We start from the raw sequence: 63603 nt of genomic DNA on the forward strand, positions 1-63603 counted from the left end.
ATAAGAAGTGTAATGACAAGAAAAAATTCACACGACTGATTCAAAATATGTTAAGGAATGGAGTGATTTTCTTTTCCTCTTACTTTTTAGTTATACTTTCTTGACTGTATATGAGTTACTTGAAGTTTGTAGCCTACAAGTGACATGTTATTTTTGTTTTGAAGGTAAATGTACCTCATTATACTAATAGTAACACTATTCTTCTACAGTCTTACAAAATCCATCATCTTTACTTTGTGAAATTTTAAAAGTCTTAAAAATATTCCTAGTACAAGTAGGATATAAGAATCGCATGTATTTTCCCTATGGCTTCAACAAAAAGTGGATTAGTATTGGTCAAGGCCAAGTACTATCACGTACAACAATACGTCTGAAAGACTCTTCTGGTTCATTATTGCAGCTATTGAGTAGACCAGAATGAAGTGTTATCATAGGTTCAGTCAACAGTCACTTTCAATGGGGAACATGCAGTTTTGTACAGCATTGACAGTTGAGAAAAACAAACTGTGAGCTGAGAAAATCAAACTAACGGTCACTTAAGGAAAAAGAGTATGTGCAGTCAGTTGAGGAAAACAAACTTTGAGCAGTCGGTTGAGGAAAACAAACCATGTGCTGTCTTCTGTGTTTTTTTTCTTGGGCAAGTTTAACATTATGGTCAAAATATAAACAAACAGTGTAATAAATAAACAGATGCAGATTGACAATGCATTGTTAACATCTAGTCCACCTTCACCTATTGTCTGGATGCCATGCTGTCATATTCTTCATTACACTATATATGACATTGTTAGGTAGTTGGCTTCAATACAATATTTACGCATACTTATGTATCCTTCACAACCATACCTACACTACATACATGACTTTGTTCACAATAGTGGCCATATGGATGACAAATGGATATTTATTTTTGATTTTTAATTCATAAAACATCTCTACTATGTTGTTATACTTAAAAAAGTAATGTGAAACAGTGTATACTTGATCCTTGTTTGTAACTCAATAAATTGCAAAACATTAAAAAAATGTTTAAAATATTTCTTGTGTGTACAATAACAATTGTTTTTGTTGGTTTTTTTACAAGTTTTAGCTTTTTGTAATTTATTGCATTACAAACATGGACTTGGTTGATGCTGTTTCACATTGTTTTTTCAAGTAGGAAATCACAGTAGAGTTGTCGTAACAATTAATCCAAGATAAATATCCATTTGTCATCCATATGGGCATTTAAATCAATGTCTTTAATCAAATACATCTTCCTCACTGACATTCAACCTTTTTAATTAGTAAACATATTTGGACAGATGGGAATAACAAATGGAAGCAAAGGGTCCAGCTATCATTGCCTAAAAGAAGAGGTACTCTTCCCCATTACAAGCTTATGTAGACTCTTATCAGTAAGTTAAAGCTCATTTTCAAGCAACAGTGCCCTCATGAGTTCATATTAAAATCTGATGGAAGATTGGCAAATGCCCAGGTACTGACCAAATGTCTAATTTCTCTGAGATCTCTGCATACCATGTAGAATACACTCATCAATAGATTTACATATGATGTATAAAATGATACTGGATACTCTGCTGGACAGTCTTGACTTATTATTTCTAGTATTTCACCTGTAATAAAGGAAAAACAGTTTGCCTTAAACATTATGTGATACAAGAGAATTACCAGTAGTAACTGCTGATAGCTAATTGTGTTCCATTATGTAGAATAACATCAGTAATTGTGCATATGAAACAAAAAGAACACAGTAAAACATTCAAATCTTGCCTCTTTGATTTACAATTAAAGTGGCCATATGGATGCTTATTTGGTATTTATTTTGGATTTTTATTCGATAAAACAGCTTCACTATGTTTTTCTACTTGAAAAAATAAAGCGAAAGAACATATACCAAGTCCATGTTCATAACTCAATACATTGGAAAAAGACACAAAAAGTGTAAAAAGTTTGTTAATGTACGTACAATAACAAACATTTTACACATTGTTTAGTGTTTTGCTGTTTAGTGAGATGTGAACATGGACTTGGTATGTTATTTCACATTATTTTTTCAAGTAGAAAAACATAGCGAAGCTGTTTTATCAAATAAAAATCCAAAATAAATACCAAATTCGCATCCATATGGCCACTTTAATAGAAAGATGTGTGTACACAAACTTACTTTTACTGTAATCTGGAAAGTGTAAGACAAATGGTTCTACAAATCCAGTCCCTGTGCGGTACTTTTCCAAGACAATCTCACTGACAAGTAGTACGCATATATTACACTTAGACAGTTCTTGTAACCTTACAAAGGCTGGTAAAATATTAGCTTCCATATCTCTTAATCTTTCTGCTTTGTCCAAAACCTGACAGAGATAAAAATTACAGGTTTGTGGATACAGTATGTAAGCAAACTGACAGTATAGTCAATCACAACAGTCTAGAATTATCAATGTTATGAAAAGGTGAAGTATTATTTTAATAGAAAGGTGTATTTGTGTAAATTGTGATAACAAAATAATAACAACATTATCTACAGTGTAACTGTTACTTCCCCATAGTGACCAGAATTGTCAAAAAAGTTGTTGAAAATTGTGATTATATTATAAATGGCCACTGTTTAACCAATGGTTAACATGAACACAACCAATTAGAGAATCTTTCAGTCAAGCTACTGATCTATGTATAGACTGTAAAGGAAAAATATTGGGTGCTCTGTGCCTTTGGAATAATCTGAATTCATTCACCTTCTTGGAATTGGAAAACTTTCAAAAAGAGGTTTTCAAGTTTTCATATTTACAGAACAACAAACCCTGAGGTATATTCATGCATTGGTATACCCAACATGGTTACAAGACCATTTATTTACACTTCATTTTGATCACAACTGTCTACCCTTCTAGTGGAAGAAAATCCCAAAAGTATATTTACTGAGACACTTACTATGTAAACTGTTTGGTTAGATAACTGTTTCTCCTCTATAACTTTTTGTAATAATCTAACAAAGTCATTCATGTTGTCACATCTGGCATAGGAGGAGTAATTGTTGTCAGGTGTTGGTATAACATTAGCAACTTGATTCAGGATCTGTTCATATAGCAACCGTTGTGTGTAGCACTCCACACAGTTTACTGTAGCATGGGGAAGCTATACAAAAACAAACAGATTATGAGATAATATCATCAATATTTACATCTTGAAACTGTAGAAGTGAGACATTCCTGCTACAATATTGGTTGGTATGGTTTATATGAAAAATATGAAATCACTTGTTTGCACTCCTGCAAATGTCATGATTGTGGCTATGGTGTATCAACTCTGAGATTTCATAGCTGATACTGAACATCTGTATAAACAGCAGTGGACATGACACTTCTTGAGTTCATGTTTTGTGTACACATAGATTTTAAAAGATTAACATTTGGTGCAGCCACAGTTTGAATGGTAATGAGTGAAATAAATAACCAGTGCCACTTATTAATATCATTATCACACAATGATACATGCAGTTGCTGACACATGCTACAATGTCATGTAAAACGACCAACAAAGACAATAGTAGATTTGCATGCCAAGATAAACAAGGAATGCAGATAGATTTATTTGTATCATAAACAGTGTGCTAATTTTACATGCCACGCATACCAATTTCTTATCACCCACCCATATTGGAGTTCCCCATCTCTTACTTTGTGGTGACACATTAGAAAATAGTTTGCATCATTTTGAGACATACAGATAAATTGACACAGCAATAGCTTTATGCAAATGAGTATGCAAATTATCAAACATCCTATAAGTATATCATGTATATAAAACAGTTCTGATTGACATTTGAATCAAGTATTTGTACAAGACAACAAATGATTTCCACAGAAAATCATTGTCGTAAACCACAGCCGCTTTTACGACACCGTCCAAAATGCGCCGCCGTTATTTCACAGTGTTGCAGAAGAAATAACAGCTCTGGTTTCAAGAATGCAGAAAATCTGTTTTCAGCAGTGGCTTATTTTTATCATAATCTCAAAGTTTGGATTACTGTGCAGAAAGGATATAAGATAGTAAAGTAAATATTGAATTTGAGAGATCCCAGAGTGAGTCACCAAAACTTACAGTACACATTGTTTTCTATTTGAATATAATAATAATAATAATAATATGATTTATTTCCCAATATTCAAACATACAATATATCCCATTGCACAACATGAATTTTCCCCACAATGTATGGTGGTAACACGCTACTGTTAAATAGAGGCAGCAAGTCTTTTTGAAAGTTGCAATGTGAGTATTCATATATGAACTTATGCTACAGACATGTGAACACATGAAATTAAACATGGTACAAATAGCTGTGACTTGAAGTAATCAGTTATTGTGAATGATATGGAAGTTCTACAACACTGATCTGTAGTGTTTGCATGTTGTAATGGCAAGATACTACTCTAGGATCCGGGTAGACAATTGTCATGATTTAGGTCTTAAAATTGATAAGCTGATTACTGGTTTACATTCATATCTGACTTACTGTATCTACAATGTTATGTCTAGGTCATCATTGAGGGGTGACAACTGGGACAAGATTGGACCCAAATTAGCCTGTTTACTGTGCTGTGGAGATACATCATTAGCTGGTTGTACCCCCTAGCTCTCAGAGAACACAAGGTATGACCAGCTAATGATGTATCAACAGCACAGTAAACAGGCAGCTGGCTAGACCCAAATGCATTATGGGGTTTCACTGATAACAACATGGTATCTGTCTAAATTTTTGTCTGGACCTAAACTCCCTTCTTGAGATCTCACATTGAGGTCAAGTTCATGTACAAGATAATGGCCATGGCAGGATTAGGGTTTTAAACCATGTACAATCTAACTGTTCATACCTTGTTGGGCATACAACAGTGTCAGTCATGAGCTGGCATGTTTTGTTGATTGTGAACACTTACCTGTAGAACTTGCACCATAGAACTAACAACAGCTGTCTTCCCTGTTGCTGTGTGGCCATAGATAAAGATGCTGGGACAGGTATTATGTGATGGCTGTTAAAATAATCACACATTATTACAGAAAGTGTATCAAAATGTATAAACTCCAAGCACTTAGCTATTGATGTCTTATTTATCGCTCATATTAACAAGTGAAGTAAATCTCTAAATTATATCTACACTTTAGTTTAAATGCCAGTTTGTCAGCAGCTGAGCAATTTCTGAGCACAAATTGATTACTAGTATTGCTAAAGTATTTTTGAACACAACATTGAAAGGTCAACATGAATATTTCAAATGAAATAAGAGAATTTGGGATATATTGAAACAAAGACAAGGGTGTGATTGGGTACAAATACCAACATCTTTATTTATTTACTTATTTTTTGACTTATTTTCCCATCAAATGTGCAGTAAAGCAGCCACTTACAGACGAGTCAAGAAAATTCAGTGAACTTTTAAACTACTTTAAAAACAACAATGGTTATATAGAGAGAAACTAAAGGCATTATTGAGTAAATTTACTGGTGTCATTTCAGTAAATAGAGTGTGACAGACTGAAACCAATTTTTTTTTAACAAACAACCAATCCTATATAAAAATAATTCATCTTTTTTTTGATGAATGTCAATCTGAAATCTCTATCACTGACAACTATGATATAGATCTATGATGAATTTCAATCTGATCTTTGAACAAAATATTTCAAAAGTATATCCATAAGTTCTATGTAATTATTAACTTTATCATTCTGAACTGAAACTATTCCTGACAAAGTACATACTTATAGATATGAATAAATTATCTATGTACTTATTTTGCCAAGTTGTCAACTGGCAGGAAACACTCTTTTTAACCAAATATTTTTTTTACCTGAGTCTTGTTCTGAGACATTAATGATATAATGTGATCATTATTTCTGAAGTTTTCAAATTAAAAGACATAAAACTGTTGGGAAATATGACTCACCTCACCAAATAATGTGAGAAGAGTAGAGAGCTGAGATTGCCTACATGGTAAGATTTGATATAGTTGATGGACTTTCACTGAATCATAGCCATTGCAGCTATAGCTGCCTACACTCTTTGATATCGGCATAACATCAATTCTGAAGAAAAAAAATACGACAATTTTTATTTTTTTAAACACTGCAAAGGTTGTCAAGTTTAGAACATATAATATAACAAATATATTGTTTGGTATATTTCTCCTTTCTGTTTTCTGGGAGAAATAGAATACACTAGGTGTACTTCAATGCTGTGGAAATACCCCTATACTGCTCTCTCAGTGTTTCTTGTATTATGTAAGATGCCAAAAGAAAATAAACTCAATCCAAGATTCCAGTAAACTGAATGGTTGTCTATATTTCTCTGTATATTTCATCCTAATTACAAAGGACATTCAGGGGAAAAGATACAGTGTATCAGACCATAATTTGATATTTTGTAGGTTGTGTTTCATGTTTTTATTTTAATAAATGAAAAACCTTGGCTTCAGCAGTTAATAATACATGACTAATGTGTTGGCAATACATCACTTTTATCTTCATCTCATTCTTTGACTGTTGCAGCCAGTCTGACCACAGTCCTGCTTGCAGATGTTGTAATTCAGGACTCGATTCTGACATTGTCATTGAATCAAGTCAGAATAAAGTTCCAACTTACACCGTCTGCAAGCAGGACTGTGGCATTGATCACCACTTTCACACAATACTCTGATGGGATACTATCATCAATGGATATCCAATCCCTAACTTACCTAAACTAAACTAAACTACTTTGACCACAACTATCTATGGGTTTCAACTTTGACGTTAGACTAGTCCTGCTTGCATACGGAGTAATCCGGGACTCGATTCTGACAACTGTCCCTCCTACGTTAGAGTCAAGTCAGCAATATAGACTCGTGCACCGCCTGTAAGCAGGGCTAACCTCAGACCACTATCTTCTTTTAGTGGGCTGAGGTTTGACCATTGATGTAGTGCATCCAGACCATGACTGCTGGAACTAGTAGTGGTACCCCTGCCAAGGATATATTTCCTGTATTTATCCTGTAGTTTACTGCAGGATCCATGAATGTGGAAGTAAAAGATCAATCATAGATGGACGTCCTTCTAAGTTCTACCTCCATGGTCACTACAAAAACAAAGTGCCCCCTCCCCTCTCTGCTTTTGGCCATATATTGGAAACGTAACCTTTGGACTCGTTTTCCCTATCATTTGTTGTTACATCTTTAAATCATCCACCTTATGATATCACAAACACTGAACTCACCACATGTACAAATGGTCACGCTAGCTTTGCCTTCAAACGACAACCAAACTTCGAAACTCCCTCTCACACTTGGACGTCAGCCATTACCACCCTTTCATTACAATGACGTTGGGGGCGCGCCTACAACTCAAAGAGAAACAAGCAAGTCATAAATTTTGTTCCCATATTTTACCAAAAATGACTCCTCGTGTTCAACCTACCCAACAACCAGCATTAAAATAAAAGAGAAACGATTACACAATAGAATGTACAGATAATTTTATAATTTATTACACTATGATGATAAGTGAGGGCGTTTTTCTTTGGAATATACCATTTTCTTAGGGGTGTAGAGTTTTAAAAACGTAATGTTAGAATGACGATAAACAAGTCTTTCGGCACATTTAAGTCATATATCGACTCTGTAATAGAGTCAAATATCTCAATAGAACGATTTATATATATTTTTATATATAGTTTACATCTTTTTGAAACAATTCTGACACCTTGAAAAATAGATGTACCCCTGTCTCACCTGTTCACTTGAAAAGGTGCCAACCCCACCCAGCATAGCAAACCTTTGCGTATCGTGTCTAAGATGACTCTCCGGTGATACTTTGTTCACCGACGATTTTTGATTCGTAAGGTGTATTTACGAAAAAGAACTCTCTCAAAATGACAACAAGCGACGCAGCATTAATCTACCACACTAACTATATCCGAAATAGTAGAGCCGTTGGAGTTTTGTGGGGAATATTCACAATTTGCTACGCAATAATATCTGTTGTTGTCCTCATTCAGCCATATTGGATTGGGGACACAACCAGTACTCCAGCAGCTGGACATTTTGGGTTATATAGCAGTTGTGTTGGTTATGGAATATCTGGTGAGGTGGATTGTTCATCAGACCCTATTTTCACCGGTAGAAGCGATTGGTGGATTACGGCTACAATTTTTGCCGGACTATCAACGTTATTAGTTCTGACGTCCATTTGCTGTATGCTTCTGTTCTTTTTTGTGAACACCGCAAGAGTTTACAAAATATGTGCCTGGCAACAAGTGATAGGTGGTGAGTGGCTACTTTTTACGATCATGATATATTTTAGATCACTTTTGACAAAGGTGTTTCATTGCTTGACCGCCAAACAAAATATATATCTGCTGTTGTGTCGTGTACTATTACATGTATTTCGTATCGAATGTAAAACTCAAGTAAGTTATAAAGTTAACAAGAACATATCGTTATTTATTTATCTAACATGTGTAAAGAAACGGGTCTGTCATCAACTGCATACTAGTTTAATCATGCAGGTACAACAATGTAAACTTACTGTCGTAGGCATTACGGAATATAACTGTTATAGAGGCAAGTCAAACAGTCAACTTACATGTACAAAGAAAATTCACACCTACGTTTTCACACTTTCAAACACATTTGATTTTTATTGACCTTTGTTTGCATAGCTTAGGAAATAGTTTGGTCATTAGGCAACTTAAACACTCATTCCCAAGAATCCTTACCAGGTAAAGATTTTATTATTTTTGCCATTAAAATAAGATTACAGTGCCTTAAAAAGTTGGTGTAAAAAATTCATTGCTAGAAGCATTACTGAATTCAGTAATTTTGACTGCACATGTTTAAGGTATTTCTTATCTTTAGGGAGACATTTACAATGTAATCCAACCAACTTTTTTGTCTACCATTCACACTTTTTGTAAATAACAAAGTTTTTCTGTTTCACAGTCATGGTCAGCTATGATGACAATAGGTATGTTATATGATATATGATAAATAAACCTGGGGTGGCTGCTCATCTAACATAGTTCCAAATTCTTAACCATAAGATACATTAGCATATTGCCACCTGGAAGTATAGTAACTGTGCCAAATTCATAATCGTTGTCAAGTGGAAGTAAACAAACTTTACCAAATTTATGTGACACTCTGTTACAGTTCTTTTCCCAGAAGCTAGTCAAAGCTATTAAATGAACCATCAAGATCAGTGAACCTGATTGCAAGATTTCATGTTGAGATAGACAACTAAAAGATAACACACAAACATCACTTACACAGTGTGGGCTCTAGCTGCAATAATTGTAGTGTTTGATGTGGTTTTGAGGGCTTTTTCCTCTGTTTTCGTGCTTTTTTTTTCGTTCTGATGTATAATTCAAATCAAACGCTACAATTCCTCTAACAAAAATGCAAATAGACGATACCACGTTGAAAACGTGAGCGAGGTGTCAGCATACTGCCCGTTTCAAAATGCTGCACAACTTGCTACATTTGCCGATTTTGACGGAATTGGGGTACCTTTGAACACCTCTTGTGTCTTGAAGGCTCTGTAATTAATGTTGGCATTAGAAAATGTCCGATATTTGCCAGGTAAGGCGTAATTTAGCAGAAAAGTCCGCCCAACTTTGCAATTCAGATCTGAATCGGTTCCGTCTATTTGCAGCTGCATTAGTTTCATTTTAGTTAAACATCGGAACGAAAAAAGGCACAAAAACAGACTGAATATACTGAAATAATTACATAAGCAAGGTTTCACTTTGTACATGCACATGTACATGAATATTTGTAATAGGATCAATATCCATTAAGCTGTTCCCTCATTTCCTGGTGTTAGCATACTCTTTTAGTATTGATTTATAATTACTGAAAACAGAAAACACTCAATTATTGCCAATTTTGTGTAGAAAAGTATCCAATTATATGACCTATAGTGATAGTGTTCAATAAATCTTCAAATATCTGCAAGGTGCAGTGAAATAGAATGTCTATACATGAGTAAAATGATACGATTGTCTTGTGGTTAATAAGTCCGAACAGAGAGAGTGTCTCTCACTTGTTTCAGGTTGTAAGAATTGTAGGAATGAATTGAAAATGAAGTCATGACTTCATACATGTGTTTTGGTATATTTTGTCATGACTGACCCGTTCCCCCTCATCCTTGTAATATAAACAAGAGGTGATTTAGTGAACAAATTCCTTAATACCTACTACAGAATCCCAAATAAATATGACCAAAAGTTCTGGTTTGTTAGAACATTATATTTCACTATTTGCTTTTTTGATCTGAAAGATAGGGTTGCTATCCAGGTAGAAGCATACATATGAACAATAAGCCCCTTGCATAGATTTCTGACCTCCATAATATGCTTCTATACCAGACATTCCATCATGTACTGTGCACGACATGCCAATACGACACATAATTCCTTATCAACCATTGAATGTCTGCGTCACAACCTGGAACGGCTGGTTCAGAAACTCCAGACAGAAAAAGACAATGAAAAATACAAAAAATATACAAAAATATACTGGAGGTGATTACATGTAAAAACTTTAATGCTAGTGCTAGCAGCTCTTTATGTCACCATGAGTTGTTATATGATGTTGAAATCAATGGTTGAAATCTGATGGTGTTTTTTTGTCAAACTCAAAGAGCCATAAAACAAAGGAATGTCACATACATTTTGTTTATGAAGGACAGTGATTACAAGTTATAGAAGAACTCTACTGACTTTAAACTCAAATTCCTGGAGCATCATTGTGTGTCTATGCATATCTTTTATCTGCTGATACACAATGGAATTCTGTGCAAGACCCACTGTCCACGTATCATTACATTTTAATACATGTATCTTTCATTGGAAACCATCAATGGATGGCACAGTGTATTGTACATAAATAAGTTAGTACCCAGTTATTTTTCTGACCTGAATACTTACCAGTGTTGACCTACAAACTTTAAATACTACTGTGTCATACATAACAGACTGTTTGTATGTGGACAGTCATTTTGCGCAGGGACAGACGCTTCTTTAGTCTTGTCACTTTGTTGTTGGATGAATTTGACTGAGTCGTCTCTGGGGTGAGATAACGCATCCAACATCAAAGTGACCAAACTTACATTTCTTTTAACTGTAAGGGTGAAAATTACTCTATTTATTATATTTTGTATCTATCATGGATCAAGATGTCACAATTTCCTACATGTTGGATACAACAGTTTGTTTTGCCAAATGGTAGCAATTTTGTCTTGAAATTCCATTATTTGAAGAAACTGAGACAGTTTCAATTGTGAGCAGGTATGGTTTCTACCAGTACTTGAGATACTGTAACACCTTACTTAGCCCATCTTTTATTTTTCATATTTCCCAGCAATTTCCTTGGTGGTAGCAATTCTTTTATACCCCGTTGGTTGGGATAGCGGTGAAGTAGCAACACTGTGTACCAGTGGTGTGTATGATCTTGGTACTTGTGAAATTCGCTGGGCATATATTCTGGCAATCATTGGAGTTTTTGATGCAGCTATTCTTGGAATCCTGGCATTTATCTTGGCTAGTCGACAAGACAAGCTGCTCCCTGAACACCTTTATCACCCAGAAATGAGTGGTCACAAAGGTAAGTCAAACAGATAGAGGACTGTAAAGTCAGCCTTGTAAACTGTTCATTTACAGTAATTCCTAGGTTTATCAACATCATATGTAACTTCCCCATAACTTGGTTCAGCTCTACGTGGAAGGGGTTTTAAAATCTGTTTTATCTTTCAGTAATATGTGTGTGGGTATGTATGTTTTCATGCATGCATGTATGTGTGTGTGTGTGTGTGTGTGTGTGTGTGCTGTGCATGCACTTGCATCTGTGTGTACTATTTGCATGTCAGTAAGTGTGATTATATAGATTTGTAAATGTTTTCAATGTTAGTGTAATTTCATATTTGTGACGGTCATTATTTTTGTGATTTCATAGTTTGATTGTGTACTTTCATTTTTACTCAGCACGTGACCTTCTGTTCTTTGTTCCATACAACATGTATATGCTTATCTCATGAAATGCATTGTTGCCATGCCAATATAAAAATGTCATGAGTTCAGGTCAAACATGTGCATTCATGTGAAAACTTGTTCAGAAGTATGTAAAGTATTTCATTGCACAGATTCAGTAATTACAAATAATATCTCTGAAATGATATTCCATGAAGCAGTGAACTTTCCAAAGTGTCAAACATAAAGAATCATATATATGTAAAATTGATGTCTACCAAAGACTTGGCTTTGATGACATAAATTAGCTGAGAGCTAGTGTACATGGTGTAAATACTAAAACATGACTTGAACTCTTCCTGTCATATCAATATTCTAACCTTCTATGCACATCTACTGGTTCTTTTGCTTGCCTATCTTTATTGTAGGCTATTCCAGAAATGATAATAGTTCAAATGATAACATTAATGCATTGTCAGGTAAGAGGGTCAACAGGTACTTCCTAAAGCTTCCCTAGCCCCCTTGCATCTCCAAATAAACCAGGTCTGGCATGTTAAAATACGCTCTGCATCCCTTGCTAAATTCCTTTTATTAAAAGTGTACTCTCCTAAATATCCCAGTAAGGCATGCTACATAATTATTATCATGTTTAATTGATTAATTAGGATTTTATTGATCTGCTTTAAAGAGAAACTGGTCAGCTTTTAATGGAATTAGAATGCCTCGTAATTTGATATCTGAAATGTTACATACTAATTTATTAGCTCAAGATCTATGACCTGTTCGTTTACTAAATATTAATAGAGTGACATACAAGTAATACATTATTAATCTTAATCTCACTATATACATGTATAGTATTGTATTCAAGCATTTCAAAAAGCTGGTCAGTTTTAAAAAGATTTTTTTAATCATTTTGAATATCGTAAGACCATCAACCCAAAACTTATCCCTATTAAACCGAAATCTAAATAATTGACAAGTTCAGCTATGTTGAAAACTCTTTTTATTTTATTTTTTTCCTGCAATTTTATGTCTGTTTGTGTGAGTTCAACCCTTTTCCTTCTGTAAATTTGGTAAGATGTAACGTAAGTTTAACACTATTTGTAATTACTGTCCCTTCTAACCATTTCTATTTTTCCTTGCCTCCATATGTTCACTAACTGGTGTCTGTGGTGTCATTATTTAGTCCAGAGACATATTAATTATCATGTATATTAACCACTATTAATATGCACAGATTCAGTATTTCCTCTAAGATGTCCTAAACAAGCAGCTTACACAGCTGAGTGACAGCTGACTGACCATGTTAGGTATACATGTACCAGTCAGTACATAGAGTCACAGTAATTGAATGGTTCAAGTGCTTGGCTCATACACTGCACATTGCTAGTGTGATACCTTCGGTGTCATGTGTCGCAATTGTCTAAAATTCTAGGGCCAAGATTTGAATCACCCGGGATCCCAGTCACCAGTCACCAGAGTGTAAATGGGGACCTAGCAGGACAAATTATTCTGTGTCGTATTGACAGTGCAGATTGTTTACTCCCTCGAAGTTGAAGTAATCTTAGAGGAAATACTGATGAAAGTCATCTCAAATACTAACATTCAATTTGGTGTATGGTATTAAAATTCATGCAAAATGTCATCAACTCCAGGCTGAACTAACTTTTATTCAGTGGACAGACTGATCTCATGCCACTGCTTGGGGTCTTCTACAGGACATCCACTTATTGGAAGAACATGGTCATTGACCATTTATTGGTTTCCTTTTACTTGACACTGACAACTTTGAGATCTAACCTACTAGTATGTTGCCTTTGACATGAAGTAAAATGTTCATTGTTGTATGCATCTATGTAAATGAATGTGCACCAAATGTTTGTAATACATTGTTTGTATTCTATATAGACATTCAATTTAATACTTAGTAACATGCACACACACACACACACACACACACACACACATATACATATAACATATACATATGCACACACACAACACACACACACACACTATTGTACGGTATATCCAGTACAGTTAAATCTAATTATACATTGGAAAATTGGTGTAGTTAACATGTAATATGCCATATTCAGGTTATCGTAGTTTCGGCCATTTCTCATGTACATGTAAGAGTTGCAAGTGGCACCCCAGATTTGATTATATGCCATGGCAGTGTTCAGAGCCATCATCAAAATGTGTTTCCTTCTAAGAGCGTTACAGTAGTTTTGATTACTGAAACAAAATGTAGTTGCAAATTAAAAAAGTACATTGAGAACATCATGGAAAATGATTGGTAACTTCATGTGTATTGCTCTTATGCTACAATACTCAACTACATGTATTTTGGCCCTCACTTCCAGCTCAAAAACAGCCTGCAAACAGCACTCTTAGTAGCCCAACCATGAAATCTCGACAGCTGGAATATAGACTACAATGTACTATAGTGTATCAAAGGTCATTGTCAAGTCAATCTCAGGAAACCAGTAAATTGTCCTCTATATATTCCAGTCCATCTAAGCTATCACATGTATTAATTGTACTTACTAGACTTTCAACTGGCATCTTGAATAGTTTACTCTCATATTCATTCATATTTCCTGGCTTTTGTTAATTTCCAGGTATATTGATATTAACACTTGTTTTCATTTGTGACTACCCCTATCTCCTTATAACACAATGTTTGATCAATTTCATCTTTAGCTATATTTTTGTTCTGTATATATACATGTATATAGGATGGAAGTAGTCTATTATTCATGTCTTCATATGATTTGTTTGTTTGTATTTTCAAAGGAAAGTGTATTGTCAGCTTTAGCATTTGATTATAACTAGGAAGTTGGCAAGTTGAAAGGGGTTACAGGTTGTTGAGTTTACATGTGATTTTCAATTTCTTCCAGGCAAAATACATAATACTCAGCACATTCAACAGTAATTGGTAAATAAAGATCTGTCTCTGCAGATTAATATGAATTTTTTGTTTAGCCTCTGCCTCCACAAATTCTACAGCTAGCTCATACCAGTAGAATTTTTAGAGTTATTTTTTTATTCCTTGTTTATCATATGCATGTGTCTTTCAATGAAACTTTGAAGACTGAAGTGCCTGCATTTGTAGTATTCCTGTGATAGCGTTTCCCCACAGATCTCAAACTATATACCCCTGCTACCTTTATTAACATTTTCTTTTCAGCATGCTTTTCTTACTACGCAAGTAATCGCTACAGGATTTTTGTTTCGGAATTGGCTATTAAGGATTGTTGCACAGTTTGCCATTCATGTCATGAATATTCATACATAATAGTTTTAGAAATGAAGTGTCTTGCCAAAGTGATGTAATTCACGTGATGATACAGTTCTTTTCTTCAAACTAACTGTTGAACGCTGTAATTTCCATCTGGAGAGAACACACTACTATCTTCTCACAGTGTAGGTACCGAGAGACCTGTTTGCTACATAAAATGCCATTTATGCAACTCAAAAACAGACATCAGAGGAATGTTTGATATGAAACTGTAATCCACAGTAATGGGTACAATAGTGGCTATAATTATCATACAGCATTTGGTACCGTGTACCAGGAACCAAACTAATAACAGAATGCAAACAACAATGTGCAACAATTCTATCTGGTAACTCAACTATTCTCACCCTGCTGCACCCCTTAGTATTACTTGTTATATTGAATGCTAGGAGTTTGATCATACCTACGATAAACACATACAGTTTTAATCAAACAAGTTCATGTGTGTGTTTAAGAGTCTGTATTGGTCAAATTCTTCAGCATTTTCCTTCTCCTGAACACATACAGTTGTAATCAAACTAGTATGTGTTTGAGAGTCTGTATTGGTCAAATATCTTCAGTATTTTTCTGTTCCTGATATTCTCTACTCTGCCAATATGTACACTACAACTTGCTATGGACTTCTACACAATAATATGCCTTGATTCATGTCCGGGAGGACTCAATTTACAATTTCATATTTTTTACATCCGTTTACTTCCAGTTTACATCCTATCACTTCATTTATTTATTTATGCACAAACATATGTTCTGTCCTATTGTCTTTTGTCATATGTCAACTGACATGTTTACAGAAAAAAGTCAGAGATCATTGTAAAAGTGTCCAAAATGTGGTTATTGATGTCACATAAATCTAAAATATGTAATTGTATGCAAAATGCAAACAATTATAATTTTGCTATCGTCATATTTAAACATTCTAAAATCATAAATAATTCATTTTGGAGATAGATTGAGAAATAGTTATTGACAATAGACCTGTTATTACTTTGCACATATAATTTACAAAACATCTCTTTACACCTTACGTTCTTTGTTTTTTCTAGACTGTAGAATACCGCCATTGATGATGCTCTGCAGGTGTATGCTTCATACAGTAGAATACACTATCAGAGCACCAACTATAACTAAATTTTACAGTCTTATCTGAAATCTACACACATTTTGCTCAATTTTAAATAATTCCTCGGACATGAAATGGGCATTATTATTATAATCATTTATAATTGGAAGATCTAAACCCAAACCTGAGAAATAAACTGCCCTGTTTTCCTAATACCAGTAACCACCTTTCTAAAGACCAAATTTATATAAGTTACCGATTAATGTTTGATTTGATAATGCATGGTTATTGGACTAACGTGTCTATCCCTTTGTCTCTCCAGGTACATTTTCAACACATAGTGGTACAAAAGACTCTCATGGTTCTTTGTCAGGTCGTTCTAACAACTCCAAACAGTCCTTCAACTTGTATCCAGTCCCCGCCGGTGAAAACCGAGACTCTCAAGGCGACGATGTCAGTCGACACAGCAAACAGAACGGATCAGCTGGCTCCATTGGTAGACGTAGCACAACCAGTATCAACAGCAGTAATGGTGGAAGTTTAAGTCGACGGAGCACTAACAGTGCACATATTGGACTTGATAGTGGTGGAGATAGTGATAGTAGGAGGAGTGTTAGTAGTAATGTCAGTGCTAAACAGGATGGAGTACAGAAAACTGCTGATATTGCATTGTAAGAGTCCTCTCCATTTATATTTTTTAAAAACTCAATTTTATGGTTGGTTTTATTTTTACAAGTTGAGGTAGATTTGGTGAACCTTTCTTCAGTAAGTTGACCTTTTTTTCTCCTGTCTAAACAAACACTCACTTTTATTTCAAATATACAACTCAGTTTGTTGTTGCTTTCAAACAACACAAGGGCACTACATCAATTCTTTAGGTTCACCAAGTATAACTATAATCCCAGCTGTACCTACCTCTTCTATCTAAATAGGATATTTTATGTAATGTGATAAATCAATAAGGAAAACACAAACACAAATTTGTTGGGGGGGGGGGGGGGTAGTTGTTTATTTTCTCTACATTTTACAAATTCAAGATTTGTTAATATTTTTCTTCGTGAAAAAATAAACTACTGCTATATTTTGACAACTTATGATGAAAAGAATTCATGATGAAAGAATTGTAGAAACACAAAATATATACATGTAATAGGTTTCTCTTTGTATTTATCATAAAGAAATATTGGTATATCAATTTAGGGGAAACACTGTGACACTGTTTAAACATTGACCTAACCATAAAATATAGCTTTAATGGTATTTACTTTGTACATAAAAATGATGGGTGCCATCATGCTTGTGGAATGTAGACCTGATAAAACATACCACAGAACAATAAGCTAATTTAAATACATCAATATATCACAAGCCAGATCGGTACATTTTGGTATTTTGTCAGTGATTAGTACTGTGAGTGTTCCCACTAAGGCTTACTGTATTGTCAGTGATTAGTGCAATGTTCCTGCTAAGGCTTCTTATTTCACAATCAGTACAACAGTAGCTTTATTGTCTTTAACCATAAAATTACATGTTCAAGCATAGAGCCTCCACCAAGGGTGGTAGGTATATGGCTCAGGCAACTAATTCAAGTAGGACTTAATGATTGCTGTGTACACTCCTTTAATCACTCAGTACACACTGAAAGAGTAAAGGAGTGTACACAGCACTAAGTCTTTTACTTAGTCTACATAGTCAAGTTGAAATTATTAAAACAAACTATGCCTGTATGCTCAAAGCAATAGAGGATTGTCCATACATACAATAGTGCCTCTAAACAGAAACATTCCACCAACATAACTTTTTTTCCTGGTTCTTTGACCTCTGCAACAATAACATATCGTTGATTGTCATTCTGGTCTTGTAATGTCACAAAATGCCAAATGTCTTTCTGACTTTGCTGGTGTAAGCCTTAGAGGGAATGCTAATCAAATTGACTTTTCTTATTCGTTTTTTTCACTGTATGTACATTTCCATGTAATCAATTGTTAGCAGTAAAAAGTGATTTCCTCTATGATAAATTGACACTACTACATACATTTAATGTATATTTTGATTACTGCCAGTTGATCAGTACCCATGGAAACAAATAATCCATAACATAGCATTTTACAAACAAAAGGGAAGTTTTGGTATGAAATCTATACTGGGCCATTTTTTTTGTGCTGAATACTACTGTGTGTTTAACACTGTCTTACTATACAGGCAAGCAACTCAATGCTATTTACAGTTTGTATGCTCAGTAACCAAGATTCATAACCAGTTAATTATTTGTATAAACGAGAAACAAAATGAAAGATTAAATGATGAACTGTTTATTCAAAGAATTCAGTCTATTTTATATTATGGGATGTACAATCTATTTATACATTTAGATTCATGTGCCTTGTAGTTAGGTTAAATGCAAATATATTCTGTATATAATGGTTACAAGTACGGGGATCATGGATGTGATATATATATATGTGATATACTCAAGTATGTATACAAAAAATTGCTGATTTTTTTTTTTTTTTTTTAACTTTTATACTTGATATACCTTGCTTGTTGTGGGTAGTAAAAAAACCATGATCATTGTATTGGTCATTTTATTATTTTGTGTAGTTTAATGTCTAGATAGATGATGCCTAGCATAGTCTGAATCTTTAGGTGATATTGTAGCCTTAAATCCATGCAGTTCTAGCCTAGACCATTGCAGTGATGGATTTCAACTATGTCCTCTCCACAAATGCTTGGGCATATGTCCAACAGTTCTGTACTCAAACCTGAAATTTAGATTAGATTTTAGCAGCAGTGACTAAAACCCACTGAGAAATTGCCACTGACAGGACATGTGATTATATCACAAAAAGAAAACGTTTCCATTTTTGATTGGCTGATCCTGTTCAGTGAGACCAATTCATGGCTATTCATGTCACATGAAGACACTACTGACATTATCTAGCACAGTGGGTAGATTTAACATCCAATACGACTTTGCATCTGTTTGTGGCCAATATGGAATTAAAACATCTAAGCGTTCATAGAGTGGACACAGTCACAATGCATCAGTGTGAATGTGTAGGCTAATGTCGTTCTGATCTACAGACTACAGGATATAAGGAAATTTAATGTCTTGTAGTAAATAAGCTCCAGATTAGACGATACACATCATTCAGGTTGGCAATTGATGTATTGTATATTATGAAGTACTTTTGTTTTTCAAAGAATCTAAATTTGACTTCAAATACATCATATATTCAAAATGAATTATCATTTTAGTATTATAAAAGTGAGTAATTGAAAAGTATTTTATCTACCATTTCATTTTTAGTGGACGAAAGATGGACAAAAATAACAACGTAAATTCTTTGTTTGGTAAAAAGGTATTCCACATATGTGATAATACATAGTGATACACATATTTTACATAGATTCTCTCAAGCTGTGTATTGTATTCTCCTTAGTAAATGTACTGGTTTATAACATACTACTGTACCACTGTATTTTTTTCCAAACTCTACTTAATCATTCATTTGGTGAAAAATAAGTATATTAATCATTTTGAGTTGTGTCATAAAGTGATGTGACCTTTAGACTAATAATAATCTGACAGTGGGAAAGACAAATGATGTGGTTACGAATATATACTCTGCTGCTACCATATACTACTAAAACTACTGCAAAAAGCCATGTTTAGATGCTAAGATAAACCATTAAATATTTCAAGTGACTATATTGTCAGCTTCCTAATGAACTTCTGGTGCCATTTCTTTCAATTTACACATGATTGTGTAACTCATACACCCACCACAGCTGGTGAAGAGTCAATGTGTAACTATAACTATGTCTGTGTGAAGAGTGCTTGACACCAGTGGACCTGTGTTTGTTAACTTTGAGTTCACAGAGGTCATATCTGCAGTGTTTATACACAGGTGTAACACAGTAACAGTCCTCCAGTAATTATACATCCCTTTGGTATGCAGAGGTCAATATAGATAATAACTGTGGTATGTATTATTATATATATTAGTATTTGGTCACATGACTGGGCTGTCACGACACTGGGACTGTCATGTGACTGAGCTGTTCATAGTGAAATCTGGTAAAATGTGTATAGATTGCCAGACCTAGTAACATAATATCATTAGGGGAACCCCGGTAAATTACCAGGAGGCACAGGTAGATTTTAACTATGTGTCACCCTAACAAGAACACTGGCTGTTGTATATGTGATACTTCAGCAAGTTATTACTTTGCTTTATTGGAACTCATATACAGTCTATAAGGACTTTGTCTGCTGTTTCATTTACTGTTTGTACAGGAAATTCAAGTGATCAAATGTATTTATCTTTATGACTTGGGACTATAAATCATTGCTTTATAAATGACAGAAAGTAAGCCACCATACAAAAATTGGAAAAAACTAGGGCTCTCATCATTATAGCATACAAAATGTTTGCACTGTGTGATTTGTACCAGGGAGTCTAAAATGATAGTCTAGAAGCTATCCATGGTTTTGAAGTTTAAGATATCCTTTACCTTCAGATTCAAAGCCATGGATAGCTCTAGACTACTGAGATTAGGAATGAACACATCACAAGGTGGATAAAAAATTTAATCTGGACAGAGTAATGAAAAGTTGCTGTATACTTGATTCATACAGCAGCACCAAGTACATGTATGCACTGCGACATGTAGTAATTGAAAAACATTTTGTGTCAAGTCTATGGTTGCCTGGAATCCATGCTGCCTTTGTCAACACAATAGGAAATGAAATGTATCATAGCATAGATTCCAGACGGAAGCCATGGTTTCTCATTGTTTTGTACATTACAGTGTGGTAAATTATGGGTGACTTGACAGTACACTGTTATTGAAAGCTGAGTGAGGCTTCATTGTGTGTGTAGAGTTTTGTACCTCAGACATTGAAGAACCAATCAGAACGTCATCACCCAAAATTACAGAACCTGGGCGCCCTACCTGTAGCAACTCAAATTATTTCATATGTTACTACATTGTCATAATATGAATAATTTAGATATTGTTTACTCATTAATGTATGCTACTGGAATATTGGGCATCCATTTTATCAAAAGCACTCCACATATGAGTGTTTTAAATTTGACAGTGATAAAACTAGCTGTCTGGACAATTGTTAACCTAGGGACTTGTCATGTGCTCACTATCTCAAGCTATGTGAGACCAGGACAAGTCTTTTTTGGCCTAGACAATATAGTAGCATTTCCTGCTGATTTCAAAAGCTCTTGATCTTTGGAACCACAAGATGTAGAGACAGTCCCCACCCAACCTGTCTACTCTCAGTCTGCTGATTTTGCATACTTGATAACATTGTGTATCAGATATGGCAGACAGGTACTTGTGAAGGGTTGTGGAAATTATGACATCATTAAAGTAACATTTGTGAGTTGTACAACATCCTGGTTTTGCACCCTATCATCTTGATTGTTGTATCAAGTCATTAACATAACTATGTAGGTCTGTGTGTTTTGGGGTATTGCTAGCATTATCTCTGACATTACTCATTTGACTGACAGATTTGGCTTTGGTGGGTGCTTCTTACTCCAAAGACTTGTCTCGGGCTTACTATCCCAAGCTATGTTAGTTTGGATAGTTTGAGATAGTAAGACCATGTCAAATCCCTTCCCTGTGTGCTTCTGTTTACAACTCATTTCATTCAGTCTGATTAAAGGTCCACAATTGATGTGTCTTTCTAATCTACAGACACATTCATTTTCTCATCTTATTACACGAAACACATTTTCAGAGGCTGACCTAGGCTATAAGGAAATATTCTATAAAAAAATTTAATTCCCATGTTTATTAGGAGTTGCTAGCCGAAGTCAGATTGAGAGTATGCCAACTTGACTGTTTTACATCAGCTACATTTCCTGTTGTGTTTTTTTTTTTTTTAAATGTCAGTACTTTGTAGAAATGTTCTCTTTTTTAGATAAATATTTGTTTGTTTTGGAAGTTTGTAGCACCACACACAGACAAGGAAGAGACCATCCTTGTCTCTGCACAACAGTACTTTTAGCCTTCGGTAGACAGGTGAGCAAACAATATGTCACCTGCTATTAAAAAGTGGTTGGTTTCTAATGTCGGCCATTGTGTCAACAATGTTTCTAGTATACTCAATATACATCAAGCTATTAACACGATTAACAGCCAAGTACAACATATTCACTTTTGTTTCTATATCTGTTTTTATTATCAGCAGCACATGTATTATCACTGATGTATGCAATGATTGTAGTAATCATACAGTCTATTAATAAAGTTATCTGTTATAATAACCTTTCTGTGTGTAAGTGTTTGATGAAATTGTGTAATCAAGATATGATGTAGCTGCTAAGACACTTGTGTTGTTCCACCCTTATTTGTCCTGTAAGAGGTTGGCTGATGTGTGAGGGCGCCCTAACAGCTTCTTTAGTACAAACTAACTGTGATGATCTTTGCATAAAACTTTAGAATATATCATAAATGATAATGACACATCACAGTACAATTGTAAAGTCAAACAAAAGCTGTAGTACTTTTACTTTTTTGATCAGCTTATTTACAAATAGTAAATAATAAATAATCTTATTTATACTGGATAGTTCTTTAAGTATATAAACACTTATCTCCCAAGAAGTCCGGGGACAGCTGGGCCATCCCTCATGGGTTCAGTGTTAATGCAGGAGGGAACCTGGGGAAAACCTGCATTTTATATTTAGTACAAGAGTGTAATATAGTATCTGTTTTAAGAATAGCATCAATGGCATTGTAGCACAAATGTATTTAGCTGTTGCTATGGGTGTGGTAATGTTGCTAGACATATTTGCACACGTTTTGAATCTGTATTAACTTACCTACCCATTCATGTTATATTTGTAATATGCATCATCATTTCACTGTTGCTAAGGGTGTGGTCATGGTTGCTAGTTAATGTTTTTAGCATTAATTGCCAATTATATTATATCATGCTACTATGCGCCATTCTGATTGGATAATAACTGTGGTAAAATCCCATTTTACCACGGCTGACAGTGGTAAAATGGGCCCCTAAACTAGCATATGAATAGTACTCACAAAAATGAAGCTAGTGTTCGTTCTTATACCAATAAGTTAACACTTCCTCAGAGTAAAGGTATGTCAGGTATCCTGTCCAATAGTTTGGGTTACAGTAGTCCAAATAATTCCACTGATGACCTTGCGATCGAAAGTAACGATCGATCAGTGGCTTCAACATCACTGGCCATGGCTGATAAGGTACAAGTTCTCCCATGCAACGAGCCGTCAGCGTCCTGCTCTCGTTGAATCAAGCAATACCAATTTAACTTTTAACCATCAGTCAAGTGCGTCAGGATTATTTCAAAACTGTACATTTTCAGGTTCAGTCAATGTTCAATTTGTTAACCATTAAATTAAAGTAGACTGTGTAACGTCGCGTCTCTGATTTACTGTCTCGAGCTTTCTCCGATTCCACTGATTCAACGCCGAGACATCTATTTTGTGTACAAGATTGTATTGTTCTTAATGTAAATATCCAAACAAAATTGTTACTTTCTTTGACCCCTTGCCCCGTTTTCTTCGTTGCTAGTTTTCAACGCGTTTTCGTTATGCATTATATGATGTAAATAAAGTAATTTATCAATGCAATGCAATGTAGTGTATGGTTTGTGTTCATACAGTGTGTGTGTTTGGGCGACATGAACGTATCCACTCATCAAAATATGCTTGTTCCCGACGATCTATTACCGACGATCTTTTTCTGTACGTGCGAATTCGCCTTTTCAGGCATATAAATAACCACAGAATCACATTTAGAAGAAATAGACACATATTTTGATATAATATAATAGCAATAACCCCCTCCGAAGGCGGGTATACACTCGAATTTGGTACAATTCGCTCCATATAGCACTCGCCATTCGGCTCGTGCTATATGTCGCGAATTGTACCAAAATCTCGTGTATACCCGCCTTCGGCGGGGGTTATTGCTTAAATATTAAACCCCTCCACAAATCCTCACCAAGTTTCAACCCCATTCACTATGCAGTTTCAAGATATAAGTTTTTGACCAAAATTGAGATGTTTAGACCGAATTTGCATATTGCTGATGGGATTATCACGATGTGAATACAGCTTCATCTACACATCCCCAACCTCATGCACCCCCATTAAATTTCAGCCCAATCTGCTTAGTAGTTTTGAAATTATAGATTTTTGACCATAAGGGCGTGTAATATTTCATAGATTGTTGTTTTCCAGGTCTACAGACTAAATATAACAAAATTTTGACTATATATTCCTACCTGTAAGGGGAAGAGAGTATAGAGATTGATACATTTGTAGTAGCAGGATTCGTCTGATATTTTCCAAAGAAAACGGCAGTCTAAGCAATAATACATGCCCCTGTGCTACGTACCATGTTAATACACCAAGAAACACAGAAAAGACGAACAATATAGTGATTCTACAACAAAATACAAAACATGTACATCATGCATGCAATAATCTGTTGAGTCTCGTATATATGCGTGGGCAACGTGAATTTCAAACTTGTTAGATTTAAACGAACCTGACAACAATGGATAGAAGTATATGTGGCTCCGATAGTCTGGATGAAGCGGAAAAATTAAAGACCGATTCATAACATCTTATATTTGACGACTTATTACATTTACTCTTAACACATTTAATTACAAGAATGGGCGCCTTTTCATTTCGGAATATTTTACAACATTACCATACCATACATGTTATGGTATTTTACAGGACTTGTAATCCAATAACAAGAAGTTACAATTCAAACGATTTTTATCAAGCGAATTTAAAAATCGGCATTTAATTAAGGAAACGGGATAGAATCTCACAAGTGATTTCTTCACAGACCTGCAAAACATTTAAAATCGAATTTATACATGAATTATTCAGCTCCTTCCGATTCAAACATAATACACGCTGGTATATATATATACACGTAAAACTATAATTTCCATACCCATCAAATACAGCATTGTTGAGTAATCTTTTTACAACAATCAGTTTTTTCGTACACTGTACGTACTGCTGTAGAACAATCTTCTTCATGGAATAAATGGACTCTAGGTAGACTTTAGGCAAGGAAAATGCCTACATTTTATGATCACTTGTACTTATCGTCTGGTCCCGAATTAAAAATAAAAGTTGAAAGATTTATCATTTGTAGTCGTCATTATGTGATGTGCAGTAGCCTGTCGGAATCACACAATCCAGTGACTTAGACGGGCTAGGTATATGATAAACATAAACCCAAACCATTTACATATGTATCTGTCGTAGGGGGCGCTAGTCATTACTGAAAACCCCCCGACGGATTGGGTTATCTTGCAACTGTCTCAAGCTCAAAATTACCATAGGTGCGAGGGACAATTTCACTAACGTTTTTACACGATGCATAACACTTAGTATATAGTATATAGTATATAGTATATACTATATAGTATATAGTATATAGTATATAGTATATAGTATATAGTGAAAAAAGAGAGAGAAAATGAAAAATTCAAACATAGTCTTCTGACGATTCTCAGTGACAAGTTTGAAAAACATAAACTTCATGTCGGATCCAGCTATTAGCTTACGTGGAATACATTGCCAGTAATGCAGTATACAAATATATTTTCATTACATCACCGTCACTTAGATGTTCATACCATGTGAGATATGCATAGTTCTAGTCATGCTTGCATGGCGAGTGTGGGTCCGTGACTCGATTCTGACTTGTCACTCGAAAAAAAAAAACCCATACGCTACAGCCATACAAGTAGAGCTATGTCATTTCCAACCTTAACATACAAACTAATGGTGTTTCGACACTATGCAAGTACAACTTGTACATCACGATCTTGCATCATGCTGTCATCTGGTAGGCCTAAATTGAAGACTTTAAACTCATATTCGTACACGCACGCTTTCCATATTAACTTGGAATTGTCCAGACTTTTTACTACGACCAGTTTATAGCCATCCTCTGTATTATTACATGTATGTGGTACGTGAGATCAGTCAGTTGACATATCCGATCATATGTATTTGGTGTTGTTGTTGTTGTTGTTGTTGTTGTTGTTGTTGTTGTTGTTGTTGTTGTTGTTGTTGTTTGCATGCATGTTTTTTTTTAGACGAAGCGTACCACCTCGACATTTAATCTGCAAATGTGTGTATCACTATTTGGAGGGCAGATATATATTTCGCAAGTAATTTGGTTTATTTTACATGGATAGTCCACACAAGGGCAGAATATTATATTTTGTAAGATTAAGATTTCAATAGAAGATAAAATATGCAAGCATACAGTGAATAAAAACATACATACATACATACATACATACATACATACATACATACATACATACATACATACATACATACATACATACACACACACACACACACACACACACATACATACATACATACATACATACATACATACATACATACATACATACATACATACATACATACATACATACATACATACATACATACATACATACATACATACATCTCTCTGTCTCTCTCTCTATCTCGGGCTGCGATGGAGGGGGTCCGAAAATGCATTTTAAAAGCGGACACACTCAAGTAATTCTACAGGATCAAATCGGTGACATAAAATACCAACACACGGAGAAAGATAGTGATATTATAGAACTGTATTATTGAAACATAAAAAGGGGAAAACTCATGGTACATTTTTTTGATCTTTTGTCCTTGGAAAAAAAACATAATACATATATATATATAATATATAATATAATGATAACAATATATTGTTGTTGTTTTTAATGTCAACATTTATATAAATAAATAAATACCAATAAATAAGCCTATCACGTACTTAGTACTAACAGTCTATCTAATAAAAAATAAGAGCACTTCTGTGAAGGACTGTTAAAGTAAACACGATTTTTTTTTCAATTGAGAACGAACACCGCTAAACTTCTTAATCCTCATTCTGTATTTGATTCTTGTTTTATTGTTTGTCAGCCCGGGGATAAAACGTCAATTTTTCAGTGAACCGAATAAATTACTTTTGTATTTCTTCTTGTTTGACTGGGTTACTGTAAACTCCGTCTTTCGTTCCACTTCAAATTCGATCAATATTAATTAAGGAATTATAGTGACAAATTGAATGAGTGTGCTTGGTAGTTCGTAGGCACCATCGGCATGTCTCTTATTGTCAACTACTAGAGTGAACAGTTGGTCTTTCAATGCTTGTGCTGTGCTGTCAGTTGTGTGTAACCCCAGTCGCTCGACATGTTGCAAGCTGGGAACTGATAATGAGGAGGACGGGTAAATGAAGAGGTGGTGACTGGTGAATGGAAGTGCAGCACTGCGGGAGGCATCAGAACAGGACCGCAAGTCGTGATTGGTAAATCTGGACGGCTGAGAGTACGATGATGGGCATATGAAGTATCTGGTGACGTCATACTTGACGTCATCCGGGGTAATTTTGCCACAGGTGGGGCATCGCAGGGTTTCTTGATTGGTAAAAGCGTGGTTCCATCAGCTTTGATTGGTGACGAAGGCATGTTGCCACTGATCGTGCCCGACAAAGGCGACGACGTCACACTCGATGGATGTGTGAGTATGGTTGTGGCAGAACTTGAACTAGAGATATTGGATTCCATGTGTTTATCAACATCTGAGAGCAAAAAAAAAGAAGATAAAATGTATGTAATGTTAATGTCAATTGCATATGAATAATGACGGAAAAGAATTTTGATTTTTAAAGACGTATGCGGTGTTTGCATTGCGTATTCTGCGCATGATGCACTTTATAGCGACGAAGGCAATAGTGGGACAAGTCGTTCTGCCGGTAAGGGCAGATACACTTTACATTTTGGACGAGTGGTACTACATATCGAGAGGGACATAGGACAGAACTTCAAACTTCAACGCTTTTTTGAAGTATTTAGTAGATTTGTGTGATATGAAGAGCAACTTGCATATTATCCGACCTAGAAAACATTTTGTCATAGCTGCAGTCAAAGCTCTGAATATAACTCAATGATGTGACGTGATTCGGATCAAAGCTTTAAGACTAAAACAAATAGAATAGATTCTTTATTGCATCCATTAAGAAAACTACAGTTCTTCATTGGATGTTCTGCAATAAGTGTTCGGTGCTTAAACAAACTAGTAATGACGTCATCTGAAACTTCAAGCTGAATGTGTCATAGCTTAAAATGGTTTTTATGTTATGAAATCAGCATTTACATTGCAAGACTGAAGAAGCAAACTTAAAGAAAAATTGTGGTTTGGTAGTTTAAGGAAATTTCTAACGTTTGAAGATATTTTTTCATACTGCATGGAAACATGGTTCTATCATACCTGAAGTTCAAGCCCAGTTTTTTGTACTGTAATCTCTAAAAATTACTAGTATTACGTTATTCTCGTTTAACTGTTTCGGACCATATGGTTTATAATGATGATCTCGTATGAGTATACGTCATCGTGCGATTTTAGATATGCTCTTTCCCTATATGGGTCTTCATACGCCGTAATGTGGTTACTTTAGTACATTTAGTCTAACATTTTGTTTTCTTTTGTTTTGGTGATTATGTCACATCTGCACAACCTGGCCAGTCCTTTGACACGTCATTACGTGTACAGAAATATTAAGAAAGATGCAATATTCTCACGGTGGTGTTTTTTTACACCATATGGCTGCACTGGTCATGACTTGGTTTTTATCTATCTAGAAAAACCAACATTGGACAGTTGATAACTGATGAACAATTGGTTGATTTAGTATTTTGTACAGACATCGGCAGTAAATTAAAATACGGACAATAGACAATGACAACACTTGTACAACGACAGATTGCTAAATGTAATCGCCTAAGGGTACTATAATATATATATGCATACAACTGTTGTCAACTTGACCGATGTGGTAATCAGGGAACGTCCGTCCGTCGTTTTCATGTCGTTTTCGTCGTCGATGCACTGGTGGGAGTATTGGGGGACAGCCCCCAATTTTGTAGAAGGACCTGTAGGCTATAACATTGTGCGTTATGCCAGAAAGAACTTTATATCAATGTAACTGTGTGGTGTTCTTGTTTTTCAAGTCAAGGCTCAGTGATTTAGTGATTTATTGATTTATCTCTATCTTTATCTCTGCTGAACTTTAAAATGACTATCCCTGTCTCATCCATTCATTCATTCCATCCAAACACCATCACCGCCACCGCCACCCCACCCCACCCCACCCACCCCGATCTCTCTCTCTCTCTCTAGTCTCTCTCTCACTCACTCACACACACACACACTCTCTCTCTCTCTCTCTCTCTCTCTCTCTCTCTCTCTCTCTCTCTCTCTCTCTCTCTCTCTCTCTCTCTCTCTCTCTCTCTCTCTCTTTTTCTTTCTCTTTTGGCGACTTGTTGGTGTGTGGACAAAACGGTGAAGAAACGCCTTGTGTATAATTTTATTTGAATAATACGCCGATCATCGTAAACCAAAGGCCTCAGTATGACAACGTCCAAGGCGTAACCTAGAAGTATGTTTGTATTTTCACTGTGTGAGCAGAAAAATATATTCTAGCTTGTGAGAATGTACGTCGATGTGCGATACTCAGTAATTTTTATATTGAGAATATTCACACGGTATATTCTTTGTAAATACCCAGTAAATAATATCTAGTAAACGATACACGTACTACAAAATGGCTCTCTGTCACTGTTTTGTCCATTCTCCTGCTTTCCTTTCTCAATTTGAACCTCATAAATTGATCAAGACTAGAATACAAGTTATCAGTTTGTTGTTTTGTCAAAGCGTTAATATCTAAAATAATAATAATAACGATATAAATAATAATGCATTTAAAGTTGATCCGAGATAATCTTATAAAAATAAAATGTTCCTTTCCAACAAACGACAGTTCCATACATGTAATACATTTGTTTCGCGAACGAAATACTTATTTGCCAGAGCCCAAAGTATATTGCATGTTAGAATTATATTAGGTAATTTGAATCTGAGTGTTTGTGAGTTTGGTTACATACAACAAGATTGTAGCGAATCTGGGTCGGAAGCACACTGCACTAACTCTGAACTGCGAGCTTGTTAACCAACGAATTACGTTATCTGTCACGTGGCCAACGAGCAGTCTTCCGCTTGTGTTTAACGTGAAGCACTTGCACTAAACGAACAATGCATTGAGTCAATATTGGTAAGATTGTACAAATTGATTTGGAGTGTTGTTTATCTAGGCAATAGAGCAATGAGAAAACTAGTTATGAAACCTCATAATTACTGTCCATGTCCGACATCACGACACGCGCCACCTGCAGCTTTAGACGGTCGACAGTATCTCGCGGCAACAATCTCGCCTAGACTCCGAGATGGTGTTTGTATAGACATACCCATGAATCATACCGTCATAACGGAAGGAGTTTGCAAAGATAACATTTACGGACCGTATTGATGAATCTAACAGGCTAGCTAGGATTGCCATCAGCTATCGATCCACCTGCCAACTACTAGTAGTAGTAGATAGTCCGGTCCATTCCTTGCACCCCGGGGCTGTGCGATACTACTGCTTCTTTCATTCATTGCATCTACATGCTCTCAGATGGCTATTGTGTTGTATCAACTCATTTGCATTGATCGAAATTCATTGCCGTTTTTAGGGGCTTTTCATGTTTATTTATTGTATAATTCATCAAGGACTGGTGGTTAATTCTAATTTTAAAAGAAAAAAAAACTACAATCGTCACCCATCTATAGTCCTAATGATATAACCCAATGAATCAATAAATATTATATATTTCCGTTAAGGGACCACAATCCAATGAATTTTGATTAATTTTCTGTATACGATCCAATTGTTTGGGTTAACACGTCAGTGTCAAAAAAAACTCAGTGAAGCGTTTACAAGCTAAAGCTGTATCGGTGAACTTGTGTCAACATGTGTATCTTTGTGTACGTGAAACTCCAATCGGCTTCTATAAGCTAGTCTTTCAGATATACATCAGGTGCAGTCTGTTGAAACCTTTATGTGCAACCCTTGTGATCATAATACGTTACAAATTGACTTATTAAAGATAGACTTGACTGCAGTGCTTACAGTTTAAACATAGAAATATATCATTGGAGATTTTTTTCAAACGAACTTGAGCCATTAAAAGTGACAGGGGTGAATTGACATAAATTTCCCATTTATTTCATCACTCTCAAATGAAAATTGTCTTTAGAACTTGAATATTAATTGAATTCGCATAATTATATTACACGAATCAGTACCAGCACAATGCTATCATGATCAAACTTGATTCTAGGTCTGAAACCGAGCTTTACGCATTGGCCATTTCCAAGCAGTTACTCATAAGTAGTGACGTCATATGCAGTGACGTCATACGAAGACAGGTGATTCTCTTTAGGAATTCTACTCGACTCCTCTATCATATCAGAGTAGACCAATATTGATCGCTACAGCGAATAATGTCAGCCTTTCGTAAATCGCCAGTCAAGCATTATAACCCAAGGCTTGTTCTCACCTTTGGTAGTAATGTCATGCCAATCTTGTTCGCCAGAGGGCCGTTTCCTTTTCAGACAGTCACTTGGAGTTCGTCTGTCTTCAATATGGCCATTAGTAGACATCGGTGAGGAAGAAGTGAGAGGAAACACGTGGGATAGTGTCATCGCATTGGAGGCTGACAGAGTGGTTGCCATGGGATTGCCGGACGATGCAGCCTGTTGGTTTAGGATGTCTTCGATGGAATGAGACCGGTTGACGTTCAGCCGTGGCATGGTTAGGATAGACTCAGCTGGTTTCTGTGGAGTAGGTGCTGGTAGATTGGGTACTGGTAGCTGATTATGGATTAAGTCCTGAAATGAAAGATATAAGTCATCTAATGAGTTTAAGCTCACTCCATACTTAGACACAACTAATGAAAACACCGTTTAAACGACATACTTGTATACGCTATTACGGGCCATCGATTTTCTACGTTCTTGCATGAATTACCACAGTATATAAAATAATAGAAATGTCGAATTTAACGATGTGTTGTTCAGGGATGTGGGCATAGTTTGTAGTTTTATAGTCATATTCAAAGAAGAACATTCGGTATCAATAACTGAAAACGTTATAAATCATTTGCATACATTTTCGTGACAATTCTGAATATATTTAACACTGACATTTTGGGTAAAAAATAAATATTGTATTATGCCTAATACGGTTATTGAAAACCACACAACAAAATTACAATTTGAAAAGTGTAAACCATCAATATAATAAATAAAACATCCCATGCAGGCCCTGATTTTGTGTAAACGAAATATTCAGTGAACAGACTGATTGAAATTTCAATAGTTTTTTTTAGCACTTTCCGTTTTTTAAATAATTTATCAAGATTAAAGTAAATATTGCTTACACTGTCTGCTATGTTACTGGCACTGTTTCGTAATATACGGTTGATAGAACTGACGCTAGGGATAGTATTTTCGTCACATACACGGTCCTGAAGCAATTTGTCCCGGATTTCCCAAGCAAAGATAGACGGGTTGTCTTGTTTATACTGCAAAATCTTCTTAACTACCAATGGTGTAGCTACCTAGAATCGAGCAAAATATGACATTTCTATAATACATACAACACCGTCTGTAATGAAGTGTTTTAAAGGGAGAGGAAAGAATAAATGTTTCTGTGACCGAATTATTTCCCCCCGAGGACGAAATAATAGCTCGTACGTTGGGGTTGAATCCTTAAACAGAGACAAAAAATGAGCGAAGGGAGCTGATTTGTTGATGCGGTTCTAGAAATAAAACGTGCATATAGTCACGTACCTTTGGTTTGCTTCCACCAATATTCCCTGGACGGATAGATCCTGTCTCGTAATAACGGGTGAGGATTTTACTGACGCATCCATGGGAGACGAGAAGTTGACGGGAGATATCGCAGGGTCGTACTCCAAGATGTGCCAATTCGACGATACGAGCTCGAACAAAGTCGGGCAATGGACGACCGTTGACGAACACGCCTCCGAGCTGATTCACACCGGCTTGGCCTATCCACATTGTCATCGTCAAACAAAACAAAAGAAAAACTATTATTAGTTGATGTCAAAAAAGACTTCTAGGTGAGAAAAAAAGCTAAAATTATCCGAGCTCTGTAGTTTGAAGTAATACTTGTAATGTGTTAAGTCAGGCAGCTGCCAGTGTAACAAAGCGGGATTCAAGTGTTGCTGCGGTTTCTTGCACCGTTACCGTAACATTTGATCATGGTTGCGTGTAAAACATTACAGTAGAGACGTAGCGTGCTGAATGCTAATAACACATCAAAATTGCCAATCTTTTGTCAAGATTGTCTTTGTTTAATGCACTTACTATTTGTTTTGTTCAAAGTTGTCTAAGATCGAACGATATTGTGTCCCGTCAATTATTCACCAAACGTCGAGCCTCAAATCTTTCAATTTTGTCGGCGGTTCTTATCAGATGGTGTTTGGTGCTTGATATTCCAATCGAAGTATGATACCAATCTTACAATGTGTGAGAGAACACAGACATCACCCGCTAGCTATAATCACCCAACAAAAATTCACTAATTTAACTTTTTACCCCAAATTTTGTAATTTTCTAATATTGCTAGAACTCTGGAGTCGGGCGTTGCATTAACCAACCAATCCCCTTCACAATAGCCTAAGGCGAAAGCTGCGTAGTTGAAAAGTCTGTCGCAAGAACGCATACTTCGAGTAGGGTTAAGGTAGTTATCTTAGCGGCATACAACCCTTCTTTGATACTTGCTATTTAGATTGATTAGTCCATTTCATGTAGATCATTAAATCAGTCCCCTTAAAGAATACACGTCAACATTATCCTCTGGCCATCTGTATGTCCAAAACTGTTGCAAAATTTTACCCCGCGAAAACAAATTTGAGAACAATTTGTTGAAGTGCATATTTTTGACGACTGTTTAAACTTGCCGTTTGTATTTTTTGAAATGTCATTATTTTAAAGTGAAAATTTGTGTTCTTAAACTCCTTCATATATTCACTGTTGTCAATTTCATGAAATGTTATTTTCTCGACCAATTGCCTAGTTTTCAATCATATACATGTATTAGTTCGAAATACACGACAGCTAGTAACCCAAGCCAGTTCTGTCAACCTCATACTTGGTGTCACAGTTTATCGCTTACTAGGGTTAGGGACTTGACATGGATGGGTGCACAAAGAGTATGCAATAATGTGCCACAAGTAACGGAGCGTTGCATTTTTCACACATCGGTTAAGAGATTCCACTTTACTCGTTGTGATTTACTCAGAACCGATATGAAATTACACCATTGAGAGGATAAATAATGACAATAGGACAAAGTTTACTTAAACAACTTTTCCATGGCAACCCCATTCAAATTTGAAAATAATCGGAGAGGACATTTCCCACTTCTGAAAAGTAACCTTGGTTTCCCTACATGGTCGCAAAGATATTTCGCATTTTAAAAAGCGCGATTTAAACAAAAATAACACTCCCGTGCATCTATGCCTATACTACAGTAATAAGGTATTTATAGACAGCACTGCCAAATTGACGTGTTAATCATTTAGTTGATGTTCTTATAATATCTTTGATTCCCACTAGTAGCCAGTTTTTGCAGAAAGACAGAGTTCTCTCAACTGCAACCATATAACTACCGCCCTCATAAGTTCATTCTCTCATAATATAGACCTCATACCTGTATGCGGCATACTGGATGCTATTCTCTGGGTATCCAATATATTCAACTGTTGAGAAAAAGACAATCAAATATTAAAATTGTGCATCTCATCACAAGTAAACGATTTGGTAATTTTTGATAATCCTGTTAAGAATAAAGTGATGCAGCTAATGTTGTTCATTCTATGCACACTGAGAGCGAGTGTTGAGAGAGTAAACGCCCAAGCTTGGTTAACGTGTTGTTACTAATTCACAATAAATTATGTTGCTCGTCACAAGTAAGTAAAAGTTGTCATGAATTATATCATTCTGTCGTGATTTTGAAACCACAATCCACCGGTCTATGTTCTTAGCCTAAAACTGAAAATAAAATTTCCTGATTTCAGTAACGATTTTTATCATGATATAGGTTGTCATGGAATAAGATACACAAGTTATTGATATGCAAAACAAACATATGAATTTGATAGCGCCAATATGTCAGTTATTCTATAAATCGGAACTGTCAGCGATGGTTTCTTTGTCTGTCTGCTTTTTTTTCGTCCGGTTACCCTAGCGATGTCATAGACTACAGGAGGAAATCTTTATATGGTCAGTCGAGCTTCAAAACTGCGTAAAAAAACTAACAAGTTAGCATCAATGCCATGGGCTTCTTTATGTTTTTTCCTGAACGGTGGAAATCTGCAGCTGCATTTCTTAGTTGATGAGACGGCGATTTCCTCCCGATGGAGACACACAGTTCAAGCTGATATTAATGAAATACCTTGCATGTATTGTAATAGGAACAGAAGACAGAACGAAAGTGTCTTCTATGACTGGACATTTTGCAAAATTACAAATAGCAAAATTTCAATCTTAATTGATTCATCGAGTGACTGTATTATCCGCGTTGCCATCGGGCTGTGAGTGGAAGGCGATAATATTAGATTTGCCTAGCTTAACCACGCAAACAATTTCAACCGTGGAAGACTCGGATTGTGTGCCCATCAGACGTCAACTTTAGCAGACCTTAACAAATTGTTACAAATTGACTCCGCAATTATACTGCAAGTATTTGTACAACCGAGTTCATTTATTTGATAGTTATGTCCATACTCAAAATAACACAGTCTAACGTTTGGTTTTTGCAATTGTAAGTTTTTAAAACTAGCTTATATTCTTTCTGACGATAAAGAGTTTTTATTGGTCGGTCGGTTTGTGGTTTCTTCCCCACTTCGTTTTGTTTTGTTTTGTTATGTTATGTTTTGTTTTGTGTGTTTTTTTTGGTTTTTTTTTGGGGGGGGCGGCGTTTGGTTATTGATTTGTTTCAGAAACCAGTCCTTCTTTCCAATATTATCTAAAGACAAGACAATTGCTTAGTTAAGATAATTGCCCAATAGTTTTGCTTTCGCGATGCCTGTTAAAAGCAATCGTAGTCAAACGATCATGGATCATCATGTACTTGCATATTAGCATATAGCAAACCAAAGTTGAGCCCATTGTTTCAACCACAGACCTAATGGGTCTTTTCAGTTAAGAAATTGCAGTGTGTCTGTAGCTCGGCCAGTTATCAGTTTATCTACTCTTAATTATCATAATGGCACGTGTTAAGGTGGTAGCTATTTCTGCCTCTATTCACAAAGATGAAGACTAGAAAAGACCGTTTGAAAACATAGAATACTTATTATTCTCTTCATTATTCATTGAGATTTTTGTGAATAAAACGAAGTTAAAGGGAGTCCATTGAGACGAAAACCACAAACGACATGATCACTGATACAGTGATGATGGCAATGCACAAGCAATGATATGCAGATACTGATACTGATGATGATGATGATCTTGTTGTTGTTGTTTTTATTTTGAGAGAAAAAGTACAAATGTAGCCACATGCTAGTTATGCCAATCGGAATAATAAACACTAGATATACAATATGAATCACAATAGTAAAGAGCCACTTTCAAAGAAAATTAAGAAAGATTAGATAACAAAGTCGTGGGATCTCTGTGAAAGGAGACGATACTCCGTTTAACTGTAGCTAATTACGGCCAGTCTCCCATCATATATGCCGTAAGTGGTCCATTGGTCGAATTTGCAGTCATGCCGCCAACCCTTGGACTGATTGAAAGAATACGTTACAATCAAGACAATTAGCGGCAGACGATTTTGGACAACAGACAACAATGACGTGAAGGCGACAGGGACCGCTAGTTCTTTAATGAAACTGAACAATTCAAATCACACTATCTTATTAATTTGCATGAATTAAAACATATGCAACATACTGGTGTGTGAGAGAGAAGAATTAACACGTTTCAGTCATAAAATCTTAATAAATTCAATTTCACCGAAGGCATTTTGACAAATGATTCATTTGTCTATTCTAATTTTTACAGATCTTCTCTGGAAATCTGTTTATTGATTTTGGAAGTTAACAAGTCAAAAACTGGAAGGAAAAATAGATATGAAGATATTTGATTGTTTTACATGTAAACTTTCTGTCATGCTCCATTCACAGAGATTGGTATCGATGCGGTGTCAATTTCTCTTATGAATAAATAATATGATGTTGCGATCGTTGGATACACGTGAAAAGTATGTGTATACTTTATAGTTTCCAATCGATGCTTTTATTTTGGTACACTTTCTGCTTCATCGTTCGTAATTTTAAAAAATCAATCAAGCTTTGCAGCGGTCAGCGATTGTCATATTTGGAGGTGGTATCACCAATATGAGGCATCGGACACCGCGATGGCATCTCGCAGCGGCGTTGACAAGTTCGAGCTCCGGGAAGAATAAATGAGAGATGAGGAACAAGTACAAGTGCAACTAGAATTTGTTGACTTTAGAACTTATGAAAGTAAATGTGTATTTAAAAAAAGAGTCGTCCTCAAGTATTCGGATACACGGGATGTGGAAATACAAATCCTGATGTATTAATTCAAATGTAGAAATACAAATATCTTAATAAATGTTCGATGAGAACAAGTTGTTTCGAAGTCAACACTTACCTGCAAGAGACGGTGATGTTTACGGCCTGTGCGTTCACAAGTAGTAGCAACAGTTGTAGCTTCACAGATCCTCGAAGCTGAACAAGCTCCAAATGTGTGCGATCAAGTGATACAGGCGATTAAGAGGCGAAACACCTGCACCGATCTTACGGCACCTTTTAAACGCTCCACGGCGCATGCCCACTAAGAAGCTGGGGCGGATTTCCGGAGTAGTGGCGAAACAGTGATAAAGCACTTTTCATACTTTTATGAACGGAACCAATAATGTGTTTCCACGCTTAGCCTTCATTATGTGACTTTTGCCTTTAATAATACATGTTTAGGTTGGGGATGATTGCAGCTGCCTTACTCCGTTGAACACGCTCAATACAGTATTTTCCTGCATCTTTTCTACTAGTTACCTGAACGAATCCCTATCTATTAGATATTAATGAAGAAGATATCACCAGTCTAGTTTGTCAAGGTCATTTGTTCTTCTTTTCAAAAAGGAAACAACTTATTGGATATAAGATTAATCGGGGAGAGTACTAATACTGTCATGCTTTCTATGGTCACGCCATTTGGAATTAAGTGTACTGAATATTTGCCCGTTTGATCTAATCTCGGAAAGTAATATGTGTATTAAATGATGACATAAAAACCATAACTTCGACGTAGAAATAAACAAGCATGACAGCAAACGTTGTTCAACTTAATCACAATTATGTACAAGGCAAACGTATGAGTTTGCAAACGGACGGGAGAATGTATGCAGTAGGGAAAAATGTGAATGTGATTTTTCATTTTTGTTATTGCATTACGTTCTTTTTGTAATGCGGAGGAAGGTCGTCGTTGACTAGGCTGCAACCAAACAAACAAAGGTGGACGCTATACGTCACATTTGTTTAGCTCAGGTGCACTGATTGTTTGGGAATACATACATCCCCCTACCCCGGCCGTCTGTCTCCAGCAGACTGTTACAATTTTTTGTTTTCAGTTGCCTTTTCAGGTACTAATCCCAGTCGACATGCCCGAGACAAGTTGTGGGGATAGCGATGTAGGGAGTGTGCGTATTCTACCCATGATTGAACACCGGGAACAGACGACGCGACGTGCGACAAACGTGTGCAATACGACTAGTAATTTGACTATCTAAATTCCTAATGTAGAATGATTTATTGCATGGCTACATTAAAGCTTTTCACTACCATAACTTTGTGACATTAACACCTCTAATGGTTTTTAAGTGGCATTTCTTCAACTTCCACTCGCACGTCAGACTACAAGATGCATGGATAAGAGACAGCGTAATTTGTTCTCACAAACCTTAACTACAGCAGTTTAACTTCAAAATGACAAATTGATTTTGACCAATCATTTCCAACGACATTTGATTCTTATTCGTGGAGACAATCGATCACTAACTTGGATAGTCAAATGGACAAACTAATAGCTTAGCATAATTACCAAAACAAGTCAACAGTTGCAACTTTTCCAAGTCATTGTACTGGCACTTTCTGGTAACTATTGCAAATCGTGGGAAAGCGTCGACCACCATATGTTTACGGGAATCTTTCCTGTAAACGGCGTCCCTAGAAGTGCGTGGATGCGTCGAAATATAGAGTTTTGGTATCACACCAAAATTCCCGGCATTTGGAGTGACGCGGATATTGTCTGTACAATTCTAATGTATGTAAAAGTATTAATGAAAATTGGAAAATGACTTCTGGTAAAATGATTATAGTACAATTGTATTCTTGAAAAACAAAACTAACACACCACAGTCGAAGAGTTTACCGAAATCTCGCCATTTTTGGTCAAAAACTGTCACCCACATTTTGGTCACAACCGCATTTTAGTTGTTCGGACGACACTGGCAATGCGTTACAAAACTGTAAACTTAAAATTATAGTCTCCTAAGACTTGAAATCCAAAATGTAGGCGGAGACACCATTTCATTAAAGCACCTGAAAACACACGTGTCTATATATTTCTAACTTCCGCAACTCGTAACCTATCTCCGTACCGTAACTAATGTTTTGGTCAAATTGAAAGTCGTACGATTTCAACAAACAATGGTACACACACGGTGAATCTTGAATATTTCAAAACTGTATCAATTAAAAGTGCCATGAGTTGTAATTCGCCCCCCCCCCCCCACTCTCCCCGTCTCCCACTTAAAAAGTATCATGATCAAAATTGAAGAATCATAAGACAAAAGTAATGTTGATTAAAGTTCCTCACAAGCATTTCCTGGTCTACGCCACACTTTCCATTGAAATATTTTACTCATGAAATACCCATTATGGCAGAATTGTCATTTCCCTGTTATAACTATTCAGAAAAAATCGCATCCCCCGTTTTCTTTTCTTTTCCTTGTTTTGGTTAGAGTCACTGCCATTGTAGCTAATGGGGTAGAACTGTACATTGTTTCTTTCAAGAAACCAGTGTTATACATTACATTGTAATAAATCACAGTGATATATTCCAAATTTAAATGCTTTCGAGTTTTTTTATCCACAGAGTCCTAACAATTCTACATAACTAGGTCATTCACTGAGGTTACATACACAAACAAATGTATTTTTCAGTACCAAAAACCTTGAAAAAAGTAACTATCTCGATTTTTTTAGTTCGAACAATTTTCGCAACTCTATTACGTGCTGCTGAAGAATCAACATTGGGTACTATGAACAAATTATGGGTTTTAGATTTACCAGAAGTTACGATCAAAGTTTCTGGTACAGTTGGGTATCAACTGAACTAGTGATGAAAACCCTTTCCCAGGGATTCCTGGTACAAGTAGTAGTGTAATTCTTGAGTATGACTGCTAATAAGCCTACCACTGTATAAAATCTTGGGCATTGGTGAGCCATGGCTGCTGTGGTCAAACACTACTACCCATCAGATTCAATCTCAATAATCACCTCAGTGACTTCTGACCCGATTTGTTGTCGAAGCTATTTGCGATAAATTTTACAATATGACATTTAGTATCATTTTTATCATAGATTTTGAGTGTTACCACATGTTAATTAGGTATGCGTTTTGAGTTATAAGAATAAAAAGTGTCCTACTTTGGAAATCGTGTGTTGCATTCAGTCAGTCAGTCAGTCAGTCAGTCAGTCAGTCATAGTTCTGTATCAAGATGTACAAAATCTATCCGATGTAAATTGAAAGTAAATCGAACTTTATAATCTTACAGTAGTTATAGTTAGTGTTATCTACGAGAGGAGGGGGTGGTAGCTTTGTTTGGCAGATTTCGGTCCTCCCCACTTCACGATGTTTTCAATGTTTTCCTTTTTAATGATGTTGACCATGGAAAATGAGTAAACGTAACAGTAAGACATCATTAATATCTATCATCAAGTCAACGCAATTAGCTATTGTGTAATTCTTACAAGACTGCAGTGATACTAAAAAGTGATGTTGTGAAATTTCAGACAAGCGGAACAATAATTGGCCTACGCCTCTCGATATGTTTATTGCATGATCACAATATGGACACAAGCTACTACAAGCTACGTAAATTGCTTGTTTGTGTGAATGCTATAAAACCTAAACCGTAAAGCTTTATGAATCAAACAACAAAAGAGTGATGAGCAAGACTTGATAAAAAAGGTGTGAAGATGTTAGTAGTGGCTTCCTCGTGATCGTTTTACGGCCCTGGGGTTAACAATAACGGTCTGATTAACTCATTAACACATGCTTTAAACCACGGACTATTGACTTTATGTCCGAAATAAGTCGTCAGTCTTTATCAAATCACTTACTCACAGCAATTACGTACATTACTGTAATCCTAAACGAATCGGTGACCGTTATGATTGCAGATATAATGAGCGCATTCATTCTAAACAGTTCTAGTAGGAAAATACGTTTTTAACAGTTTGCTGTCTATTGCCAACGGCCAAACTCAATCTTTATTCCGGAATACACCTCTTTACTAGTAGCTAATTTGTTGGATCAAAATCTGTTTTCTTTCCGCTGTATCAAATGGGAGTTCGGTCCGTCATTGTTTTTCAAATAATTGTATAGCAAGCTTATATTAAGCTTAAGCCTAATTTTGTCTGCAAGTTTATGATATGTATAATGTGTCATTATCACCGTACTCAGCTCAGTATCGACCGTGTTGACCATTACAAATTGTGTACACCATCGATAGAATCCTATGCCACCGTCAGGTACCTGTGGATTCATACCACCAAATAATTGTACCAGTTATTATTCTTGTAGGTAATTTGCTCAAAAGTTGTCTTGCCACTCATAGTCAATACTAAACAGTAGTGATTCAACCACAGATATTATATGTAGAATTAAACTTGAAAGTTCCTCTCAGTACATGAGATATAGAGTTTTCGATTGAAAACATAGGGCCGTTCAAATATAGTGTATTGAAATGTTTCCACTTTCTTGCTTTTATAGAGTGTGCTTGACATGGTGCGTGGATTTTCAATTCTTCTAGATCAGTGAATTCATTATCTGAATACAACTTCAAATATATACACTTTATTTGCATTAATGTGTTTGTTTCGATACCTATTGGTGAACTTGCGTATCATTAAATACTGATATCGATTGTCACCATCCGCCATATTTTGTACTAATTCTATTTACACAGTATAGAATTTCTCGTCAACATTTATTCTACCCCTTTAACATAGAAAGGTCTCTACATGTACTAGTACGACTGTGAACCCTAAAGTTAAAATAACCCTGGTTAAAATAAATCCCAATTATTTGTTTTGCCAGTTCGAATATTCAAGTAAAATGTTAGGACCGACACTCAGTATGTTGTGATGTGTTTTTTTCGTATGATAAATAAAATTGACACTACTTGCTTTCAAGCTTCAGATAGCTCTTCAAACAATGTACATAATTTGTTTTTTTCAGCATTCGGCGTCACTGATGCGAAATTAAAGCATAGACAATACAGCTATTCATTAGCAGCTATGGTTTTAGAACAGACTCGGTGTACGAACATATGATCCATTTACATATTTTATTCTTTGACAATTAGTGAAACGTTTTCTACCGCCTGCTTCCAACTATGAAAAAGAAGAAATTGCCATATTGTGATCGATCGACGATAGAGTTGTCTGAACTTCCTCAAGTTTCCTTTATGTGTTTTTCTTTCTGCTTGTTACTATGATAAATCATGCTATTGAGAAAATCAATTTATACTGCAATACATCCTGTATTTACAAGAGCAGCCACATAGTCCAATTTCAATTCGTATTGCTCGAAATGAAACTTGTATTGATTTTCAAGACAGACAAATTACTGTTAAAATAAATAAGAAGTGAGTGAAAGAGACGGGAAGTTGAATATACGAATTAGTTTCCTTGTTGTTCAGTCAAGATTTTGATACGCCAGATCCTAGGGACTAGAAAGACATAAAAAGACAGGAAAGGGTGAAATGCGCGGTCAGTCTGCACAGGTAGCTATCATTTCCCCTAGAAGCTAGACGGATGTCTTGCTTACTTTACAACCAATGCATTCGACAACAAAACAATACGATGTGTATTGTCCATAACTATGAATAGTTAATGAGATCGGACAATGTGCGCATGCTCCGTGCAAACTTTACCGGTTTGATTTTTACGGTATAAGTGTAATCAATCATACGCCTGTCATTACCTGGTTAACTTTTCCTAAATGTCGCGACACCGTCACTTAACTGCGACATAAATCGACTTCGAGGCCATTGCTTAAAATAGATTTGACTAGAGTTCATAGCAATATCAAAGGATGAAGCACGTATTACTGAGTACTCGATATTTTAAAAGAAAATTACATTTGTTCGACGACTCCCGGCAAATTCTCGACAACAACAGGGAGTTCTGCTACTGAGATTTGCCATTGGCGGATAAAGCAGTTTATTTTGTTAAACTTTTATATAAATGGTTGTTCAAATTCAAAATGTCAACATTCTCAACACTTTGTATTCACGAATACCTAATCTGTGGAGACTACCGTGGTACATCGGATTATGTGACAAACAGCTTGTTGGGGGAATAACTAAGAGTCAAATATAATATAATTGATTGCATGAGAAAAATGTTAAATTGTGTAAATTCAGACTCAGTATTTTCATATAATAACCGATGAAATTATGACCTATACCAGTGCTTGTTTAACTGAACCGTCGCGTGTATCCGTTGTGTACCAGTGAATGAACACGTGTGTAAATATACACTGAAGTTTATAGATATTTCAAGTGTCAAATAAGAGATGAATGGATTGATAATTTTATCTAGAACTAGCTGGATTGTTCATTATCCGACGTTGCCAAAAGACATTGTTGTATGCACAGTTTGACAGCCATTGTCTCTCAGAATTTGTAGTTTTTTTCCAACAGCGATAAGCGTAGAATAATTGAAATTATACCCGGCAGTATGAATGGATGGATGGCAGTTGGGTTTAGCACTGCGTATGGATCATTCAAAATGTAATTTCTTTAATCGTTTTGACTAACCCTTCCCGCTTAGATTATTTCAACAAACATCTGTATTTTTCTGTAACTTTTTGATAATTTTTTTACTACTTGAAACAAAAATCACATAAATAATCCTCATAGATAGATTGATGATACTATCTTGTTTTTTTGGTTTTTTTTGTAACTTTTTGGAACAACTTAATTTTAGACAGAATTCATACAAGTTATTCTCTGTGCTAAATTGTGTTACTTTCCTGTCTAAGTAATGTGACAAAAAAATCTTTGTTTTCTGTAACTTTTTGGCAAATCTGAAACTTTAGTTTACACTATAATCATATAAATATTCATAGTTCATGAATTGATATTAAAACCGTTGTGTAAAAGTGATAATATTATAGACCTTAGATATTATCATGCGGAACACACATATTTTGTAATGCGTGTTTTACTGTGAAGAGTGAAGTTGGCACTGTAGAAACATTGAGGTTAGTACGAGTTTATAGAGTTCAGAAAGTGAATTGACGAAAAGAAATCTACAGGTGTGCTTATTCTTTCCGTTGTCACAATACAGTCTATATAAATTGTGTTCACACTTCTTTGTCAAAAGGAATCGCTTGCTAAAGAGACAGTTGTCTCTTTCTTTCTTTTTTGTTCATGGCTTTGGGGTTGAAGTGTATGGAGAACAACACACTTTTGGATTCACAAAGACGTCCAATTTAATCACTGAAAAGACTACAAAATCAGTAGATGTACTCTTCAGATTACGAGTGTATGAATTTATCATTGCTACATTGATGAATTGTACCACGAATACTTGACAACCGACGGGACAGTTGGGATTCGAAAATCTAAAATACATGTAAGTGTCGAATTCTGGTATAGGTTTTTCCTTTTTTTAAAGGGGTGTCATTCAATGGTATCGTTTGTTATGAGGCTCGGAGGAAGTAGTCTTGTGACATCGACATTCTCTATTCTCATTATGTATAATGCTAATCAACAGAAGTGTAATTGGTTTAACTGCCTTAATACACTAGTGTATTACGGAAGATACATTGGTATTGTTCGGACAAGTGGGCCTAATAGTGTTCAACTACGGACAATGAATGACCATTGGCCATTACGTTGTGGCTATGAACTTCTCCATCACTCTTCCAGAGAGACAATGCAGTACTTAATGGACATTGGCAAAGTAGCTCATTACAACGACCACCGAATTATAAATGCGACAGTATAGGCCATTTATAGAGAAGCTTTTTTCCCTTCGAAATGACCCAGTGAATGTCCTGTTCCAACGATCATCGCTTAGATGTTGTTCGGCGATTTGATAAACTGATACCAAAGTTTTAAAATTGAAAGTAGTACTATATCAATAAATTGGTCATTTTGAAAAGAAACCCCCATCTTTTTTATCTTTAAAAATGCACAAATGCACAAAACAATTTTTTGGGATTTTTTTTTAGAAAAGTCAGTGACAAAGAATTTTCATTAGCAAAAAGCTCGAATACCCCCCCCCCCCCCGTTAAGATCGATGATTTCGGTCAAGTAGCTCACACAAAAAATTGGTTTAATATGTTGTTGTTTTGACGTTCTTAATCAAAGCTGGCGATTTTAGGGGACCGGCCAGAGTCCGGCATTGATCGATGAGGAGAAGAAGAAGATCAAAGACGAAAAATGCTGCACAAGTCATGATTTTGTTAGCTTGTTCGACAAACGTCACACTGTCCTTAACAGACAATCCCAAAGAAGGAAAGACTGGTGATGTATCCGCCCCAATCAATGAAAGGTCGAACAGCATCGAAATATTGCCAAAGAAGGTGGACTCACGTCATGCTTGTATTAATTGAATCTGTACGATTGTTGATAGTTTTATCGTGTCTTATCATCGGCTTATCTTTTGCACGGCTTTGCTGCCATCTCCTAACTTAACTAAGTACGCTAAAGCACCATGGGTTGGCTTCTGAGTAGCCACGTGCACTGTATACCGTTTGTTTTCTGTTAACGTAGTCCGATTTGCATAAATAGAACGGATCGTAAAAGTTTGGTATTAGAATTTAAAATGAATGAAGACGTGTGTGTGTACATATAACGTAGAGCTAGAAAGTCCACACACGTGTTGTGAATGCGTTAGACGAAATGTGTTTGCTAGACTCGGGTTGGTACTACGGACGTGCCTTATGTCATCGCTATCAACAACACTTCACATCTCTTTTCAACTCACTTCATTTTATTTCAATCAATTTGTTTTCTGGGCTGTTGTTGAAAAGTACTCTATCAATATTTGAACTTTTTGAGAAATGGGATACTTGCTATTTATTTTGACCGATGATTGTATCGACAAAGTCTAAAGCCCTTGTGATCTTTCAAGTTTGTCATTGATATAGATGCAATAATGTAACATTTGACACGAAATCTCCATACAAGAAGAAAGTGAGCAGTATTTGTAGGCCTAAGAGGCGAATTCAATACCACTTTTCACATTACAAAGTAACCAGTGTTACTCTCTCTCTCTCTGTGAGAGAGTGTACACTGGGCTGCACATCAATACTGAGGCAAGGCTTGTAATATTTCAGGGAACAGAACATGCAAAACGAAATTATAAGGAATATGTTTGAAGAAGCATTATGATTGCACGAAGCGTACAAGTGATGGTAATATTTTACAGTTATGATTCGTCGTTTTTATTTGTTTGTCCAATTAGACGAATTAGATCAATTGTTTTGTTCTCGGCATAAAATTCAAAATTGTGAACTCAGCTTTAACAACAGAATTTTGGGATAGCTGTGACAAACCCTCAGGGGAGAGTAGTCACCCTTTCACTACAAACAAACAACATAATGTGAGAGTATGTGTCGTCAGCTACGGTGAGCGTCGGTAGCATGTTTGTATGACACCATGCATGTGTATTCATCGAAACTCTAACTCGGAACTTTGCTCTGAACCGGCTATTTTGAGTCGACTAGCATAAGTTGAATTGCTTGGAGCACTAGCACAATTCTAAAGAAGTCAGACTCCGACTGACTATAGACGCAAATTATACTTAATTAGTTGGAGCAGAACCAGTAGTAAGAAAGGCTCTTTACGGGTCGTTGTCAAAAATAATAGGCGAGGTCTCAAGGTATATAATTATGATCCCAAGTCAGCCATTCCCGACATGGACTAAAGTGACAAAGAAGCAACGAGACAAAGGAAAGGCAAAAATCACAGATTTCTCTTATTAGATACGTTTACTTCGAGCTCTGTGCAACCCGACGAAAATCATTTAAGATTACATGGACGATTTGAATCGAAAGGTGCCATAAGTAAGTATTTATTGAAAAACCTCACCAAAAAGGATCGGTTTTGAAACAAATTGAAGTTGAAAGAAGTTTAACAGCTAAACTTATAGAATTTTCTTCAACTGACAACTTTTCTGCTCTTGCTGTATTCGCTATGCAACAATGATTCTCATTCGGTAACGGATTTCAAGTTTTAGTTAGTCCTGTCAGACCAAGTACTTTGGTGAAACGTCTTGAGTATGAGAAACATATTGCAACCAAGGTGGGTCCAAAAACTAGGGTAACAATACAAAGTAGAAGGAGCGAAAAATGAGAGTGTAAGGGCGAGGAGAGTGCCTTTTATTTCCACTGACCCGTCCAACAAGATCAAGATACACGAAATGGATCATACTTAATCAAAGTTGAAAGGCCCAACAAGAGAGCGGCACTCAAGTATTGTGTGACAACCTCCAAGTGACTTTATTCACCATACTTTTGAGAAGACTGTCTAAATTTACTGACAATTCGTCGGCTCCTCGCCGACGTTACACAAAGACGGTTTGTACTAAAGAATTAGCGGTAAAGGTTTTATTCCCGACAATTAATTATCAGTGTTACTAGGTATAGCAGTCTTTTGAGATAGTCCACTGAGGTCTAATGATGTGAATTGTAGCTTAGTAGTTTGGTGTCCGTATACCCTTGTATAAACGATCATATGCTGTCTGCTACCTTTCCAGTGAGTTTTCAACACAACAACTGATCAGTTCTGGTAAGATGTCTCAGCTGTTTTCTTTTCAATATCACCTGACCAATAGTTTCACTTCGTCAGATATTAAGCTTAACACTGTACAATGAAGCATTAGCGCCTGAGTCTTTGACCATGTTCAACTTGGCATCATACTATCGCGAACACTCCGCTCCGTCCGCTCCGTGTACAACCATGTCAGTTCTGTCGAATGTCACTTGTGTTTTGGGTCAAAGATTTGACGACAACCCATGGTAGCCTGGTTCTTTGTCTAACTGAGATTGCAAATTACTGAGCCCCAAGACGTCATGATTGAATGTGATGCGCCAAACGTAGTATGATTGCTAGTGACGTCATTATTACATTATGACGAAAATTACCGACACGCCATTTTCAAAATATTATAGTCAAGTAAACTACGAGACGAGACGTAGGCAATTTCAACGATTTTCTCCCTATGCAAAGCTTTTAAACCACCATAAAAATCACAAACCATTTCAAATTAAGCTAGGGTTAATCCTCTATATATTCAAATGGCATCAGTTGTACAGTTTGTCGACATTTCGTTGAATTCAAACACTTCATCCATAGATACATGTACCCAACCGCTCTGTATACATTTCTCAGCAGTATTCGTTAGCACCAATATGTAGATTTTTGTATTGTAATGAAAACAACAATATTACCTTTCCGTTTGCCTTCCCTAACGCAAATTAAAAAATTCTTTTCGCTATTTCTGTCCGTGTACAAATGACAGTACGATGGTGATTTAGCAATAAGTTGTAGAGTTTGTAACGAGGCTCCATCTAGTCTAGACGTGCTGTGTTTCAGAATTGTTTTACATTGTAACATATTTAAAACTGTGTTCCACTTGGTCGCTTGGATTCATTCTCAGCTGTATTCAGTTTTACCATTCAAATCGAATACTCAGTACAAGAAACGTGGAAATTGGCCAGCGGGACACTGTTCGTCGTTTTAATGAGCATCAGCCCTGAAGCCAGGCAGAGCAGAAATATATCCATAGCGTTGCAAGTTTACGCTTTGCAGACGTCTTTACAATTGGACATGTTGTTGCAAAATTCAGAGTATAGGTTGCAGAAGTAGTTACGGTCGTCAACCGTATATATATATCAATAGATGCCAAAAGTCTCCACTTTATGGAGCGTCATCTCCATTCAGTTCTGACAATATGCAGTAGTTGACGATGGTCACTCGTACAAACCTTCCCTGAACACAGTTTTGAAAATATAAAGATAACTGTAACCATTCAAGTTGACATCACAAATTATTTTATTTTTCAAATTCAAAATTGAAAGTAGATCTATCCAATGTTAGCAACATATTTTTATACAGCGTGAAAGTAATGATGGAACATTTATCTAAATTTGTTTTGCCTATAATTTAAAAAGAGATGGTGAAATCGATTGGCAAGTTAGCTTAGGCGCGGAAATTAGAAACGCCTTCTTAAAAGATTTTTAGTTAGAAATTCATGTAGTGTAATTGCATGGTACTTTTACAATGTGAACAGTGTGTCTTAGCCTCTTATATATGCATCTGTAGTGTGCGTGCGTGCGTGCGTGCGTGCGTATGTGTCTGTGTCTGTCTGTCTGTCTGTCTGTCTGTCTGTCTGTCTGTCTGTCTGTCTGTCTGTCTGTCTGTCTGTCTGTGTCTGCGTCTGTGTCTGTGCTTTACATGATTGTTATACTCGTCGCAATTTCGGAATCAAAGAAGTTATCCCCTTAGGATACATTCATAAGTATCTTTCAAAAGTGATTATAAAAAAAAACATTTTGATAACAATCTTTGTTCGTCATATCTGTTCATGACACTGACTGATTAGTTAACTTCATGTTATTCTGAAGCATAACTAGCAGTAAATAGTTATAGCTAGTTCTATGTAATTGTACATGTAGTATCAAATTCAGCACACATTGGACATTGCATTCTGTGTAGTAGCTAGCGGTTAGTTGGTTAGTTGGTTTAACGCCTTGGTTGATTGCTCAGGGGAGCAGTAATACGTGATACTGTTACTATCAGGTTACATAGCAATTGAATTAGAAGCCTGCAGATTGAATAGATTTTAAACCAACAGGGACTGAAACGACGCTACCAAAGTGGCCTAATAACGCTAGAATCAATCTGAAAATATCTATCTGTGATACTCCATTATTCCATTAATTTGCCGGTCCCATGCTATGGAACAAAATACCCAACGATATCAGAAATATCCCCAACAGGGCTAGGTTTAAATCAAAATATAAGCACTGGATTCTAAGTACATATTAAGGTTATTAGTTATTTGTGTTTTCATTATGCTCCAATTTACATGTACATTTCGTTTTTCTGTTTTCTTATTAATGCAAACAATTGTTGTTAGTTGTTTTCTGACTGTGTGTAATCAGTGTTAATTTGAGCAACTACAGTCACAACATTTTTTATGTATGCAATTCGATGCTTTTGAAATTGAGTGGCTAGACTCGATTAGTTTTCCGAAAACTATTTTCTAGTCTCTCACCCACAACTTAAAATCATTTTCCTTTTGGATGTTATCATTTATTTCTTTTCTGTATGTTTATTTCTTGTGGGGAATAAATTTCAATTCAATTCAAACTCTGACACTATAAACAACCGTTAGACACTGTATCAGCACTCTTTCCAATAGAATGTGGATTCCTTTGGTGACCATTGTGCCTTTTCTATACACATATCGTAGAGTGCTCTGCTAAAGAGCTGTGTCGAAGGGCGGAGTACAACGTGAAGTTTATTACCGCCATCTGATTGTTCTGACCTCATTTCACCTTGATACCCTGGCAGTAGCTAAGTGCTTCTGTGACTTAATGTGTCCCATTTGCCTTTTAGCATGTTTTCATTATCATGTGATCGTTATATTCCCACAACAAAACTGCAACAATGCATTCTGTATCTCACCGAACTGCACTATTCTACACGGCATTTGTTTTGAAACTGTGAGCTCAATTGTCTTACCTTTTGCTTTTAAAAACAAAATGAAACAACAAACAAATAATTGATAATGGATGGTACCCTTTCTTTCAAACATAACTATACAAACGAGTAAGATTTATCTCTTTCTCATTTATACTGTTGTTGTTTTTCATGAATGAGTGTTGAGTTATCGCTCAAAAGTGTTTCAATACTAAGTGGCAGGTATAACAAGGGTAAAGAAGTGAGAGAGATTTGTAGTTTACAATAACTAGTTAGCATATTGATATAATTTGCGCTAGCGAGAGTAATTAGTTGCAACAAAGGGTTCAATTTTTTGGCGATGAAATTTGAAAAGTATTAAATTATGAAAAACAGGTCTCTCCCAGAATTGCCAACTGGCCATATTGATTCGCATGTAATGAGAACTAATACCGGAGGGTTCCGAGAATCGTGACTCATATTATAGTGACAATGAGCAAAAAAAAAAAAGGGGGGGGGGGTTCCTTATTACATAATACGTTAACAATTAATTTTTAGTCAAGAAGGTTAAAAACTAGGTCATTGTGGTTTGTCATTTGATGAATGAATAAATGAGTGGACGGTGAAATGAATGAATGAATGAATGAATGAACGAACGAATGAATGAATGAATGAATGAATGGAGGAATGAATGAAGTGATGAACTAATGAATGAATGAATGAATGAATGAATGAATGAATGAATGAATGAATGAATGAATGAATGAATGAATGAAAACAAATTAGGCGTAACAAAGATTTTATTTTTTAAATTCTATTTCATGATTTGTAGTATGTAAACATTTATATATAACTGAAATGACTTCGTGGTATGTGAACATCAACGTTTTACCAAAAGAGCTTGGTGATATATGCGAATATTAACTTTACCAAACTAACTTGGTGTTATGTGAACATTAATGGTTTACCAAAATGGCTTGGTGGCATGTGAATATTAATGGTTTACCAAACTAACTCGTTGATATTTGAACATTAATGGTTGACAAAACTAACTTGTGTTATGGGAACAGTAATGTTTTACCAAAATGACATGGTGGTATGTGAACATTAATGTTTTACCAAACTAACTTGGTGATATGGGAACATTAGCGTCTGACTGAAATAACCTGGTGGTATGTGAACATTAATGTTTTACCAAAATGACTTGGTGGTATGTGAATATTAATGTTTTAAAAAACTACCTTGGTGTTATGTGTACAATGTTTTACCAAACTAACTTGGTGGTATGTAAATATTAATGTTTTACCAAACTAACTTGGTGGTATGTGAACATTAATGGTTTACCAAACTAACTTGGTGGTATGTAAATATTAATATTTTACCAAACTAACTTGGTGGTATGTGAACATTAATGGTTTAAAAAACTACCTTGGTGTTATGTGTACAATGTTTTACCAAACTAACTTGGTGGTATGTAAATATTAATGTTTTACCAAACTAACCTGGTGGTATGTGAACATTAATGTTTTACCAAACTAACTTGGTGGTATGTGAACATTAATGGTTTACCAAACTAACTTGGTGGTATGTAAATATTAATGTTTTACCAAACTAACTTGGTGGTATGTGAACATTAATGTTTTACCAAACTAACTTGGTGGTATGTGAATATTAATGTTTTACCAAACTAACCTGGTGGTATGTGAATATTAATGTTTTACCAAACTAACCTGGTGGTATGTGAACATTAATGTTTTACCAAACTAACTTGGTGGTATGTGAACATTAATGTTTTACCAAACTAACTTGGTGATATGTGAATATTAATGTTTTACCAAACTAACTTAGTGTTATGTGAACATTAATGTTTTACCAAAACTAACTTGGTGGTATGTGAACATTAATGTTTTACCAAACTAACTTGGTGATATGTGAATATTAATACTTAGTGGTATGTGAATATTAATGTTTTACCAAACTAACTTGGTGGTATGTGAACATTAATGTTTTACCAAACTAACTTGGTGGTATGTGAACATTAATGTTTTACCAAAATAACTTGGGGGTATGTGAACATTAATATTTTACCAAACTAACTTGGTGATATGGGAACATTTATGTTTTACCAAACTAACTTGGTGGTATGTGAACATTAATGTTTTACCAAACTAACTTGGTGATATGGGAACATTTATGTTTTACCAAACTAACTTGGTGGTATGTGAACATTAATGTTTTACCAAAATAACTTGGGGGTATGTGACATTAATGGTTTACCAAAATGACTTGGTGGTATGTGAACATTAGCGTCTGACTGAAATAACCTGGTGGTATGTGAACATTAATAATTTACCAAAATGACTTGGTGGTATGTGAACATTAATATTTTACCAAACTAACTTGGTGATATGGGAACATTTATTTAATGGTTTACCAAACTAACTCGGTGATATGTGAACATTAGCGTGAAAATTAGTGTCTGACTGAAATCACTTGGTGGTATGTGAACATTTGTTTTACCCGACTGATTTAGTGATATGCGTACATTTATGTTTTACCAAAATGAATTGGTGGTATGTTAACATTGAGGTTGACTGATTGATGACATGTAAGGCTACAGCCATAATAAGCAGCAGTGGGGAATGCTGGGTGATTATTTTGGGGATAGGTAACGACATGACTTGTTGGTATGTAAACAGTAAGGTTCAGCAGATTAACTTGTTGGTATTTCAACGTTGAAGTTTGACTGATATGACTTAGCAGTAAGTTAAAGGGACAAAGACCAGATCTTAACATATTTCTGTGTTGATTTTGTTTGGGTAGTACCTGAACATCAAGGCTGCCGACATGACTTCGTGGTATTGTAGCGTTAAGATTTGACCAACGTGTGATTTGAACTTGGTGGTGTTTGAATATCAAGGTTACCCGGTATGACTTGGTGGTATGTGAACACCCAGCTTACCGATGTGCCTTGGTGGCATGTTAACATTGAGGTTACCGTTGTGACTTGGTGGCATGTTAACATTGAGGTTACCGGTGTGACTTGGTGACATGTTAACATTGAGGTTACCGATGTGACTTGGTGGCATGTTAACATTGAGGTTACCGATGTGACTTGGTGGTATGTTAACATTGATGTTACCGGTGTGACTTAATTGGTGGCATGTTAACATTGAGGTTACCGATGTGACTTGGTGGCATGTTAACATTGAGGTTACCGATGAGACTTGGTGGTATGTTAACATTGAGGTTACCGGTGTGACTTGGTGGCATGTTAACATTGAGGTTGCCGATGTGACTTGGTGGCATGTTAACATTGAGGTTACCGATGTGACTTGGTGGTATGTTAACATTGAGGTTACCGATGTGACTTGGTGGTATGTTAACATTGAGGTTACCGATGTGACTTGGTGGTATGTTAACATTGAGGTTACCGATGTGACTTGGTGGCATGTTAACATTGAGGTTACCGATGTGCCTTTGTGGCATGTTGACATTGAGGTTACCGATGTGACTTGGTGGTATGTTACGAATAACATTGAGGTTTGACTAATGGGCTGGCTCTTACTTTCAATTACGATAAACATATTATGTGGTATGTTTTATACAGGCTTGGCAGTACGCTTACAAACCTAATATGAAGACTTTGAATTCTGATTAGTTTTAAAGGCAGAAGATGACGTCATATTAACAACATAAAGGTGTAATATGGCATCAACATGTGGTCATCGGACAACAAACAAACAAACAAACAAACAAACAAACAAACAAACAAACAAACAAACAAACATGTCAATCATGTCGCTATGTCAGTTATCAATATCTTTGTATTGTTTGATAGCTAACATTTAAAATTGTGCAACTTTCATCCAAACATATCTTAGCTAATCTAAAATCTTCCTTGGTATCGAAAACGGGAAAAGCTATGAAAAACTGAAAACACTGTAAGTTGGTCTCTGATAATATTTATGAAATATGTGGTTTATCAAGATATTGAACGCCAAATGTTTATACGCTAAAGAGATACCACAAAAGGCCCAGGACAGTTATCAATATCAAAATCAAAATTTTCACTGAGTAACCACAATGTGGTCCCTTAGAGAGGATTTTTCGTTTCATTGGGATCCGAGTTGACGTTCCAGCGGCCTGCAATCAATGGGTTGTTATCGTGAAGTATCGATAATTACATTACATTAGTTTACTATAGCTCGTGTTTAGCCTTAATCCCACACCCTTTACGAGATTACTAGTATAATGACTCCTAATACATCAGTCAAAAAATAACACAAACACATTTGCTACAACAAAAAGTCAAGCCATACCGTGTGCTTCAAAACTTCACCTCAAAGTTCTCACGGTCAGGCAAAGTTTCGTCAACAGTCGAACATTTGATGATTTTGCCAGTGTTTCTCACAGCCAATTTATTTTCATGTTAATTTCACGACAAAGAGAAATTTACAATTGTTAGCCACTCAAGAACTACTCTCGAACTTTGCCAGCATTGGTACATGATTTATCGCCATCTTTCTACAGCAACAGGCAGAGAGCGTTTGCAGGGACCCATGTCAACTTAAAGACCTTTTACATCAACTGTGGGAATGGTATCGTCTGTCTATTAGACAGTAATTAATGTATCATATTAAGATACTCAAATGGATATATTAATCTCGACGCTGTGTGTTCCACTCCTATTAGTTGCATTGCTGTTTAAAACACCCCCGTGCCGATCTTTCCCACCGATAGCTTTTTGGACAGAAAGCAGATTTCGAATTTCTTTTCCTAGAGGCATAATTTTCAAATATAATTGTCAATGTGCTGTCGAGATATGTGACAATTGTGTTTTTAAAATGCAATTTGGTATTTCTAAACAAATACTATCAAATAATTTCCGGGAATATATTTTACTGAAGGGCCTAATGTTATTGTTACCCGACCTGGTTCTCACATCTATTACCATCAGTCCAAATATTTAAGTAAATAGACTCATTCAAAGTTAATTTAGAGTCAGGCCCTGGGAGTTGCCCACAGGATGACCCTTTCGTCTTTCTGCATTCACTTGGAACCCTTTGCTATTTACTAAACTGAAATTTATTACGACAGCCGGCGTCGTTTTTTGACGAATCAACAAACGCCATGCGATAATTTTCTCTGTCAAGAATTTAAACTTAACTTGAATTTAGAAAAACGTTCGCTTAACAACAAATTCTAAGATGTAAACTTATTGTTTGACTCCGATTTACGAACGAATTAACCCCCCCCCCCAAAAAAAAAAAAAAAAAAATATTTGAAGCCGTTCAGACAAGACCACGACCAAAAAGATCACACTAGCATAGTACGAATCATCTCCCAGATCATAAAGTTGATATTGATAAAGAAGACAAAAACAGGTCACTTGAATTTTCCGTTATTTTTAACAGAGTTAATTTGATAGATCGACTGAGAATCGTTAATACTTGTCAGAATTTAGATATGTTTTTTTCTCTGACCGAACAAATATCAGAACTTTTGTTGTTAGACTTGACAAGGTAAAAATGTGGCACATTTGCATTTTGTTGACATATAAAAAGCTAAAAATTAAGTCTAGAGGCTAAGTCAGTCCTAGAGGCGAAATTCAAAGGCTATTAAAACCGCTGAGAATTTCACCTGCCACGTTACTTAATAAACGATTGGCAGTCATTTTGTAAAGTAACAGAAGTTATTTCTCTTGTATTTTGACAGTCAATGTAATTGATGATCGCCAAACTATGTGTACAGCAGTCAGCTGTTCTTTGCTCTTTTCCTGTGGGGTTTTCAAGGAGTGCCTAAAGCTTTCAGAGTTGACGAATGGCATCTCTCTATCCTCATCTCCCTAATAACTGTAATTTTGACACAACGAACATCACATTTCGGGGAGAAAGATAAGAAAAGATCTTTAACTTGACAAATTAAAAATTACTTTTGACATGAATGCCAATTATATTATAATTTAAGTAAGCTATTTTTTACTTTTTGCCATTTCGATTAATTTTCTCTTTCCCCTCTCTCTCTTTTCGTTCCCTGTATTTTCATTTATTTCTCTACCCACACAAACTCTTTGCACATCGTACAACATTCCACCATTATGAACTCACTGTGGAATGTTAGTACTATGTTCTCCAAGATTTACAGTCATTGCTCGATAGTAGCTATCCTTTCATGCACTGTTTCGATTTTACAAATTGATACACATATCGGTTCAATTAGAATTGTTGCCATCGGCTTTTTATTCCACGGAAAAAAGACTGGCGAGAACAATTGAAAAAAGATACAAGCATACGAGTAAACTATCCTGTAAATGTTTTCAGAGAAAAAACATGTCTATGTTGCATTTTCAGTGCAAAAATATATTATTTTGAACCATGAATTTGTCAAATGCATGAGATATCAGAAAAAATTTCTCGTGTTTCTCGTTGTAGCGATGTCTGTATGGCATCTCTAACTGTTGCCTAACTGACCATGTTGTATGTATACCATTGTTACGGTTTTTGCTATGTTCACAACTTCTTTATCGTGCATGGTGAATCCTACTAAGGACTGTACATTGTCACTGTTGTTTTGCATGTAAAAGTTGTGGGTTGAAGAGAGAAAGGGCGCAGTCAGTTTTTTTTTTTAAATTATCAAAAATTGTCGTAATCAGTACATGCAGCATTATGATCTAGGTCTAGCCTCAGACCACTATTTTCTATAGGTCTAACTTGCCCGCAAGAATGTCAAGTAAGAACTTTTTCGTCGAAATTGATGACACTTCTTGCAGGAATGGCATCGAAATAGGTCACTAAATACACTCGAATATCACCTTGGAAACACAGCCAGCAATACTTGTAGCTATATCCAAACAAAACAAAACAAGACTGTAACATTACCTATATCACTCTCCAGATATAATAATTTGAAAACAAAGTCTTGAAATTTGGTAACTTTTCCGGCAAGTACACACCTCATTTTAGACTGGTAATTGAGAAATTGTCTTCCCTTTTATCAATATCAATTTTTCGTTCACAAAATTGTTCATAAACTGAGTTACCACATAAACTTTTATCCCCGGCATTCAAGTTGATCAAATCTAATGTTTTAGTTCAGAGCTGTTGTGTTTTCGTTGAATGTACACGTATGAGTGGTTATTTCCATGGCATACATTGTATTACCTTGACCTTTCCCAAACACACGATTAAACAATGGGATCTATTCACAGACATGGGGAATGTCTTTCTGACAGTATTCAAAACAAAGCACGAAGTAACTTATTTCTGATATTATAAATATAATTATTTAGATATGGGAAATCATCATTGAAAATTACAGTCATCAAAAAGAACTCAGCTATAAAAACAATGGTGTGAGGGCTGTGGTTTTTCATTTTTCGTTTCTGCCAAAATTTCAACATAATGATAATCCTTTCACATGACATGTTTCAACATCATGGCTCGTTTCAAGCAGAATTTCGTCTATATTTCGTTAATACATATTTCATTACATTATATTAAGTTCCAGTCTGTGTTTTATTTCATTAGACTATTTAGTGTGCAATCAATGATAATATCACATTGACAATACACACCATTTGAGCAGTACATCGAATCAAGTAAGTGTTCATATGTGTACATAAAAAGCCACATCGAAATATTTTGATTGTTTACTCTATTGCTTGTTTATGGGTATTAAATGGACGTTATATTGAACCATTTAGCATCACCCGTCGAGTCATTTTGACAACTCGATAAATAGCAAAGATAATGGCATGCTTGAGAGTACCATGCTATATCAGCTGTAAGGCTAGCATTATGTTGTGCATGGGAGCTATCGGTGGAGGAAACAAACTTATCGAACTTGAAATTCGCCTCCGAAACTGTCACGGTTTTCTTTTTGTATAGTGTAAAATGGATTATTTTCTTTATGGATAGAAACCTTGACAGATAAACATTTGAACAAATTCGAATTTTCGATGAATTATCCGTATATATGTTACAATGTTTGAGTTTACGAAATCAGACCAAATGGTCATTAGTTGTGATGTTTGGTGTAGTATACATGAGTCACTTCGTCGATACCAATCAGGACTGTTGTTATGGTGACTTAGTAATAAGTGACGAGTTAGAAGTGCTGCTGACACATACTTCTTTCTCATCAAGTTGGGGAGTCTAATCGATACGTTAAGTGGCATATCTATCATAGCCATTTTTCTGTCATTTTGGGCAGCATTTGAAAGTGGTAGACAATTCAATCATTTCAGTCAGGCATGTCAGACCGACCCTTAATAACACCGTGGGAAACTGGTTAAACCTATGTCAAACACGACCGTCCGTCCATAAATGGACAAGGAAAATCCTCAGATTTCGTTTGACTCGTCAATGCATTAAAATTGTGAGTAATGTTAATGTAGGTCTTAATTTCCATCCAAGCCCTAGTTTTTTACTTATAAACAAAAGATGGCCGTCATCTCACAAATCAACAAAAGAATGAGTTCAGGTGATCTTTCGAAACTACTCAGACACAAGAAACGAGAGACCATGATGGCAGTCACACTAACAATGTCAATTCAAATATTAATTGTTCAAAATTTGACACATTAAAAAAAAGACAGTCACTTCAAATCTTAGAGAGTGTCTCCTCTTCATCCAATGTAATACGATGACAATGAGAGAAACCTAGGAGATGTTTACAGAGCTGACCATAAAGATGTCTTTGTGATGACAAACCGCTGAAGGGCCTAGTACATAAATGTGTCAATGTTGATGGATTCCTGTTCTAAACAACACGCTGAAGTGAATGCGCCAACGTATTGTATAAACCTGTGGTTACAACGTCTCCTTTGTTCTTTAGCAACGATCAATTGTCACTTCCTAGATGTCCAAATGTACATTTTTTAATCAATAGACGCTCGAAACCCAACTTTCAGAGTTGAGTTTGGCCTTGTACCCACCTTCCCAAGTTTTATTTCAGTAGCAAGAGGAACCACTTGTAGATCGGTCATTTCTTTTTTCTATCACACTACGTGTATAATGATATGAAGAAGTTCGTTAACGTATAAAACTGAACTTTTCTGTGTGTACACGAAGTCGTGACATTTCGTTTGAATGTACGACATTGTTGTATGGAGTTGATCCCGTGAATAAACCTTCATTAAAGTACTCCAATTTGATATTCCATTGGAACTACAGAAACACACTTTAAATAAGAAAGGGTAAACTCTTGTGCAGATAGAGAATGGCCTAGTAATTGGTATTCTGATAAATTTGCTGAAACTACTTCAACAAGTATTACAACTATATATCCCAGTAGGGCTTCACAGCTCAAAACAAGTAATATCATGAGAGCAATATTAAATAAATTTGCAGATAAAGCATTTCATCGCAATTGGAATTTAGAAAAATTAAAGACTGTCATAATAAACCTCGAACTGTAAAAACCAAGTGTTATCTCAATTGTCATTGTATTAAAATCGATATATGACATTTCATATCACGGTAACATTTATATCAATCTATAAGACGGACAAAATAAACCGAACCAAATCTGACAGGCTAAAACAAAGACATGATGCAACCGATTTTCTCCTAACGGGGCGGCTTTGATGTTTCTGGAAACTTCTCTCTTAAGACAACTATGTCATGTCCGAACTTTGCAATGCTGTGAACGGATTCAAGTTTTGTTTTTTCATTCTTGAACAGTTATGGATACCTCATCAGCTTAGCAAGTATGAAGAGTCACTGTGTTGCTATCTTTATAATTTTAGACGAATACACACTTGGAGTCAAATCCATGTCTAACTGATGGTAAATTTTTAACTTTCTAAAAACTAAATGAGTAAAAATAACTATATATGGAACTAGGAGCGATACTAGAACTTTTAACGAGGTCCAAAGATAATAGATGTTCAGTGTAGAAACGTCATCAAAAACACACAGAAAGACTATAACACTAGAAAGAAAGCAGAAACATCAACTTGTCAGAAAATATGAATTATCCTGGCTATGATGTATCCAGGGATTCAACAATAGAAAGATAATAGGCAAATCAACACAATAGAGCATCGTATAAATTATGTACAGGCACTTATATTGAATGAATGACAACTATTATGACTACAAGTTTGTGGTAAAGTTCGTTAATTGTACCACACTATGTCATTCATTCCCTAGAAGGAAACCATCAGGAAGCATTACATCAGATACTTTTAATAACAGCAAAATTCTATAAAAACTATAAATGATATATCTACAACGATCGTCCTGAAAGACACGTCGTCATATGAAGCTAAACTTGTTGTTCATCGTGCAGCTGAAAATATAGGCCTGTTCAATTGATACTGAAGATTACTATGGTCAGATCACACACACTAAACCTTTGTGTTATTATCTAGTCAAACTATTCAAGTACAATTTACTGCTATTGGCTACTTACACACACAGTTTTAACATTTCATGAAATCTTGTGGCACAGTGGTCCGGCAAAAAGGTCTCATATATGACAGTGACTGCATATCATCAGAGCCGATATAGATGAGTGTATGCATGAACTGTGTATTGTTCCTCCGTCATGACCATGTTAAATGTGGACCCTGGAACAGTCCTTTCTTGTCCAAATAAATGCACTAATAGTAAGATGAACGAAAGAACTGCCTTTAGTTGTCCATCGTTGTTATTTATGATAATGGCCGTGTCACTGTGTAGCTAGCTGACAACATATTACAGTAACTGCATATTTGTCGTGAATCACTATTTCGGAAATCTAAAAGAATATAAACTTGACGATCTGGAAACCTTAAAACACGATTTAATACGCCTGTAGTTAACTATATATTCAGAATTACTAAAAAATCGGAGACTTAACTCCACGGTCCGTATCTTTTTGGGGTCAGCAAGTTCATTATTTATTTCTCTCACTAATAAATTGAGGAGGTCTTGTAGTAATGATCTCTTGTGAGGCAATGAGCCCTGACTGACTCCCATTGTCACATAGAAACCTATTCTAGTCATTATAGATTTCTTAATGCATACTAAAAAACTAGGAACAAAATGGTCATTTATACCTAAGCCATTTCTGCCCATCGTGTCTTGGTCCCGATAATTTCAACTTGTGAACTGGGATGAAGTCTAAGATTGCAATCTATGTTTGTGTACATAGACAATCAAACCATTGCAAACATGAGGAGACAACTTTATGATATGGATGAATGAGTTCATTTGCCAACCTCTTTCATACTAAGTACCCGCAGGATATGCAAACAACTCCACAACCCAGTCAAGAATGTGATGTGATCGGGGATGTGACAAGTCGTCACTTGAAAGTCAACAAAATTATCATTATATTTCTAACAAAAATGTAGTCAAATCATTCAAATGGCCATTGCCGAATTTTCTTCTCGAGATAATGTTCCCCGATATTTGGTTAACGACTGTTGCATTACAATTGGTGCAAAGTAAATAGTTTGCTCCGACGACAGTGTTCACAGCCCACGACTTCCACGGTTCACAGAACACCCATTGTACAAGTGTAACCATTCCATCAACAAGCCTGCGATGTTTTGACAACTCACACACACATACTTTGCTGTTTACATATGTGCATTTGCACATTGAAAGAACTCATGAAATTGTATATACTGTACACTTAATCGAAAATAAAAGAATATGCTAAACTCATAGTTTGCGAGATGTGATTCGTCGCCTCTCCTAGATCCGGTCCTTTTTATTTCAAAAATAATTTTTCGTTTCTCTTCCCCATCATTTCTCCCGAATTTTGTTTAAGTTCGATAATGTTTTTCAAAAGTAACAATATTGATTATTCATCTTTCCAACAAAGAAGAAGGTACTAGTACCCGGTGTAAAATTCAAGACTCGGCCACGGTACGAGAGCGCTTCCTGTTGGAGTATGGGTACCCATAATGCACCAGAAAACAACAAATATGGCGGGTGTTTTGAACGACGAGGCCGTACTCTTGCAAATCTTTAGCCATTTGGACCCATATACGTTATGTCAAGCCGAGCAAGTGTGCAGTCTATGGCAGGATCTAGCTAGTTGTAATACTGTGTGGAAACATCACACTGAAAGGCTGTGTAAAAACAGAAAAATGAAGGCTTACCTCGGAAGGGCTGTAGATTGGAAAACACGATATAAACAACTGGTAAACAAGGCTTTTCATTCCTCTCCCACCGTGCACCCCACCTAATCTAGTTGCTAGACCTTCGAGTTTTCTT

At 35.8% G+C, this 63603-nt stretch overlaps 2 protein-coding genes and 1 pseudogene across 3 annotated transcripts in view; 1 reads left to right on the forward strand and 2 right to left on the reverse strand.

Moving 5' to 3' along the window:
* The window catches only part of LOC144432711 (origin recognition complex subunit 5-like), a 12159-nt gene extending 4789 nt beyond the window's left edge, over window positions 1-7370 (reverse strand). Inside the window, exons 1-6 of the mRNA XM_078120980.1 lie at window positions 7250-7370; window positions 5946-6084; window positions 4938-5030; window positions 2932-3135; window positions 2168-2354; window positions 1486-1616 (exon numbers count right to left, since the gene is read on the reverse strand). Coding sequence (XP_077977106.1) covers window positions 1486-1616; window positions 2168-2354; window positions 2932-3135; window positions 4938-5030; window positions 5946-6074 — 744 coding nt within the window. The 5' untranslated portion in view covers window positions 6075-6084; window positions 7250-7370. The remainder of the gene's footprint in view (window positions 1-1485; window positions 1617-2167; window positions 2355-2931; window positions 3136-4937; window positions 5031-5945; window positions 6085-7249) is intronic.
* A 452-nt stretch (window positions 7371-7822) lies between these two features.
* On the forward strand, window positions 7823-17338 carry LOC144432721 (LHFPL tetraspan subfamily member 5 protein-like). Of its 2 annotated transcripts, none has more exons than XM_078120990.1 (3): window positions 7823-8297; window positions 11394-11636; window positions 16691-17338. In XM_078120990.1, exons 1-3 carry the CDS (start codon window positions 7904-7906, stop codon window positions 17041-17043), a joined length of 990 nt encoding a protein of 329 aa, XP_077977116.1. In that variant the 5' UTR covers window positions 7823-7903; the 3' UTR covers window positions 17044-17338. The 2 variants fall into 2 exon arrangements, with proteins under 2 accessions (XP_077977116.1, XP_077977124.1); XM_078120998.1 differs by having other exon boundaries at window positions 16742-17338.
* Window positions 17339-27602: 10264 nt separating this feature from the next.
* Window positions 27603-38227, reverse strand: LOC144441511 (uncharacterized; annotated as a pseudogene).
* Between the last annotated feature and the right edge of the window lie 25376 nt (window positions 38228-63603).

Source organism: Glandiceps talaboti, chromosome 1, assembly GCF_964340395.1.
Source record: "Glandiceps talaboti chromosome 1, keGlaTala1.1, whole genome shotgun sequence".
Taxonomy (NCBI): Eukaryota; Metazoa; Hemichordata; class Enteropneusta; family Spengelidae; genus Glandiceps; species Glandiceps talaboti.

Excerpts from the sequence above, each read along its gene's own strand:
- LOC144432721 (XM_078120990.1), top strand. The coding sequence starts at position 7,904 with ATGACAACAAGCGACGCAGCATTAATCTACCACACTAACTATATCCGA. Across the intron at positions 8,298-11,393 it reads CTGGCAACAAGTGATAGGTG|CAATTTCCTTGGTGGTAGCA; the intron begins GTGAGTGGCTAC and ends CATATTTCCCAG. Across the intron at positions 11,637-16,690 it reads AGAAATGAGTGGTCACAAAG|GTACATTTTCAACACATAGT; the intron begins GTAAGTCAAACA and ends TTGTCTCTCCAG.